General features: G+C 41.1%; 3 protein-coding genes across 3 annotated transcripts; 1 reads left to right on the top strand and 2 right to left on the bottom strand.

The window, feature by feature from the left end:
* Positions 1 to 39278: 39278 nt before the first annotated feature.
* LOC310939403 (NHL repeat-containing protein 3-like) lies at positions 39279 to 41748 on the bottom strand (the record flags this gene model as incomplete). Its single annotated transcript, XM_083904146.1, has 3 exons — positions 39279 to 39878; positions 39990 to 40192; positions 41484 to 41748. 3 exons carry the CDS (start codon positions 41746 to 41748, stop codon positions 39279 to 39281), a joined length of 1068 nt encoding a protein of 355 aa, XP_083760272.1.
* A 723-nt stretch (positions 41749 to 42471) lies between these two features.
* Positions 42472 to 46210, top strand: nrbf2b (nuclear receptor binding factor 2b). Its single transcript, XM_083903973.1, has 4 exons — positions 42472 to 42638; positions 43641 to 43725; positions 44353 to 44393; positions 44607 to 46210. The coding sequence occupies exons 1-4, from the start codon at positions 42546 to 42548 to the stop codon at positions 45306 to 45308; spliced, it is 921 nt and encodes a 306-aa protein (XP_083760099.1). The 5' UTR covers positions 42472 to 42545; the 3' UTR covers positions 45309 to 46210.
* A 2796-nt stretch (positions 46211 to 49006) lies between these two features.
* reep3b (receptor accessory protein 3b) lies at positions 49007 to 70340 on the bottom strand. The gene is made up of 8 exons (XM_083903997.1): positions 70055 to 70340; positions 62137 to 62209; positions 56909 to 56985; positions 55345 to 55465; positions 55099 to 55212; positions 52186 to 52348; positions 49371 to 49501; positions 49007 to 49254 (listed from the first exon to the last, which is right to left on the bottom strand). The coding sequence occupies exons 1-8, from the start codon at positions 70084 to 70086 to the stop codon at positions 49183 to 49185; spliced, it is 783 nt and encodes a 260-aa protein (XP_083760123.1). The 5' UTR covers positions 70087 to 70340; the 3' UTR covers positions 49007 to 49182.
* Between the last annotated feature and the right edge of the window lie 552 nt (positions 70341 to 70892).

Genomic DNA, 70892 nt, shown 5'->3' with positions numbered 1-70892 from the left:
GTCTAATGAAGCAACAGTAGCATAAAAAACAACTCTTAACCGCACAAATTAATTCATCAAACAACCTTTTTGATGCAGCGAGGGCCTAAACGTCAATCTCAAGAGGAACAAGTAAAAGCTCCTTCTGACCCACATTCGGCGCATTCATCTTTCAAAAGATGTTTTTCAGGTTCAAGCACAGTTTTTTTTCATGTCCTATGACTTTATAATGCTGTATTATTGAGTTACAAGCAAATATGGCAATTTTTTTTTTAATTTAAAGTAGACATATTATACACAATTTCTCCAAGTTAACCTAGTTCCCTGGTGTCCTAATGGACATGCTTTGGTCAAAATACAATAAGGATGAAGAACCACAGCAGTTCAATCACTCTGTCAAAACAGCCCTGTGCAGAACACTCGCTTTTGAGTGCCTGTCTCTTTAAATGCAAATGAGACACAGGAAACTACGTCAGCGTCACTGAGGCTCCGGCAGCTAACAGCATTTAGCATTTGGAAAAGACATCATTTTTCGACTCTAGCCGGTACACTGTATCCACTGGACACTCAAATCCTCTGAGGCTGGACGTTTGTGTAGAACTCTGTGCTGCACCGTACAGCCAAGAATAGAACACTTCCGCTCCTCCGGATATTATTGCCCTCGCCTGCACTCTTGCGTTTTTTAGCGACAAAGCGGAGACAACAAAAAAACAAAACGGCCTACTTGTGCAATTACAGTAATTCCGCCCACTATAACATGTAAATATGTGAGGATAAAATTAATGATAATTTCTCATATTCTACACCTATTTTTGGTCCCAAAACATTGGGTTGGTATTGGGTTGATACGCAGGCTAAACATTTCTCTTTAAAAGTACAATAAAACTAGACAATTTGAGGAAAAATCAAGTGTTAAGACCGTTAGCTCCTACTTTAGAGTCGCCCCCTGATGGTTACTCAACATATTCGTACTTTCTGATTGGCTTCACACCTGACAAACAAAACAGGACAATGTCCACTTTTTTAAAATTTCAAATTCAAAGCCACGACTGAACTCGAGCTCCATCAAGCTTTGATGCGAACTCTTTTTTTTAATAAACGGGCAGGACAACCTTCACATCCTGCTCGAGGACACTTGAAGAGGACAAGTTTCTAAAGCGTCGTATACCCGTGACCACCGGGACGCACACTGAACCCTTTTTTTCCATGAGGTGGAAGATCATTACCCCCCCCCCCCCCCCTTCCCCCTTAATTCTGAGAGTCACCGCTCTTAAAATCCATAATTCTTTTCTTTAAAGAAGCTCCGCCGGGCCACCGTGACTGTCGGGCTTTGTTGCGTCACGGGGCCCTATAGCTTTCATCATGAAAGTGAGTCAAAAACACTCTGATATCGGTCCAAGATAGAGGAGAAAAGAGAGCAACCAGAGAGATGGATGAAAGAGAGAGAAGCTGCAGAGTATAGTAGGGGAAAGTGCTGTGTGACAGAGGCGTCCCTTGTCTCTGCCTGGACACATTTACTGCGACACAGTCGTACTGTAACTGTAACTGTGGTTCACAATTAGGCCACAGTTGACTTAACTTCAAATCATTTGTTTATTAACATTGGAGGAACTTGTTTTTTTGTGTTTTTTTTTTACATTCTCTCAAATCAAATTGATGAAAGTGGTGAAACAGAAAGTGAAAAAAAGTTTGAGGCTGAAGTCAAAGTCTGCAAAACTCAGCGCTCACTTCAACCGACACCAGAGGTTTACATAATCAACAGATAACCCTGAGTTTCTAGAAGGAAGGGAACTTGTCTGGGTTATGCATGGTGCAAAAGTGGGACCCGAGTCCAAGGTTTCAGGCTAAATTTCAAATTCGATAAAGTGATGCAGGGTTTGGATCGTGAAGGCAAGATCGACGGAGAACAAAACAACCACAGAATAAAACAGGAAGTAACTAACAACACAATGAGACGCCGACATTCAAACGGCAGAAAAGTCCAAATCGTGACACAGTAGATGTGCTGTTCCCTGTCTGAAACCATGAGTTTATGATAAACATCAGCATCACAATGTGTTTGACATTTAACTTCAGGGCTCTTGTGGCCTTTTCACTAGTTTCACAAAAACACCAGGAACAAAAAAAAGGTGCACAGTTGGTCTGGTTTTCCTTTTATAAATATTCTCTTCTAGTCCTGATCACTTATATATGTCTTTTTTTATTTTTTATAAAGTAGTAGCTTCTGAATTTAATGTTGTGGCTTTAATCTGTACATGCAGCCGCCCATGTAAAGTTCCAAAGAGTCAAGTGTCATAGCTCAGTGTGTACAGTCATCATCCCCATCACCATCCACCTCTGCTCCGCACAGAAGCAGCAGCAGCAGAATCATCATCATCAGCAGCAGCAGCAGCAGCAGCAGCAGCAGTGAGAGACTGCTGTGGTCTGACTGATCTGACTATATCACACTGCACAGCACTGTTTGTTGTTCCACTGTGGAAACACCGTCATCACCACCAGTGGTCCTGTGCCGGTTAGCGCTAGCGAGCTAACGCTAAACAACAGTGAACCCACGTGTTCCTCTCTCCCTCTGGGCCCACATGGTGGAGTAGCGGTTAGCACTCTTGCCTTTGCAGCTTCTCTCAGATTTGGAGATTGATGGTGTCGCCGGCCTTTGTCGCCCCCTATGTTAGCTGAGATTGGCGTCTTTCGGATGCATGAGAGTCTTCCTGATTTCAAACCGCAAGTATTATACACGGGGTAGCGGAAATGACCGATGAGAGCATGTACTTTAGAACGGTAAAATGTTCAAGCCAAGTTGATTCCATCTTCTCAGCCTCAGCGAAAAAACATAGCACACACAACAGCTATTAACTGAGGAATCCGACAGTCTGAAGTCACGTTAAATCACGCCAAAAAACCTTCTGGTTACGTAAACAGCGGTTCTCCTGAACAGCGGATCCTCCTGCTCCGGGCACTAGTCCGGGCACTAGTCCGGGCACATTCGGTTGCGTACATTGAACCGCAGAAGAAGAATAACGTCCGTTGTGGAGGTGTTTCACAGTGTCTTCTGACTCTGGGTCTGACTCCGGGTCAAAGTCTTAAAAGGGACTGCAGCGGGGAGTCGTGACAAAACTATTTTTAAACATTGTTAAAACAATGTTTTGATAATGAGTAGCAGTGCATCCACCGTTCCAGAGGGGGGAGCTGCGCTTCTGAGAGCTGGTGTGCTGGCCATTATGTCACTTCCGGGTATTGGCCAATCACAAGACAGTTGGGAAGGCTCTACGCTGGCCGGCCAATCACAACACAGTCTGTCTTCTGGGGGTGAGAGTTCAGTCTGAAACACCGCGGCTGAGGACAGCGTCAGTAAGGAGAGATTTCTATTGGCTCATTTACAGCAACTAGGAGGTTTTTGACCATAAAAACAAGCTAATGTATGTAAGTAGACCTCCATAACTAACATATATGTGCAACAGGACCACTCTATGTGAGCTTTAAAAGCCAAGTGTGTGTGGTCCTGCGTCTTTACTGGATCGTCTGTGCTTAGCCTCCCACGTTTTTTAATAACAAGTCAGATTTGAAAATCCTACGAACGTGTCATAGTCGCCAGTGCCAGATAAGCTGAGTATTTCAGAAATTGCTGATCAGGCTGGAAGTTTCACACACAAACCGTCGCTTGTGTTTACAGAGAATGAGCAACAGTTCATTGGGTGAAAATGCCCAGAGGGCAGAGGAAAACGGCCACATTTATAGAAAGGCAACTGAAATAACCATGATATACAGAACGCTAAAACAAGGTCAAGTGCTGTGATTGTTCTGTGCAGAACCAGCAAACTCAAGACCGTTCTTGTCTCTGCTGCAACGATGGCTAACCACTTTATCAGCAGATTTCCTGTACTGTTTGCTGCTGCTTTTCTTTCCTTTCTTTTTATAACTGGGCATTAACAGCACATAAATTTCGAAAAACTAAGTGCAAAAACACCTCCTTCCAGAACTTTTACGCCCTGGACAGCCTGCCACTCACGGACGCGCGCACACACTGAGAGGTGAAATGTTTCTCCTCCCTAATGTATAATCACCATCTGAATAAATGACAGCACAGTTTGACAGAGACATTAAACACACACACACACACACACTCTCTCACACACATGAACACACACTCATTAATGTGACTGAGCGGTTGACAGAATAACTAAGACCTCACTGATAGCCCCGGTGTCAATGCAAAAAAAGCCTTAACACATTCTACCAGTGTCTCAATGCAAATAATGAGACACACACATTAAATACACTTGTACTTACATGCATAGCAGTGGTGCATATGGAGTGATTAAAGCGCAGCACATTAGCACGTTGACACACACACACACACACACGCTGTCATGCCATAATGAAAGCTGTGACTAATGAGGCCGTCCCCCATTTTACGAGCCATATTTATTGTGTCCCTTGTCACTAGCCGTAGATCATCCGGTGCCTCTGCCGCGGCGGGGAGATGAGCGTTGACGTGGAATTAACTCTGATTTGACTTTAAACACACACACACACACACACACACACACACACACACACACACACACACACACACACACACACACATTAAGGTTTAACAGGGACGCAGAGCGTTACCATTAGCATAGTTACTTAACCTGCAGATCGTGTGTGAACGTGTCTTTAAAGGTAGTTGAGGTTTCAACACCCACGGTCGCATCTGATCTGGGCTAATTAAGTTCAAATTTCTTCAGTTAAAAAAACACACAATTTAAAGCAGAATTATCAGATTTTATACGAATTTTAAGGGATTTTATTAGATGAGCCTTTTGTTAAATAAAACCTGTTTTTCCCTCTGTCTCTGCTGGCAGCCAATCAAGTGTTGTTTTCTTAATGTCTTTTAAACACCTTACTTTGACTAAAATCAAGCTAGTCTTAGTCAGACTAACATACCTGGATTATGCGATTCATAGTCTGATTACTCCTGCATGTATATGCTTAGTCGGACTACAGTCGAACTGGACTCAGACTACAGTCGGACTGGATTCGTACCAGATTCGGACCAGAGTCGGACCGGAGTCGGACTGGATTCGGACCGGAGTCGGACAGGATTCGGACCGGAGTCGGACCATAGTCGGACCGTAGTCGGACCGTAGTCAGACTGGATTCGGATTCGGACCAGAGTCGGACCGGAGTCCGACTGGATTCGGACCGGAGTCGGACCGGAGTCGGACCATAGTCGGACCATAGTCGGACTGTAGTCAGACCGGATTTGGACCGGATTCGGACCGGAGTCGGACCATAGTCGGACCGTAGTCAGACCGGATTCGGACCGGATTCGGACTGGAGTCGGACCGTAGTCGGACTTGCTGCGTTCTACGCTTGCACCAACATTTCCTCCCCGACGTATAAACTCCAGAAATCATACGGCAAAGGTGTCTTTCTTCGGACAACACAGCAACCACAAGGTACGAAACGCACACAACCACTTCCACCCGTCCATCTCGCCGTTTGTTCTTCTGTGACGCAAAGTTCAACAGGAAACTGATTAAATACGCACTCACTCATAGAGAGATACGGCGCCACCTACAGAGGTGGAGTCTCCGATTGCCTCTTAGTCAGACTATGGCCTTAGCTGGATTAAACTGTGCATCTAAACATACTGACTATTGATATTTGTCAGTGCCTCGCACAACCCTACTTCAAACGTCCTAGACTATCCCTTTAAGATGCTCTAAAGAAGAGGAGCTTTTTGTGATGGTTGTCTCTTTGGGAAAAATACTGTTATTGTCTCTGTTAATTTTAACTCAACACAAACTAACTGTACTACTGTCCTAACTGCAGCTTAATCTGGTCATGCACTTAGGTGCACAGTTTTATTTAGTGTATGATAATACGTGAGAGATTATTGGCATACAATTATGTGCAAAACAATGTTTAAAAAAGATTGACACGGCTGATGAAGTTTGCTCCTTTCTTATAGAACTGCTTTATACGTGGAATTTCAACTGCTGCCAACAACTAAAAGACCTCACGACATGACTGAGAGCTCTGAGCATGTGTTAGTGGATCTGGATTAAAGTGCTGCTTTAACAAGCACAACGCTTAAATACTTTATTTAAACATTTGAGGTACATGAGTTGAGTATTTATATCCGTGTCTTAAAGGGGAAATAAGTAGTTTATAGTGCCATCTAGAGGAGAGGCTGAAATTTACAACAAAGACCTGCTCCTCTGCTCACCCCCTCCCTTCCCTGAGCGCTACGGTATCCGCAGCCGGTCAAATGTCATCCTCGTCGTCTTTCTCCGTGTCAGCAGATGAGGTTCGTGAGGCGAGGGAGAGGGCGAGCTACCGCGGCCGTAGCAGACGAAGCGGAGAGAGTGGAGGCGGGACTTCCGCTACAAGTAAAGAGACGCTTGTTTTGTTCTCTCGTGTTTGTCCTTACAGGCTCCGGTAGAAACATGGCGTCTCGCTGCTAACAGTGGCTATGCAACCGCGGTCCGCGGTCATGTTATTTAACATGACTTTTTGAAACACTACGAAAATGAAACAAAAACTATTATACAGGGACTAGACAATGCAGGAGCACATAATATGTATAAAAAAGTGGATTTTGGGTTATATAAACCCATAAATACTACATATTGTACCTTTAACTACAAATCAAATGGATAATGTACCTTTGAATGTGATCCATTCAATAGATTTTAGATATTGTAGTGTACAAACATAATAAGCAGCAGCAGTGGAGTGACATGTGTGTACAGATGTGTGTACAGTGGGTCATTGACACCACTGTCCTCTACAGCCAAAGGCTGCTTTTGCCCATTGACAACAAAAGCCCTAAGTTTTCTGCAGAACACTGGGAGCGTTTGAGCGGCCCGAGCCTCGTCCGAATGTTCCGCGTTTTCAGGAATGTTTCTCGTCCACCTCCGCAATTTCAAATGAGGAAACGGTTTGACTGAGGGGACGTCCTTAGATAATGTGGCCTGTTTTTCTCTTGTCTCGCCCACGGACACAAAAATGTTTGCACACTGTGTCGGCGGCGGCGGCGGCGGAGAAGGGAAAGAGAGAGAGAGGAGTGAAAGACTGGGAGAAGACGGGGTGTGCATGAGGACGGAGAGGAAGAGGAAAGAGAGGAGTTGAGACAGAGGGAGGAATCGGGAAAGAAGGATAGAAGAGAACAGAGAGGAAGTGAGAAAATAGAGCAGAAATCGATCACTGTGGGGATAGAAAGAGTAAAAACAAGGACTCAAAAACAGAGAAAGAAGTGAAATGAAATAAGGAGAGAAAAATAACAAAGAGAAGAAAAACAAGAGGGAAAAGGGGGGAGGGAGAGAGAGAAGGAAGGAGGGGGTTTCGTTGACGAGGCCCTTGGGGTTTTTGCTTTTGCTTTGGCCGAACACTCCGCACGCCCACGCCGCGGCAGCAGCCGCTCAATTACCACTCTTTTATTTCATCGCCGGCTCCTGAATCAGCCGGGGCTGAATATGCAGTGTGGGGGGCCCCCGGGGGCCCCAGGGCCCTCCAGTCCCCTCATCGCAGGATCAATCAACATTTATCTGCCGCTGCCGCCGCCGCCGCGGTGACTTAGAGAATCCCTCGGCGCGTCGCCGCCGCCGCCGCCGCGTTTCAAGCGCACACGAGAGCGCGCGTGGAACTCGATTTGGCCTCGTTCAGCGTTATTTAGTGGCTTTATTTCATCTGCGTTCGCTCGCTGAGGGCAGTGAAACACAAGGAAATCAAAAGTTATTCTGCTCTCTGTTTAACAAGGAACTCAGGGATTGTCGATATGAGAGCGAGGAACCAGAGTTGACCCATGTTGTTGCAGTTTCCTCCGAAGAAAGTTCTTTTTTATTTATCATTTCTTATTCGCAGTTTTAGGAGATAAAAATCCTCGATAAAATGTAAATAAGGTGATCTCGTGTCACGAACACCGAGTCATTAAAGCACATTCTGATGCTTAATCGTCGATATTCCACCGGGAGCTGCACAAATTCAATCAATAACGAATAATCAAGTGATAGTTTCTGTTGGTTACGCCTCACATTGTGATTGTACGAGCACGTACTTCACATGAATATTGAATTTTGCTCTTAAAGGAGGCGCTGGAACAAAATCTCACACTTTGTTAGATAACATAGTAATGGATTATGTCGATACTGTAGTGTATGATTTGTAAAAACCATGTATTAGTGAACAACAATAATCCAGATATTAACCCTTTAGTGATTTGTCGTGGGAATAATACACAGCTCCTTATATGGGCATCCTGGGGGCCTGTGTTTATAGGTCACATATTCAGGCTTTAAATAATGTGTTTTTGTGTTCATTTTATGTCGCATTTTTTAGCAGGGATATAAAGTAGCAATAATTGTGCAGAAGTCACACAAAAAAGACATTTGAACTGTGACATTCTTCCAAATTTTCCAAATTCAGTCTGATTTTTAAACATTTTGAGCACTTTGATGTGTTTATATAGTTAGTTATATAGACAATAAAATACATTTTTCATCATATTGCCTATAGGTTGTGCTGGAAACAAAAGGATAAAAGAAACTCTATATTACACATTCTTATACCCTCTGTATATACACTGTACTTTTTAACATAGTAATGGAAAAAAAACTGCCAAAATGCTGTGTTCTAAGTGTTAATGAATCATTAGTAAGAGTTTTAAGTCATTTCAAGAGTTAAAAACAGTTGTAAACAATAACACTGGGATACAAAAAAACAATATGTATGTTGTCTATGTCTTTTCAACTGAATTAAGACCATATAGCACCGCTGAATCCAAAAATGACATCCATTTTTCCTCAATCAGGTCAGGTTTTTATGCTAATTTGATTTAGAAAAATCCGATCTTCTGACTAAATTGATTACATTTATCCCAAGCTTTATCCTGGTCACCAAGTGTAATACCAAAATAAGCACAGTACACAATGGTGTATTCACCGCAGGTGGAGCAGAATACGTCCGGCTTATTTTTGCAAGATCTTCTAGTCGAAGTCATTTCATTCACTTGTTTGGCACATGCAAAATCTTCAGAATGTGTTTATTGCAAGAAATATCAAAGAATTTTGCATCATATGATGTGGAAATACCCGTACATACAAACAAATGTGATTTTTGGATTCAGCACAATGATCCTAAATCAGCAAAAAAAAACCTGGTCACCTAATTTATTCCAAATTGCCCAGTTATGGTTATCCATATTAGAGTTTATAGTTACTTATTTAATGAATTGATAGTGGATTTTGTGCACGGCAGAAAGTCAAAGAAAAGTGCTGAGAGTGTGCGGCATTGTGACGCTCTCTCTGTCTCTTTCTCCTTTTAATTTTCTCTCATTGTCTCTCTACCTTCTTGTGTTCTCAGGGCCTGTCACTGTCCACCCACGTCCTCAGATTCCCCCTGTCATCGTGCACTGCCAGGACACACACACACACACACACACACACACATGCACTGACCATGTGGGAGACGGCTGCCTGTTAGCCCGTCCACATTCTCTTTTCTTCTCGCCGTGGCCGTGGGAGGATTCTGTTTTTCTTGGTGATTTGGTGTAGGTGGCTCTTTTCCTCTATTGAAGCTGACCATCAAAGAAATTTAAGGCAGGGGACACTGAAATAACACATGACAGCGGAGAAGAGAATTAGCATAATCTGATTGTCCTTGTCTTTTCTTGTATTGTGCTGCAGGAATTACTCGGCTAATAAAAATTTAATGCCAAAATCTGCTGACAAATGGCATAGACATAGAAAAGGATCATTTTTCATTAATCATCAAAACATTATGTCTTAAAAATATCGATTTTTGGCAGAAGGTGAAACAGAAAGCATCACAACACTATCACTATCCTGTGCTCAAATTACACTAATCTTATTACTTTGAAGAATGTTCCCTAAAATAAAACATTGAAATGCGGCGAAACGTTGACAAAACACTCACACATGGAAATAAATGAGTGTGAATATTATTTAGTACAAAAAAAAGTCCCCTCTTTCTGCTGCCTCTGCTACGCACTCCATGAAATAAGGCACTCACTGTTGCCAAGTGAGAATTTCCATCTGTTCTGAAATCTGCCAGCTGCATAACATCATGAAATGTGCACAAACTTCACGGTCGAATGGACGAAAAGACAAAAAAAAACGACAAGAAAAAGAAAACACTTTTGAAGCTGGAAACTTTGACCAAGTTTGTTGCATTAACCCTTTAACACGGAGAAAAGGTTAAGTTTGCGCTACTGTAATTACGTAACGGTTTGTGCTACTGGAAAAATTCTGCATGGTTTCTGAAAGCTGAGAAGTAGCACATCAACGCCATTGTGTGGTTATTACGGTAATTTTACCCGCGCCGTTGCAGTTAGCTAGCAAATCAGCGTCTTTTTGGCCTGTTTTTGGACAAAAACTCAAACAAATGTAATTTAAAAATGTGCTTTAAACTGTTACAATTTTCACATTTAAGACGCAACATATGCAAATGTAAATAACTGTCAGATATTGGAAGTTATTCTGGGAAAATCAGCAAAAGTACTAAACTGAACAGGACATTTTCTGGTTAAAATAAGCAAATAATAAGTCCAGACGTACATATTTGAGGCTTAGGTGTTAAAGGGGTAAAATTGTGTGTGTGTGTGTGTGTGTGTGTGTGTGTGTGTGTGTGTGTGTGTGTGTGTGTGTGTGTGTGTGTGTGTGTGTGTGTGTGTGTGTGTGTGTGTGTGTGTGTGTGTGTGTGAAAAAGAGAGCAGGGAATTGGTTCCATGAGGAGAGTGTTGTGTGGGAGTGATTGTGTAATAATGCGTGTGTGTATATGAGTTTGAAACAAAGACAGTTTTAAATTTAGAATTAAAGTTTCATTGATGCTGTGGGAAAGTATTTTTATTTTGCATTATGTATGTGCGTGCGTGTGTGTGTGTGTGTGCTCGCGTATGAGTGTGTGTACATTTGCACACGCGTGGGCGACGGCATGCTGTGCATTGTGATAGGGGTTTGCAGAGAAAGGTCCGATTGTGTTGTGTTGTATTGTCTTTGTGATTTGGAATCAGCAGAAACCGCTGTGTCCTACATTAACTCCTTCTTTTTTTAAATATCAGTGTGTGTGTGATATTCACTTTCAAAATAAAATAAGTATGGATATGGTTTCTCACACAGCTCCATCACATTTTACATTTTTAAACACAAACACTGAACTGAGGCTGAAGATTTTAAATGCATTTGAAGTGATTATACATAAGTGATATACATTTATTAATTCATTCATTTGATTTTTACTTTAGCCTTGCAGAATAACATCTCACCTAAGAGCTGCTTCAGAAACACTGGGCTCATACATATAAAGGCTTTTCCACACTTAAATTTAGGGCTTTACCTGTTCTTCCTCGTGGTAATTTCTCTTTTTAACTTGGCGCTCTCTTTAAATTGACTTTTAAGATGATCTGGTGTTTAAAAAGTAAGTACTTGTGTAGTTTTGCTGCAGAAATGGCAAACAAAGACACACATTGAGCTGATTTCCATTTTAAAATGTAGAGTAAAAAAAAAATATAACTGTAAATAAAGAGGATTGTCAGTACATGATACATACACCTTTTTTAACATACACCCTGGGCCAATTTCCATTTAAAATCAAAAGGCAACGATATAAAAAAAAGAGGATTTTCACTATTAAAATAACAAAAAAAAAGTATATTTTTGACCAATATCATGCTGCGGAGCCATTTATCATCTTCGGCATGTCTGAACAGATCACATGGGAGCGGCCAAAGATCAGCGGGTCGCACTAAATTGGTTTCCCGTCATTAAAGCGATCCCCTGCCTCCGTCATTAGACTGAGTCGGGCTCCACCATTGACATTTGACTTCTGTACCATCATCAGGAAACATTAATGCTAATGTCTTGTAACTGCAATAAAGAGTAAAAAAAAAAAAAGGGAGGGAGGAGAGAGAAGAAAAAGCTCCCTCATATCAATGTCATTAGAGAAACAGCTATTGTTTGTCAGGTGGATTAATGTGAATGTAGGCAGTAAATGTATGACTGCGTGAATGCTGTGACGGCTCCATCAATATTCATCCACGCTGACTTTGAGAGTGGAAACGATGAACAATACAAAATGTGTACTTCACATACAGTGAAGAGGAGTCGTACAGGTCACAGAGGTCACAGAGGTCACAGAGGTCACGTGTCATCTCTCCGAGTCACGGAATGAGAAGGTTTGAAAGAAAAAAAAAAACATATTATGTTTATGTACAGTCACTGGTTGGTGGGTGTGAATTTGGAAATATGCAAATATCCAAACAAATGTGGAGAACAAGAGCGTGCTGTGTTATTTGGTGCACTCAGTCCATGACGTGTTGTGTTTTATGACTTTTGTGAGTAAAATGAAAAATAAGCGATGAAATGTGACTCTTATATGCTGTGTGTGTGTGTGTGTGTGTGTATACCTGGTATTCCTTATGTTGTGGGGACCTAAATGTGTTTATTCTTTCTTATGGGGACAAAATATAAGTCCCTGTAACGTAAAATACTACATTTTAAGGTGAAGACATGTTTTAACATTAGGCTGAGGTTAGCGCTGTGTGTCTTTTCGAGGACATTTCAATTTTCACAGCTTGGTGTGAGTCGCAGTGTGTTAACAAAAGTGTATTTAATTAAATGAAAAAACTTCAAAGCACACAATTCTATAAATAGTCATTGTTGTGGTGCTTTAACTAAGGGCCGAACATATTACATTCTTGAAAGACGACAACAAATGTGACACAAGTCCAACTAAATGTCCTCATGCACCATAAATGTCCACCATGCATTTTGGACTTGGTCTCTAATTAATAATTAATTACCATCGATCAAACACTATTACAGCAGAGGGGGAGGGGGGGGGGATTTCAAATCTAAATATCATACATATGGAGGATAAAGTAGAAAATGGATGGATGGATGGTTACATACTGTATCTTTAGTATGTGGTGCCACAAATTCAAAAAGCATGTAAAACTGCACAGAAATCGGGTCAGTCATTCTGCTAACAGACAGACAAACACCACAGCAGGGCCGGCCCAAGCTTTTATGGGGCCCTAAGCTGGATTTGATACATTGTTGATACTAGTTTAACACTTTTGATACAAATTACCTTCATTATAGTTGTGTTATTTACACCAAACCAGTATCTTTTTAATTCAAAGTGAAACACCAAGTGTGGTGATTTACTTACATCACAATTTACTATTTGTAGTAGTAACATATTATGTTAAAATGTTGTTAAAATATTGTTGTTTTTCTTCACACACTACTGTGGGGGCCCCTGATTATCGGGGGGGGGGGGGTTGGGGGCCCAAGCAGCCTCTGAGTTGACTTATGTCTTGAGCCGGCTCTGCACCACCACACATAACATAACCTCGCTCACAGCGGTAAATAAAATATATGTCATTATGTTTGTTTTTTTATACATTTATCCACATCGAACCTATAAAACAAACATTAAGTCACATATAAATACATTCATTTAAACATTTTACCCATACGCAAACACAGATGGAATTCCTAAACGTAAGCTTTCATTCCCCCCCGTTGACGTCACGAGGACAGACGATCAGCTCTCGACGTGTTTGACACACCTTTAATCACAGTTTATCTCGTTTCCATTGAGAAAAGAGGGAGAGAGAGAGAGGAAAAAAACGACAGACAGACAAAGACGGGAAGAAAATGGCAAAGACATTAAGCAAATAGCCTCATTAAAGCCAGTTAATCTTCACCTGTTGACTTCATACTTGTTGGAGCGCTCCATACATCTTCCAGCACCTCCCAGGAGCTGGTCAGGTGTCAAACAGGCTAACAAATAACCTCAGCTAATCGCTATTTAATTTACTACAAGCAGTCATATATAGACATGAGGGTTAGGTGTGTTTGTGTGTGTGTGTGTGTGTGTGTGTGTGTGTGTGTGTGTGTGTGTGTGTGTGTGTGTGTGTGTGTGTGTGTGTGTGTGTGTGTGTGCAAACATGGTGCAAGTTTAACCATTAGTCTGTTCGTATACATCGATCATATTTGGACATTCTCTCAACATTAAGTTGCCGTCGATCAACAATAATAATGAACCAGTGGAGCCGTAATAGATAACCTCACCTCAGCCTTATGGCTTCACTCGTCCTGTGTTTTGTTTTTTTGTCTGTTTCCTCATTTTTGTTGTTGCGGATAATAACGATAAAAAAGATAAATGTAAAGATTCAATTACAGTGAGGTTTTAATATCTTGCACACGTCAGATGGTTTGTTAAGTTAATATGAACATGACTGCGATAGATAGATAGTTATTTAGCTAGCTAGCATAGATAGAAAGATACTAGATAGTAAGCTAGCTAGCATAGACAGATAGATACTAGTAAGTAAGCTAGCTAGCATAGATAGATATATACTAGTTTGTAAGCTAGCTAGCATAGATAGATAGATAGATAGATAGATAGATAGATAGATAGATAGATAGATAGATAGATAGATAGATAGATAGATAGATAGATAGATAGATAGATAGATAGATAGATAGATAGATAGATAGATAGATAGATAGATAGATAGATAGATAGATACTAGTTTGTAAGCGAGCTAGCATAGATAGATACTAGTTAGTAAGCTAGCTAGCATAGATAGATAGATACTAGTTCGTAAGGGGGTCGTACAAATGTTCCCCGGGTCCTATGTTCCCCGTTTTTCCCAAAAAAGGTCCACTTTGTATGTGACAGGGGAACATAGGACCCTTTTTTGGAAAAAGATTAGGTTTAGAGAAAGGGTCCTATGTTCCCCGGTCACATACAAAGCGGGGAACATAGGACACGGGGAACATAGATACGGTCCCGTTCGTAAGATAGCTAGGTAGCTAACAAAATAAATGAATAAGATAATAAGAAGTACATATATATATTTATATACAGTATATACCAGAGCTGCCCTAAATGAGCAGCATTGGTAATTGCCAAAATCATATTTTATGTTTCTGTAGTGGTTAATAACTTTCAAATTCACTGTTTTACAGTGAAAAAATAGTAAAGCATGTTATTATTTCTCGATTAAGACGTCAAATCATTTTGGAATTGTTGAAATGTCAGTGAGTCGGCTCAAATTTGGGTGCAAAAAGGTGAATTCAGATTTGTTATTTTAGTTTTAAACACGTTTTTCTAAAATATTTATAAATTTTATATATATACACATATATATTTAAATATTTGTTTTTATGACAGGAGGTCAAATAAATCTGTAAAGCACTAAATATATATATGTATATATATATATATATATATATATATATATATATACTTTTCTTTAGTACCTGAGCTCTTAAACTTATGCATTCATTTGTTTTTGTATAGGTTTACAAAGGCCGGCCCATGGACGTGTATTAGACCACATCAGAATTTCACTTTGGAACACATCATTACCAACTTAGCATAATGTCTTTGTCTTTCAATATTTCAGAGCAGGTTCTTTAATGAGCGTCGGCCTTTCAGAACCATTAAATCTTTACAGACGTATTAATACATGAAACCACTGGAGCCCTATGAGGCCTGGTCCTCCTCTAATGGCCTGGATGATTAACATCCTGATCAGTTGAGTGATCTATATAAACATTACAGTAATGCACACACACACACACACACACACACAGGGACGGAACACACGCTGTGTGTGGACATTGTTGTCCATCAAGCCGGAGTCATAAAGATTTATAAGCTGCTAATATTGAACGTGTGTGTCCGCCATTACTTTGACGACGTCGTTGATATTGTAATAATAATCTGATCGTCTTCGTTAATTTTTACTTCACAATTTCACACTTTGTTAAAAATCGGAGATTAACGGTGTGAAATATGTGTGTGTGTGTGTGTGTGGTATTACTCATGTTGTGGGGACCTAAATCTGTTCAAATCAAGTCCCCATAAGGTAAATTATTACATTTTAAGGTGAATACATGTTTTAAAGTTATTGGTAAAAGTACAAATATCTTAGTGTGGAAAAAGTTGCCAGAAATACAAATAACAAAGTAAAGTACAGATACGTGAATTTTGTACTCGAGTACAGTAACAAAGTGTTTGTACATTGTTACATTAACAATACTAAGGTTAGGGTAAGGGGTTAGGGAATGCATTAGATCTATGAGGGTCCACGCATAGAATGCAAAACCAGCATCTGTGCAATGGTGTGTGTTTGTGTGCGTATGTGCATGTGTGTGGGAGGGTGTCAGGAAGACGAATGACCCGAGTGTCATGGAGGCCGTCTGGAGTATCTGTCGTTTGCAAACACTGCAGCAGAGGAGAAAATCAAATGAATGTGTGCGTGTGTGTGTGTGTGGTTTAACATGTACGACAAGCCGTCGTCACACACACACACACACACACACTTATCACATAACAACTAATTAATAGACAAACTAAGAGACAAAGATGATGAGTCTTAAAAAAAAAAAACTACAATTAAATGCTAGTTCATATAAACTGAACAAAACCATAAATGTAATGTCATTTAAAAACTGTCCCTAACCTCTCGATACTGTAAACTTGATGTTTTTGTTTTTTGTACAAAACTTTATTTGTACAATACAATGTACAAACAGCATAGGAAATACATGCAGAGCACGGACAGTGCAAATCATTCTTATAATCTATTTTGGAGCAGAATATAAACAATATAAACTGAGGATTAGAGGTAGAGCATCACAAAATGTTTTAGTTTTCACAGATTTATGTTTAGTGTAAGTATTTACTGCATCCAGGAAAGATTGGAAGACTTTTAGATTGGGTTTCTGGTTCACGTATATTTGCCGGTATGGGTATGAAACTATGCCAGAATGTATAGTTTTTTTTCCCCTTAATTATAAAACCAAATAATATAAACTGTATTCTGAACTTTAGTTGGAGTTGCGGGTTCAAGAGAAGACTGAAGTAATTCCAGAAAGGTGCAAACCCTAAAGAGATCAGTTATTGTTTCATTTACACTGTGACAAAAACAACAGAGAGGGTCAATATTGATTCTAAAGTTCATTAAATCAAAATGAACAGGATCTCAACTATGTAGTGATTTAAATGAACATTCCCGAGCTTTTTCCTAATCTATATTAGAATACAAGTTATTCCAAATAAAGGTTTACTAACAGAGTCTCTTTGTATGATTTCCTTTATACATTAATTATTATTATTTGTGCTCAAAAAGAGTTATAGATTATATCCAATAAAAAAAACTGAATAATGCTATGACCAGCTGTTCAAATCATACATAGTTTTAGAAGAGCTGGTGTTGTGTGCACTCACTGTTAGTTACACAGTTAGAATTAGTTAACCGGCTAAATTGTCAAGCAAATTCAATTAATTTAGCCACAATTTGCCTTTACAGTCACGTGACACCGTTATCCTTAGAAAATTCTTAGAAAAACTCGCCTGTGCAGTAGTCACATGTCACATGTACACAATCAACTGTCAAATTATCAATATCATTAGTGGAATCCATCTTTATAAAGCTGCCACAACAACAACACACCTGAAAAACATTGCACGTATTAGACGTAAGTGTGTGGTCAGCAGTGTTTCACCTCGCAATAATAATAATATCCAATCAACCTGCACTCTATTATCCCAGAAAGTGAATGATACTAAATCATAACCGATGTTTAATAATAAAAAACTCTCCACAAACAGTAGATCAGCGTATCAGAATCGCTGGCCATTATTAACGCGATCGCTCTCTTTCCGTTTTGTGCCCACGTGAGTTCAAAAAAAATCTCCCGGCCTCCACCTCCATCTCGTCTGCCCCGATATTAAGCGTAATCCTATCAGCGTGTTATTGCTTCGACTCTCTCTGCTCGACAAATCCATTAGCGCGGCTAGGTGAGCTAATGAGGAGACTTAATTGGTTAACTGGCTCGGGGGCCTGATGGATCATGTTCTGTTTTCATTAAGCGTCGGGGCTCAAACGCGGAAAACATACGACACGCTCACAGTATGTAATACATACACACGCTTATATGAAGAGCTCACTGAAGAGCATTTATTTACAGAGCGCACTCATGCACAGGTCTTTAAATGTCTTGAAACAATTGAACGCAAAGGATTTAATCAATTGTGCCAGATAATGCTCTTTTTTTGAAGGAAACGGGGACTGGATGAGGCCTTGACCAGGATGCAGGTCCTGAAACTCTGGTTTTGAAAATACATTTCCAAAAACATCTTTAAGCACAAGGTCAACGAGGTCAACTATTGTCACTATAACAGATAAAAGATCACATATCAGATGTATATGTATATGTAATTAATCAATAAAATGAATAGAGATAACCCTGCGGACCCTAAAATGTAAAGCTGACATTAGGCCAACATTTAACCATTTGACATTCACATATCATAACTATCGTTAATAGCAATCAGCTGACTTCCTGTTTCCTGCTTCCTTTGTGGTATTTGAAGCGTTGAATTAATGCAGCGGTGAGTTGGCGTCGCTCGGGTTGCCAGGTTTGCACACAAGGCCCGCAAAAACAGTTAACAGTTACTCCTTCAAATGTAAATCTTACGAGTCATTTTTACTAAAGTCACGAGCGTCAACTCTCAAGTCCTCAAATTTGCGTGACTCGAGTCAAGTCACGTGACTCGAGTCCCAGAGGCACAGTTCCTAATGACTGACTGAACTCTAAAGGTCAAAGGTGAACACACTAACCTCAGCTGCGACACCAGAACTGAAACCATGACCTTTGTTTGTAAAAAAAAAATAAAAATAAATGTGCTTGAACCTTTACCAACCTCTGCGTTCAAACCGCCGAGATAGCTAGCGCACGGTGACGGATCGCCGACGGAATCATCCGTCAGCCTCACACAGGAAGCTCTGCGCCCTCGACATAAATCAATTAGAACCGGTTGATAAAAAAGACAAATCAAATTCACCGATGCGCCCTCATTGTGCAGTTAAAAGATATGAATGAAAGAAATAAAGATAATGTTATGAAGAGTTGATTGTGCACTAATATCGGTATAAATCACATTTGGTGAAAAGCAGCTCGGCGGCCTGAGTGAGTGAGTGAGTGAGTGAGCGACAGAGAGATGAGGACATCATTACTCTGACGGAGGAAATATTGAATCCATATCTCCACAGTTCTCTGGTTCAATGAGGATGAATGTGTGGAATAAGAGTTTAAAAAAATACGATTCAATTAAAAACACGGAGAGTGACGCGTCTGTCGTGGAATCAGCCGGTTTGGGGTCTTCATGTCTTAGTTATCGCAGTCTTCACATACATGTGAAAAGGATCATTATTGACCTGTTATTGATCCGTGTGCAACAACTGTCTACTTAGGTTTGTGGATTTAAGATTTAATAGCCACGATTAGCTCGCTGTCGTGTCTCTTTGTCTCGGGGCTTAAATCCAAAACATTCTATTTGAAATGCTGACTTCATTTTTGAATATGATCTTTACAGTATTATCTCTGTTTGGTCCTTTGAGGGTCTTTGAATTAGCTTGAATAGCACATACTTATTTGAGTTTATGTCATTGTGAAAATGAATATCCGAGTAAAACACCAAACCCTGAACGTTTTGACCTATAAGACGAGTTGACGAGTGAGAAGTTGACTTAATTTCCGATAGATCTAATTATTCAGTATTTACTTACTTCCTGTTTAACTTCAACAGACAAACCAGGAGACTATGTCCACTTTTTATACACAGTCCATGGTAAGTCTATACTCTTAGAAATAAAAGCGCTTAGTAGAAACATATAAGGTTCTTCGGCTTGTCCTCATAAGAGAACCCTTAGGTTCCACCTGGAACACTTTTATAAGGGTCCACCAAGAATCCCTTTATTCAGCAAAGGAGTTTTAAAGGGTTCTCTGGATCAAAATGGTTCTTACTGGAACCATTAGTGTTACCAAGAACCCTTGAAAAACCCTTTCTTCGGGAAAGGGTTTTTTCAGAAGCAAAAGGTTCCAGGTAGAACCTCAGCCCTTGTAGAAGGACCCTTTTGGAACCCTTATTTCTAAGAGTGTAGAAGTTGAAGTCACTTTTTTTTTTATAATATTACTTAATTAAAGTCTTAAAGTATATGATGTTTAGTGTATTTAAGTATCAAAAGTAAGATTTCTGATATAAAATGGACTTTTAGAAGTAAGGGTGTAGGTAGTGGTAGGCTGAGTTGTCTTTCAACTGGAAGGTTGTAGGTTCAATTCCAGTCTCTGCTAGTCTATACGTGTCATTGAGCAAGGCCCTCAACCCCACGTTGAACATAAAATTTATGTTAATACAGACCATTACCAACTCTTCTTCTTCTTCTTCTGTTTTTATTTGGTAGTAACGAGTAACAAAGAGAGTTAGAGGAAATGTAGCGTAGAGTAAAAGTAGCGAGAAATACAAATAACAAAGTAAAATACAGATACGCGACTTTTGTACTCGAGTACGGTAACAAAGTATTGCATTACAGCACTGGTACCACCAAACTAAATGTCAATTTCAAGACACACAGGAACACGTGGAGGCTTAAAGTGCACCTGTGCAACCACACAAACAACAACGACACACACACACACACACACACACACACACACACACAGAGAGAAAGAGAGAGGTGGGTGGGAAATAAAATCCCCTTCTGTGTATTCTTGAACTCCAGCTATGAGTGTGTGTCTGACACTAAATAACCCGTCGAAACATCTTCTCTGTCTTCATTAACGTGACTGGACTTAAATAAGGACGTCATTCGTTAGGTAAATCATAAATGGGACGAAGGTAAAGAACACACACACACACACACCCACACACACACACACACACAAGAAGACAGGAGAAGAGAGGGCGGAGCTGCCAAGATCCTGACATTTAATTAACCTTCATGGCTCCTAATGTCATTTGTTTTACTTTAACTGATCATTTAACCAACTGTATCATTTGACATGTGGATAATACGACTCTTTCCAGTGGTCTTTTAGGTTTTTTATTTATTTTTGGTCATTTTAAAGGTGCATTATGTAATAAATCTAAAGCAACTGGCCGTTAAAATCCTCCTAATATGTCACAGAGTCTCAGGAATAATGTTCATATAACAAACTGAACTCACCAACAACAACAGTACAGACAAAATATTTGCATTAAATAAAATATTTCGCAGACTGCAAATCATGTTTATGTTTTGAAATCATGTTTTGGCATGCGGCGCCACCTACCGCCGTCTACCAGTCATTGCAGTCAGTAGAGTCTCAGCTGCCGAGCAACCACGGGTTGCCAGTTACGTCAGAAAACGAAACCTAAAAGACCTCGGTATTTTGAATTTGAATGTAGTAACCGTCTTTGGCCACATTCTTACATATGGCGCTTTTAAGTGTATTCTTGGTCTTCTATTATTAACATCCATCGTGTGGAGTCTAATTATATGGCAGATTTCAAAATATAAGAAGAAAAGACAAAGGATATGATGAAAATAAAGTCATTCCAACACAACATGAAGCTGCTGATGGAGTCCGAGCAGCTTCCTCCTGTCGTGTGTTTAAAGCTGGACAAAGACAGATCCAGGATCAGTCACTGCATTGATCCTCCATTAACTAAGACCACGACACATTAGCAACATTTATGGCCTCTGTTGTTCCTTGTCGCCCATCATTTTACCCGTATTGATTCTGTCTCGACATTAAAACGTCTCCGTTTCTGTCGTCACCAGAGAAAAACTATTTGTCCTTCACGTGTTTTTACATTTATTTTACTACGTCTATCTATGTCACATTATTTTCTTCATATATTTCATATATGTCTAATGTCGCTCTAAGACTCTGCTCAGCTTCTTTTGCTTTTCCATTAGCGTTAGTGCCTGGTGCTTTTTTTTTTTTAGTACGTGATCTGGTGATGTTCGAAGCGAGCTGAGCCGATACTAAAATGTGACGTCAAAAGACGGGCGGCCACCGATTGGTCGGAGAGCGTCATCACTGGAAGATTCACGAGCGCGACGTCCGACACAAGAATCAAACCGAGCAATGACGAACTGTAGATCAGTTAAAAAGACTTTAAAATCCTAAAAAAACATGCGTAAATCTCCCACATTTAGAAATGTCTTAAATCTAAATATTTAGTGTACCCGAAGTGAAAACCATAATTTACAAAATATCACACGACATTGAAGAAAACCTGAAAGTTAAAGTTGAAACTGTATTCTTCTTTAGGGACATGTTTGCTGACTGGCTTTTATGAATCATGTGACACACACTGTATAAGCCAATTTTTTTTTAAATTTAATTTATAAACAGATTTCTCTTGCAGTCAACCCCCCTCCCCCCCTACTGGTCATTCAAGAGAATGCCAGTTTTCAACACTTCCACATTGGCTTCACTTTTTGGACTCAAGAGACTTTAGGTGCTTCTCTAAGTCTTAAAAATGATATTTAAATGGCTGACAAGGAAGTTACACCACTAAACCCCTTTAAAGGACTGTTACTATACACATATATGTACATATATGTACATATACATATATATACATATATGAAAGACCAAGTCGCTACAGAGAATTTCAAAGGATGCATGTTGCGTGTCTTCCGTGTGCCCACTATCCATTTTGCGTGCATGTGAATATTTTTGGAATCTACCATAAATTTCCATCCATCCATCCATCTTCTACCACTTTATCCTCTACATGAAGGTCTCGGGGGTTGCTGGTGCCAATCCCAAATCTGGAGCGAAAGGTGGGGGTACAGCCTGAACAGGTCAAACACACACACACACACACACACACACACACACAGGGACGAACAACAATGTCCGCTACCTTAACACGGATCAAAAACTGTGAAACACGTGAAAACCACGATTCAACGATGAGATAATGGACGTTTTGGTTGATGCACAGCCGCACGGAACAGAAAAGCCAAAGTAGAAAATTGCACCATGAGCAGTGAACAGGCCTCTTCAGATCACACACACACACACACACACAGAATGTGGAGTATTGTGGAGTATAATGGTGCACAGGAAGGGTTTTATGTATTATGACCTAATGCGTCATAGATAAAGAGGCTCTCTCCACTTCTCATCCCACTTCGCCTCTCTTCCTTTATTTTCTCCTCTCATGTCACCTATTCTTCTCCACTCCTTTTTTTTTGCTTCCTCTCTTCACTTTGCATCTTCCACCTTTATTCATCCTCCCTTCCTGTTTCTCTCCCTTTGTCCTTTTTCACCTTTAATTCTGGCTTTACTCTCTCTCGCTCGCCTTATTTCAGTGTGTGTTCCATGCACTTGTGATCTTCTCTCTCTATTTCCTCCTATTTCATCCAAATCTGTTATTTTACTCAACTTTCCATTTTCTCATTTCTCGTTTTTTTTAGTACTTCAACATTACATTTTACACATAATCTTCTTTCTACTCTTCTTTTCATTGTTCTACTGCTCTTCCCTGTAGACTCACTATGTAAAGAGAGACACATCCACTGCCTCCCACCCACTCTCAATTTCGGACACCGCTGCACCGATGCGTGACCTTCAAAAGTTAACGTGTGAGACGTTGATACTCACGGACAGAAAAAGTCCAAAAAGTTCACTTTTAATAACCATTGCTGCATATGAGTGTAATATAGGCCGAACAACCCCCCCTGCACACACACACACACACACACACACTCATCTATGTGAGTGATTACATTACGTCTGCTCACTAATGACACTGGTGAGTCTCGTGTTTCCTCCTGGAAACAAAAAAAAAAAAACTGATAGGAAACCATACCTGGCCCAACACTTTAATGCTGTTAAAGCAGCGTAGGAGACGCTCATCCACTTCCCTGCTTTCATTTAGCTGGGAATGAGCTGTAGGAAGAAGGAGGAGGGGAAGGGGAAGAGGGGGGGGGGGGGGGGTAGACATCATTATCAGGTATTATAATCAGATAGCCAATGTGTGGCGGGTTCAGATAACGGAGGAGGAGGAGGAGGAGCGGGGAAGGGTGGGGTGGGGGGTCTTAATGTTGTGACAACGGTGTAGGAGTGAATTAGACAAGGCCCTAACCTCCACGCTGATAATAGCTGGCGTAATTGAATGCCATTCAGTTGTACAGACACATGGTTAAACAACAAGCGCGGTCAGAAGGAGAAGAAGAGGAGGAGGAGGAGAAAAGAGATGAGATGAAGATGCGCGACGTTCTACCAACATGTGGAGCCTGTTTTAAATACATAACAGAATCATAACATTCGCCAACAGCTGTTTTCAAAGAGAAGATTTTTGATTCTGTGTGTTGGAGGCCAGCAAAATCAGAAATGCTGCATCAATCACAGGATTCAATTTATAATGAATCAATCATTAAATATCTATCTGCTGTTGAACCTCTCCACACTCTTTGAAATAAGGGTTACAAAAGGGTCCTTCTACAAGGGCTGAGGTTCTACCTGGAACCATTCTGAAAAACCCTTTCTTCTTTAAAGGGTTTTTCAAGGGTTCCTGGTAACACTAATGGTTTCAGTAAGAACCATTTTGATCCAGAGAACCCTTTAAAACCCGTTCCCTCAATAAAGGGTTTTAAAATGGTTCTTGGTGGAAACCTCCAAAAGGGTTCCAGGTGGAACCTTTATAAAAAGGTTCTACCTGGAGCCAAAAAGGGTTTTTCTATGAGCAAAAGCCGAAGAACCTTATATGGTTCTACTTTGCACTTTTAATTTCCAAGAGTGTGCACTCCTAGAATTAAAAGTGTTAAGTAGAACCATATAAGGTTCCACCTGGAACCCCTTTTGGAGGGTTCTACCAAGAACCCTTTTAAAAACCCTTTATTCAGGAAAGGGCATTTAAAGGGTTCTCTGGATCAAAATGGTTCTTACATTAGTGTTACCAAGAACCCCTTTCTTCGGGAAAGGGTTTTTCCAGAAGCAAATGGTTCCAGGTAGAACCTCAGCCTTTGTAGAAGAACCCTTTTGGAACCCTTATTTCTACGAGTGTATGAGGACTATAGCTCCCCAAACGTTAGCAATGTTTGTGAAGGTACATCCCACATGGATGAAGCATACGACTCTCCAAACATGATAATAGTCAAAGGTTGCATTGATAAAACCCATGCATGAGGTTTACCACGTCCTTATTCATAATAAATGGGTAATAAACCAATAGTCAACCAAGCTTATTGCACCAAAAGAGAAGATTGCTGAACGTCCTTGAAGACACCATTACTGAAAACTACAATATAAAACTACAGGTTTGTCAGGTGAATTTTGCAGACGTGTGGTTTAGCCCGTTCTCTACCACTAAACTCCCTTTTGACTTCAATTACGTCAAAAAAGTTCTTCTTGAAACGTGAACCCGCAGCTCACCTGCACACGTTATTGGCTCTTTCTAAAGCGGCAATTAAGCAACCTGAACTTTTTTTTTTTTTTTCTCTCTCTCCCCGTCTTCTGTAAATCTTATCCGAAATGCCAAATCAAGGAAAACAAATCACCCTGCACCTGCGTCTTGTCATTAAGGAACCGTGATTATACCATTTATTGGATTTCAGTGCCACTGGAGGACGGCTGAAAAACCACAACACTGGCATTAAGCAGAACTTGAGCCGGCTGTCTTTGCACTATTTAGCGGGGTTTTAATTGGCGGGGAACAGGAGAGAGACACGCGGCAAAAACATCATTACAGGCTTAAACTACCACAACAGGGTATTGCTAAGATTTAATTACACCAGGCTATTGTTCAATTTGCCTCTCAATGTCTCAATTAAGTAAAAAAGGGAATACGAGGGTTCAGGTTTCAGGCTCATCTGCGCACGAGAGGAGAGTTTCCCCTCAGTGAAGTTCATATAACATCGCGGCGGAGATCAAATGGATTTGTCACTGTTTGACTAATGACAGGGAAGAGAAATAAACCCTATTAGAAAATCATCAAGAATCCCTCCGTCACTGCAGAGCGTCTCTGTGTGTGTTGTGTTTCTGCTGTAGAGAGGCCTCGGAGCTGATGCTGATGTGTTTACCCTTATATTGAATTGTGCAGATGATGCGATCCGAGGATGATGGTCTCCAAAAATAGAAGAAAACATCCCATCCTCTCTTCAGAATAAAGAAATGTAGGGGGGAAAAAAAATAATCCTGGAACCATTTCCCTTATTAGTTTTGTCGTCATTCAATATCCATCTCGATTTTTTTCTGCCTCCCCACAAAATAACGTTCTGTCATCTGCATCCAAAGAAACAATAGCGCCGTAATTTCACCGAGGGAATGAAATTGAAACTCTCAACTGCGGCGATGAAGAAAGTGAAATGATGGAAAAGACGTTAAATGGTGGGTGGAAAAGATTGAAAGTGGAAGACTCTGCGTCCTCAGCCGTCCAGTTTACTTAACAAATGCGAGCATTTTTAATGTAAAACAATATGTAAAAGAAGCCTCTTGCACGTTGATTCTTCAACATCTTAATTGTGTTGGTCCTTTACATCTATGAACATCTGGTCATGTGACGCAGCATTGATCAGCTCCAGTTTCCAACATTTACACAAGATCCTTGAATGCAACTCCTATCTTTGCTTGTTGGCCTGACATTCTCTTAATGCTCTGTGGTCACCAAATGGGTCAGATCAATACATGCAGCACATAAATCATTGCTACGAGTATCATGCAAATGGTGGGTTAGAGAAATAAAAATATAAATATAAATGAATGCTTCCCTTGCTTTTATTTAAATAAATATCAGTATATAGAGGATTTTTTTTGATGGCGTGTAAGTTTAATATAAAATTGAAGGAGCGTCATGATTTCTTTGTTCCTCCGTCCTGAAGTATTCATAGTCAGGTCTGAGGTGCGTCTCTGTCTTACTTTGTCTTACTGCTGTGGACGTTATGAGCTGCCGGATCAATGCTCAGCAGGTCACAACGATCAATAACTCAGGGATTTATAGCCGAGCTTTTGGTGATCTTTATTTTACCCTGAGCAGGAGCCTCTCTTTTAACCCTCGGCCTGATCTGTAATCACTCGTTCTTTCATTCAGAATTTCTGGCCATGCTATTATTAACTAACAAATAATTCCATCGTGAAACTACTAATTTGTATCAGTTTGGATACAAATTAAACCTAAGCACATGATTATTGAGCTTTAAATAAGGTTTTCTGTGTAAGTAACCAAAAACTGGCTGAATCTCTTCATGACCCTGGTGATAGAAATGTGAAATTTTCATGAGGGGTTCTATCAACTCTCAGCCATACTCTGGTAGGATATAAATTAGCCTTTTGGACCAACTCAGAATCAGCAATGAACATTGTCCCATTCATACGAAAGAAATAAGACGACAAAAGGTGACTCACAGAACCCAAAAGCATGACAGAAGCTGAAATCTGGAGCATTCAGGTTGTCAAAAATACCAGAAAGTCAGTCCAAACAAGGAAAAATAAAAAATCCAGTAAACAGCAGTAATCCAAGGGTCAAAACATGAAACAGATCAGATCAGGTAGGCTATCGGACTAAGAATGTGGGAGAGTTTACCAAAAAAAACACAAGACAATCTGGCAGAAGTAAGGTGATAGAGAGCTGATATATAGAGGAACAACAGGTGAGGGGAATTAGTCGATTACATAGGAGGGCTAGATCTGAAATGACAGTAGAGTTAGTTTAATCAAGCTAAGATCATAGTCCGATTAAGACCGATTGGACACGGCTTCGCCACTTCCACTTCCGGGTCAAAGACCGGGAAGGAAATGTTGGTGCATGTGCAGAACGCCAAGTTCAACTCCAGTCTGACTAATCGTATACATGAAAGAGTAATCACACTATGAATCGCATCATCCAGGTATGTTAGTCAGACTAAAGGCCACATTTATACTTCTCCGACTGCGTAATGCGTTATCCGACTGCGTAACCACGGAGACCCCTTGAGCCTTCATACTTCTCCGTCGTGGTGACGGATATGCACTGCAATTTCCTGCCCGATCAGTAGGGGTCGCCACGCAAGGTTGTTGTGCTTTTGGCTACAGTGAGCAATGGCGTCCGAGAGAGAAAGACTGTTGTTGTTGTTGTTGCAGCTGAATAACATTGAAACGGTGGCTGTTTCTCACTTTTCTGTGTCACGGAACGCAGTTTTTAAGATAATTTGAGGCGAGAAATTGGCCATTTAGAGTCTAAACATGTGCTGTGTGTGTTAAGATATGACGTATTTTTAGTTTGGCAGCGACGTTGTTGGCGGTGATCAGCTCCGCCTCTGTGGACGCTCGGTGCGCACTGTGAGCCCGGCACAGAGCAGCGTTAGCTCGGCCTGTCCTGAGGACCAATCGCAGCCCTTGCCGTCTCCGTTGTCCCTTGACGGAGTGACGGAGGCTCTCCGTCGACGCAGAGGGCTCTGCGTAAGCTACGTAGAGCACTTTGCGCAGGAGTATATTGGGCTTAAGACTAGCTTGATTTTAGTCAGACTAACATGTTTACATGAAGTTAAGAAAACCAAATTATTGCCTTAGTCCAACTAAAATCGGACGCTTAACATGCATGTGAGTGATGAGGCGTGGAAATAATCAGAGAAAAACGAAGTTGCAGTTTCCAGGATTATGTTAAGCTACAGGCTAACACGCCCGACGCACCGAAGAGAAACCCAAGCCAAAGGTTGTCAAAAAAGGTCAGCTCAGCACATACTTTGTTGTCATATGACTTTTCATGCGCGTTGCACCTCCTCGATTCCTTTCACCCGCGCTCGCTCCTTCCTTCCTTCCTCAGCTGTCTAAAAAAAAACACAGACTGGGCCATTATGGCTGAAGTGTTGTCACCGCTGTCTTGTCCCGTCCAGAGAACAAAGGCGCCCGGAGACTGATCACCTCGGTGTGTCTGTGACGACACGGAGCACAACACCACCACCACTCTCAGCGCTGGGACTGTTTGCGTTTCATTCAACATTCACGCGTTACATGCCCATGTCAAAATTGATTATAAACGGCCTTAAATGTGAGTATTTAGGAGTTTTATGTCATTGTATAATTGTGTATTATTATGCAAAATGTTACCAAAAAAAGAGAACTTTGTATTTTTAAGGACAAGTCAAGTCAAATGTTTTCATATAGCCGAGAATACATGATACTCAACAAATACTGAAAATATGTGCTTAAAATAGGTATTTAATATGTACTGTATTATAATAATAGGCAATAACAGCCAAAAACAGACAGATATAAGTGATATATGGTTTGTTATAAGGACTTGGTGCCACTGAAGCTTACCATGTGGGCACCACTTGTTGTTTGACGACAAGCGCTTAATAGTCGAGCGCAACGCTTCTCCTCCACCTCCGTACTTCCTCTGCACTTCCTCTCTGCCGACCCGCTGCAGCAGCAGCAACAAAACCACAGACGAGGTCGTTATGGCTGACGCGTCGTCGTCAGGCCCGTCTTGTCCCGTCCAGACAAAAACAAAGACAGAGGGCCCCGTTGATGAGACACTGGCAGTCCCCTGTCTGCCTCAGCAGGGACCCAGGATGCGGCAGAGAGCCGCCGCTATACATTCAGGCCCATTCACAGTGGCGGCATGTGATGGAGAGTCTGTTAATGTTCAACCACAGACAGGAACTGATACAGTGCTTCTGCCAAAGAGCAGCAGCAGCAGCAGCAGCAACACACACACACACACACACCCATGACACTCTACCATGTTTTTGTTGGTTGGCATAAAGATTAAGTTTGAGTATTGCTGCCATATAACATTCAATATCCTGCATGTGTCATAAAAACCACACTATTGTGATTCCAGATAATTAATAATCACACAGAGAGAGAGCGCGAGCAGAGCAGTGGCCACCAGGATGTCCTTCTGCAGCTGATAGTGGGCGTGTGGAAAACTGTGAAATCTATAATTACGCTCGGGGCTAAAAATACACAGGACAAATTTGTATTCGAAAGCAAAATAACTGAAATGGAAGGGACGGTTATCTTTGCTCGCAGCAGTGTAGCGGTTGGCGCTCGGCAAGAAGACTCAGGGTTCACGATCCGGTCGGAAAACAAGGGCCTTTCTGCATGGAGTTTGCATGTTCTCTCCGTGTGTGTGTGTGTGGATTTCTTCCCACAGTCCAAACACGTGCAGATTTGGAGATTAGCCAAATTGGACAGTACCATAAGAGTGGATGGTTGTTTGTCTCTATGTGTCCCTGTGATGGACTGGCGTCCCGTCAGCTGGGATCGGCACCAGCGCCTTCCCTTCCGCGACCCTCACGTGGAGGATAAAGCGCTAGAAGACGAGTGGACGGACATACGGACAGGACGGGAGTTCAATTCTGGCAGAAAACCAGAGTGGACATCTTGACCTGGAGAAACCATTATCATCGTGACAATGTCAAGTCCCTTCATGTTGCTGAGAGAGTGAATCACGCAGATCGGTTTCTAGCTACCGAGGCTAACATCAAATGACAAATAGAAGTAGAAAATATGGGCAAATCATGTCAGGTCACGTATGCGTGTGTAGAGGAGAGCGGATTTTTCACTTCTTTTAATTTCCAGCCGACTGAGCACACATCAGCAGCAGCAGCAGCAGCAGCATGTCCTCTCATGCAGCAAGCGCGGAAAACAATATCATTTGGTTGTACACGGAAACGTGTTTATTTACATAGAGAAAGGGGAAGCGAGACGGGGGTAAACGGAGACTCGTGGAAAACCGAGCGGCGACCGGTAGTTATGTCACAAAGTTCACAGTCGTCACTCACACTGGTGTGTCCTCTCATATAAACTCATATGAGCTGAGTTTTATCTCCTATTTTCCTCTAAATGATCATTTATACATCATTTATAAAAGTGACATCATGTTGTATTGAAGGAGACTTGAAACTAACAGTTAAGACCAATAACTCCCATGAAATGAGTGAGAAGTTGACTCAATTTCCGATAGATCTAATTATTCAGTATTTACTTACTTCCTGTTTAACTTCAACAGGCAAACCAGGAGACTATGTCCACTTTTTATACACAGTCTATGGTAAAGACTTGGTCTTCACTCTTAGAAATAAAAGTGCTAAGTAGAACCATATAAGGTTCTTCGGCTTGTCCTCATAGGAGAACCCTTTTTGGCTCCAGGTCGAACCTTTTTATAAAGATTCCACCTGGAACCCTTTTGGAGGGTTCCACCAAGAACCCTTTTAAAACTCAGCCCTTGTAGAAGTACCCTTGTGGAACCCTTATTTCTAAGAGTGTACCTGAGCCTAAACTTCGGTGAGAAAGTCCTGGTCCTGGAATGATCTTGATGATGTTAATATAAAATTAGCCTTTTATATAAATTGAACTTCACCAATAAATGTTGAAAGAAAACCACACACTGTACCTTTAAATGGTGTAGTTAGTGCTAACTGCAGCTGCTTTAATTAACTGATAAATGAACGCCTAATTACACGCTTTGTTTCTGTACCAATTTGTTAGCGTGTGACGCTGCGAACTGACCCAAGTCAACGTTATAGAGATTTTAAAAAAATAAAATTAAAATAAACTTGCAGCACTACACCGTCCCAGTGACGTCCCAGTGTAAAGTCATCTGTCTCTGCTGCGACACTCACTCACTACAAACCAGGCCTCCTCACAGTGAGCAGCTCCTCGTGTCCTGTTGCCCCCCGCTGCTTCCTCTGTTTTCTCAGAGTTGGGGGCCATCAATCCACCCTGCTGACACACACACACACACACACACAGCTTCACACTATAATATACTTTCACTACTACTGGACGGTAGGGAGGGGATTTTCATGGTTATCAGAGAATGAATCAACTAATGCTGTCGTTCCGCCGCCATAAAATCCTAAATAATCCACTTTCTGCAGGACAGAATGATCTGTAAAGAATAACAGTATAATCCCAAAGCATTGTGGCTATTTTGCTGCTATGGTTATCACAATGGGCAGGATGCCTGTCCATACGAGAGGGTTAGGGGCAAACAAACTGCACTATGTGGTCTATATAGTTTCTTATTATGCAGTTGATTTGTGGAGAAATACGTGTCTTCTATTATCATTTACAGTAGATTTAAAGGGTTCGGTGTGTCAGAATTTGTCAAACCTAATCGTGAGACTGCAGAATAAAGTTATGATGGTCAAAAAAAAAGAGGATGTTTGCATTTCTGGTATTAGCTTGACCGTTTAGGACGCTGCACTCTCTCTATAACTCGATAACACTCTACTAAAGGCATTTTCTACGTCTGCAAAGCAATTGTACACTTACAAAAACTTTCTTATGTGTAGTATATTCCATTTCTGGCCATAAACACCTCTCCTAAATGTTCCACACTGCACCTTTAGTACCCTGCTTAGACCCCTGCTGTGTTTCTTTTCTCCTTCTCCCCCTGAGAATCTATTGTTCACCAGCTCTTTACACAGTAACTCCCTATCATCTCATCTGTGTTTCTGGGAGTTTATGGTTTTTGAGTTGGTCCACGGATGTTTCAAAAACCTGAACACAAATATTTTCCGCTCCTTTCTTGGGTTTAGCCCGACACGGCAGAGCCGAGGGTCACCGCGGTTCTCCCGGACACAGTTTACACCAGATGACACGCCTATTGATGTTTATACTGTTTTTACTGAACTTTCTCTGAGCTGTCTGATCTCTGAAGAGAAAGGGGAGTTGTCGGTGTGTGTGTGTGTGTGTGTGTGTGTGTGTGTGTGTGTGTGTGTGTGTGTGTGTGTGTGTGTGTGTGTGTGTGTCGTCACACAGACGCATCATCGTATCGTCCATCCCTGAGCGCCTTTGTCTCCTCGACAGGACGAGACAGGAATGACGACACGGCAGCAGCAGCAGGAAGTCAGTGAGTGGCCCGAGCGACGGAGAGCACAGAGGAGGAGGAGGAGGAGGAGGAGGAGGTCCTCTGATGGGAAAAATGTCTTGATCAAGTCTGGAATAATCTGATTATTAATGCACCAAAGTACAAATGCTGGTAAACTTACTGGTGCCACACAAACGCAAAAACTTTACTTTCTAATTGCATGAAAAGCCTTTAAAATTTCAAAGACTGATGATATTCTGCGTCAATAAAGTCATGTCAACACACAACCAAGGTTGACCGAAGTGCTTTAAAGGCACAGCAACATAAAAGGTATGAAACATGAAATCAATTCCAAAAAATAGAAGTAAAACAGAAGTAGAAGTTTCCGGGTTGACTGTTTTTATCTTAAAAAGCGGATTTAAAACCTAGACTTGACTTGTATCAGTGAAAACTTCAATCTTCTAACATGGTGGCCCACATTTATAAGCTATACTGACATAATTCACAATATAAATAAATGAAAACTGAATATCAGCTTCAAATTACTTTTTAAATCAATAAGGCAGCCATTTCCAAGAGATATAATTGTTAAAGGCGCCATATGTAAGAATGTGGCCAAAAAACAGTTACTACATTCAAATTCAAAATACCGAGGTCTTTTAGGTTTCGTTTTCAGACGTAACTGGCAACCCGTGGTTGCTCGGCAGCTGAGACTCTGATTGCAGTGATTGGTAGATGGCGGTAGGTGGCGCCACATGCCAAAACATGATTTCAAAACCTAAACATGATTTGCAGTCTGCAAAATATTTTTTTTATGCAAATATTTTGTCTGTACTGTTGTTGTTGTTGGGTTCAGTTTGTTATATGAACATTATTCCTGATTCTCTGTGACATATTAGGAGGATTTTATGGCACAGTTTCTTTAGATTTATTACATAATGCACCTTTAAATACACTCCAACTAATCTTCATACTTGTGTTATTTAATGTTTTTTTAGGATAAAAGCTGGAAAAACGTGAGCACATTTAGTTTATTTGGTGACAAAAGTATCTGTGGATGCTGAATCGCTCTGCGAATGACTGCTGTAGGTTATATCACAGTTATCTGTGCCAAATCTCAAGTGGTGCGAAGAAAAACTATTTATCAGCATGCCTATTATTTAGTTATAAGCCATAACAGAAAGTACATTTCCCTTAAGTCTGTACATGGTTTGTTAAAAAACTGTTTACTGGGCCTTTTTTTTAATAAAAAAAAAAAAACACACACACGATGTGTCATCTGTTTGACATTTAAGAAGAACCACAGCTCTAGTCATAACATCTGAGGTCTGTCTCTAAAACTCCCACTAACCTTCTTCAAAAATTAAATTCAATCTATTTATTTGATGGACTATAGACACTGCGTTGTTTTAGGCATCTGTGAATTTAAGAGTCTCAGTTAAAAATACATGATGAAGTTCAGTTAAATCTTTCTCTTTTGTGTGTTAAATAGTCGGTTCTAGCATTTTAAAATCACATACAGAACCAGGTAATACTAAACATCAGCACTCTTCTGTTTTTTTTTAAAAGCCATCCTTAATGTGATGCATTTAACAAATGAATGCACCTAACAAGGAAGTGCCCTTTGTGAGGCCCTGGAATCCCTCCTGGGTGTGTGTGTGGCGTGAGGCGTGTGGGAGTGTTGTGTGGGCTTTCCCCATGCAGAGGGGACTCTAAAGTTCCAGCCCACACACTCAGGATCCCGCCTCTATCCCGGGGGCCTTGCCCATCCAGCTGCAGTCTGTCAGCAAAAAACAGCACAGCGAGGCAGAAAGCATAGAGGAAGAGGACAACAAGGAGACTGCGGCAGAACAAAAGCCCGAGACCACGGAGGAAGAAAGAGAAAATGTGTGATGGGGATGCAGAAAGTTTGAGTCGGTGTGTGTGTGTGTGTGATCGTCCTGGCGCATAGAACTCCTACACTCGCATTCCTCTGCATTATATGGAAGTCGACGGGATTGACAGTGTGGACGCGCACATCCTGGACAGCTGCACTGTGAGCAGGAAACACACAGTACCTGCAGCAGGAGGGTGAGCGTGTAGGAGGTGATGCTCTTTACTCTGAAGAAGAGCTCAGAAAGAGCGACTCGTGACCGACTGTTCATCCATCATCTGTCTAAATCACTGTGTAAATCAAAATAATAATCATTAAGGCAAATGAAAACCCCCCGTATGAAGACATTGTTCTGTATACAGTACTAACTACACTACTGTTCAAAAGTTTGGGGTCACTTAGAAATGTCCTTATTTTTGAAGGAAAAGCACTTTTTTTCAATGAATATAACATTAAATGAATCAGAAATGCACTCTATACATAAGGTACGCACCAAGAATTTTTTTTTTTTTTTTTAATTAGACCTTACAGTATTTCAGATACAGACCTCTACCAAACAGTTGAGACGTCTGTTCATAATAAACCTGGTTTGCATAATTCATCAAGTACAACACTCAGAACAAGTGACATTAAGTGTTAGTGAGTTCAGCTTGATGCATTTTTCAATGAGATATAGTGACTTAAAGTGTGGTCGACCAAACGGTTGAGTAGCACCTTAAAGGGTTAATGTGTTAAACGACTATTCTAGCTGCAAATGTCTGTTTTAATGAAATATGTACATAGGTGAATAGAGGCCCATTTCCAGCAGCCATCTCTCCAGTGTTCTTATGGTACATTGTGTTTGCTAATGGTGTTAGAAGGCTATTGGATGATTAGAAAACCCTTTAAAACCCTTGTGCAATGATGTTAGCACAGCTGAAAACAGTTTTGCTGCTTCTTAATTTTGAATAAAAATCATTATTTCAAATCTTGTCAAAGTCATTTTGCAACTCTTTTGATGAATAAAAGTGAGACTTGGTTGGGTGACCCCAAACTTATGTTGGCAAAACCACATTTCACACACACAGGAGCATCACTCACTGGGGCACCAATCAGAGAACGAGACGCACTTCTGAAGCTCGCTGTCCTGCTGTGTGAGGCCCTGTTTCCTGTTGTAGTTGATGGTCAGTTTACACTTTTGCCCCCGTTTCCCAGTATAAATTCTTGGAAAAGGGGAAATGGATTAGAATTGGTTTCCAGGGAATCCTTGTTCCTGGAGGAACTACAGTATATTAACCCTTTGAACACCAGAGGCTGCTTTTTTCCAACATATCCTTTTTTTCCCAGCACAACCATGACGATCATTATTTAAACACACCTGAGCAAAAAGTACTCAAATCCTTAAAAATCAGATTGAATTTGTGAAATTTGGCAACCCGTCACAGTTCAAAGCTCAATTGGCTAATTTTTCTGAACCAAAGAAACCGTCTGTTTTGTGACCTCTGTATCGCTAATCCTAGTTTTTTTTTTTTGTTTTTTTTTTAAATATGCAATATAAAATAAATCTCAACTTTGACTCAACAACACATACTACTTAAAGCCACACACCTGCAGGATGTCCATAAAAAGAGCTGTGTATCCCATGGCAATATACCAAGGGTACGTCTAAGGGTTAAGACATAAAATTATATTTCATCAAATACTGTAATCAATTACAGCTATTGTACAGTCAATATATTCACATTTACATTTTATTTTTTGTGTATTAAGTGTAACTTGTAAACCCTCACACTACCTGGCAACCCACGAACGCCTGGGAATAAGAGAGGGTACGATGATCCACCAATATTTTGAATTTGAATAAAGTGTCTATTTAAAAAAAAATAAGATTTAAAAAAAAAGAAACAGTGGTGTCTGAGTGGAACACGAGACATGGAACCTACAGAGGAACATTTGCATTGCTGCTTCAACCTCCAGGGATTTCTCTATAGTGACAGCTTTGGGCCACTGATTGAGAAGCAAATCCTCAGTGAAACTATAGTGCCAACGTGTGGACAACACTGGTGTAGCAGTCTCTTTGACAGCTGGAGCGGTGATGAGGGAAAGATTCAGACCCTGACTGTGACCCATTGACCAAAGTGACTGACATCTTCGTTGTTCTTCTTCTCCATTACCTTTAACCTCCACCCAGCAGAGGAGATAAACTAGTGGGAACTGAGCGCCATCTAGTGGGGGATACCATCTAGAAAATATATAAAGGTCATCAGTAAAGTGGATCTACAGTCACCCGAGTGGCAAACATGACATGAAGAAGATTCTGTTAAAAGGTCAAACACACACACAACTGTAACAACTCCAGTCAGTAAAACCATGTGGCAAACTAGTGCCACCAAGTGGACAACACTGGTGTAGCAGGGGTCATGCACAGCGGTTACACACAAACACAATGATACCATTTATTGGAGGACGTCTTGAAATGGATTTTCCAACAAAGCAAAAAATAATTAAGAGACAAAACAGACAAGGAAAATGTAATGGAAGAAAATCTTGTTCAGTCCATAAACCAGAATGTTTCAGTTTGAATGATTTCTTTGTGATATGGAGCAAAGAAACTCCACATTTAAGAAGCTGACAAATCAAAATGCTTGTTTTAATTATTGGGGCGAAAAGAAACAGATTATCCATAATAACAATATCATCATTTTGTGCAAAGAAATGCATGCAAATTCAATTGATCTGATTTAGGACACAGGAGCATAATATATAGATATAGATAACGAGACATAAAAGTGCATCATGGGAATAAATCACGTTATTATTATAATAATAATAATTAAGTCACCATAAAACATAATTCCTCATATAAGTGGTCTTGAGCGCGTCAGTTACAGCATAAAATCCTTCATGTACAGTTTTAGTGGACGGATGTGATTTAAAATCTAAAATAAATAGGTTTAAATTAAAGTAGTAAGAAACACGATTAAAAATTGTAAAATTGTGTTATCCACTGATTTATACACATACTTATGTGTATATACATTATATACTGTTACAATTTTGGAATCTTGAACATTTTTGAACTGACAAAACTAAACTGATCATCGTACACTCTACGATACTGTGTCTCAACCTAAATCACACACACAAAAAAATCATATTAGAACACAGTAAGACCATCATATACATAATACAGAACACAATACACAGTCAATGAAAATCAATGTGCAAAACACTTCTGTTCCAGCCTTTTACACACGCTTCACGTGCAGAATGTCTTAAAGATTTCCTTAACCCGGCGAAAGGATTCCCTGTGTTTTAGATCTCTGATACTGTGATCAGTCGTCAAACAGGGAAAAAAAAGAATCGAAAATGCACTTGACACATTCATTAACACTTTGTTTGTTTACATGATTGTTACATCCTTTAAAATGCCAAAACACTAAAAAAAAAAAATTAAAAGCACAAAAGGGCTTAAAGCTCTGGTCCGTTCCAGCAGTGCAAAGTCAAGAAAAGTAATAGAAATGGCAGATATATAACTCCACGAAACACTGAAGAATGAATTGCCCACATGATTATCTTTAAAAAATAGAAAAGCCAAAGTGGATTACCAGTGATTTATAAGAGCAGGCAACATAATCTCAGTGTATTAGACGTAGGGACCACTTTTGTGTTTCCGATACCAATATAAAGTCCACTGTTGTTGTTTATTTATCACAAAATTACACCCACCTGTTCCATTTTTTTCCTATATTATCTTAAAAATGATTCCACGTAGCTCACTGATCACATGACATTAGTGAACTATTTGATGAACAAAAAAAATAATAAAAAAAAATAAAGCTCTTAAATTAAAAATGATGATGTCTTGATGACAAGTACATGTCCTGTATATGTATAGCAGTTAATTCATTATAATGAATACTATTTCACTACTCTATTCATTTTTAAAACAGTAAAAGCTCAATCATAGGACATTTTTGCTGTTTCCTGACACAGTTAAGGAGCTCCATCCAACATATGAATACGAGTTCATTTATTCCAGTCTGTGAAGTGCTGTGTTTTTCAAAAGGCAGGACTATGACACCTGAGGGTTTGCAGGGTCCCATGTCGGGTTAGGACTGGTTCTGAGACGACTAGCAAATCCCAAACCTACTAACTAAACACATCCATAAAAAGAAGAATCCTGCTCTCTCGGCGACAAACAAATGTTGTAAGACACTTAAAGATAAGTGTTGATGTGTTCAGGATCTCGCAAACCCTCATAGGATGAGGGATATAGAAGATAGATGAAGCATAATGTTGATTTAAATGTAAATTATTCAGACAGCATACATACATGTTGCTAACTACACTCTTAGAAATAAGGGTTCCAAAAGTGTTCTTCTACAAGGGCTGAGGTTCTACCTGGAACCATTTGCTTCTGAAAAACCTTTTCCCAAGGAAAGGGTTTTTCCAAGGGTTCTTGGTAACACTTTTGATCCAGAGAACCCTTTAAAACCCCTTTCCTGAATTAAAGGTGTTCTTGGTGGAACCCTCCAAAAGGGTTCTACCTAGAGCCAAAAAGGGTTCTCCTATGAGGACAAGCCGAAGAACCTTATGTGGTTCTACTTAGCACTTTTATTCCTAAGAGTGTAGTAGCGTAGCGGTCAATTGTTGAAGAATACAGTATATTTGAAGCGGGTTTTAGCATTTTTCTGGGTCACATGACCTGCAGATCACAAAATAATACTGGGGAACATTTTCAGTTCATGTTTAAATTATTATTCACCAGTCTTCAGTTTTCTAAATGACCAAACCATTCCAACTGTTCACTTAAAGCCAGGTATGAGCTCTAAAGGAAATTTCCAACCAGACTGAAAGGGGTGAATTTCTGAGCCTGCTGTGCTCCGATCTCAGCCACATACAGAGCCCCAGTCTTTACGTCCAGGTCCACCAGGTGGGGCTTCACTTCCTCAGCCAGCTGGATCACACTGACCACTCTGCACTGGCCAATCAAACCCACCGGAGGTGCATCCAACAGTGATATTTGATTGGTGTTGAGCTGGACAACGACAAAATACTTCTTGTCTGGAGTCAGGCGAACAGAGTAGGGCGCGTCCTCGGTGAAGCAGCTCCCCCAAGTTCCGAGCCACTCCCCAGTGACGGAGTTAAAGACCTGGATCCTTTTATTGCCTCGGTCGGCCACCCACACCCTCTGGGAGTTGTCCACAGTCACACTGTGGGGGATGTAGAACTGAGCCATGCCTTGGCCTTTCTCCCCGTGCATCCACAACACCTCCTGCTCCTTAGAAAGCTTGATGAGGCGGTTGTTCATGCCGCCGTCACCATCCACGATATACATTTCCCCAGAGCTGTGGATGAAAATCTCAGCTGGCTGGTCAAACTGCAGAGGGTTTAACCCAGAGCCTGGCTTCCCTGGTGTACCAAGCACCTGGCACATACAAGAAAATCATCAACAACAAGAAGAAGCAGACCGCATTTCTACAACCATAGGTTTCTCTTGTCAGCCACCAACTGAAATCCTACTATAAATAAAACTAACCTGAAGAAGCTTCCCAGATGGTGAGTACTGTTTAATGCAGTGGCCATATTGGCCATTCCCCACATCTGTGATCCACACAGTGGGGTTTGATGAGGCTGTATCAGCTAAAAACATCCCATGAGGCATCTCCAGGGAGGATGTGTTCCAGGACATGAGGAATTCTCCATCAGTGGTGAACACCAGCACTTTGGGAACATTGTCGCCTGGGACAAAGCAAAGGCAAACACTGGGTGAAGCATTGAGCAAATATGTGATGTTCATTTGGGATGAACTTGCTCGGAGCCAAGAATAATCCAGACGACAGCGGAAGAAAACAAAGAACACTATTATTTTGTAAAAAATAACTATTAAAGTGGTCAAATTGCCTTCATTTGTAAGTTTCAGAGTAATCTATGTTTATATGCTGTGATACATGCCAATATAACCAAATATACATGGATCAGGTGATTCAAAAACAAATCTGTTACCCTAAATATCTGTTATTTAGGCTATAAAGCGAGACGTAGGGTAACGTCTCGCTTTATAGCCTTAGCAAAGGTTATAAAGTTAGACGTGAAAAAAACACAAGTTTTTTCCTCTCAAAACTCCTTTCACCACAACGATACACAAAACTTGTGTCTTGCAGAGCATCAAATCAATACTGATGCGATCATTATTTTAAACCCGTTCATGCATGTTCTGGCTTCTTGAAGCCATGTTAGATATACGTATTTCCCTTTATCCTTGTTTTGCTGACGTGTAGATCGGTCAAAACGACACAAAATCTCCATTTAGCAAGGAAATGTCAGAGGAATCTGATGTGACGGCACTGCCGAAAGCCAGCGATCGCGAGACGCATCACAACCCCCTCCATCATAATTTAATTCAGCGACTGGAGCCTGGGCTCCAGTACTGAGCTAATATTTATAGTTAACCGATTCTAATGATTCAGAACACCGAAAACTACTGCTTCGCTCGTCACTCGTTTGTTTATGTCGCCTATAAAACGACATCACTGTATTTTCATGCAGCTGTTCTGTGACGACTCCGCCCACATTGACGTGTAATTGTCTATAAAATTGTTATAAGTACACCTCTGCATAACATTGTATGCCTATTAACATTTAAGAAAACAAAATATAGATCAACTTAAAAACAAAGAATAACTTTATTTACATTGTTTTTTAGTCTGCAACAGAAAAGTGGAAGAAAACCATTTGTGGATGTGCAATTACACTTTATTCTAGTACGGCAAAATCGGCATGCACCTCGGACTGCACTATATAATGAACCAAATCGTACCACAATTTTACAGTGGAAAAGCGACATTAGCTTCTTTGCCTGGGGCCCCCCAGAGTCTAGGATCACCCTGAGGTGCCCCTTTTTTTCCCTTGAGCCCCTGCTCCCTGAAATGTTTTTGCATGCCACTGCGTAGTTGCATTTTTCATGTGTGTATAAATACGTAATGTCTGCTTTAAAGTGGATAAAGTTAGTGTTAGTGTTAGTGTTGTTTACCTCTCTGGGCCACATACACGACCCCAGCATACTGGTCCACGGCCACAGCAAACACGTCCCCCGTGAAGAGTTCCGGGTTCTTTGGCCAGCTCAGGTCCAGTTTGTACAGAGGTCTGCCCAGCAGCTGGTACTCGCGCCTCGGGCTCGAGGAGCTGCTGCTGCCGGGCTGTGTGCCAAAGGTACCGTACAGCACCATCATTAACAACACGAACGAGCCCATAGTGATGGCCATCAAACACGCATGCCCTCGCCTTTTCTTCAACATCTGTGCTTTGATGTCACTACTGCTAGCTACACTCGGTATGTGAGTGTAACAAATGCTAAGGAAGTAGAGCACGCCGGGAAAAGCGCGCGCTAAATGTAAGAAGATAAAAGATAAAAAAATCGAGATTGAGATCCTAAAATGATGTATGTTTTGAAACCTGCTCGACCACAAGAAACATTCAAGCCATTTCCTCTTCAGTCCAACATGAAAACAACACTACCTCCGGCTACAGTACCACAATAAAACCGGAAACTTCCATAAAATGCGAATACACCTTCGTTAATATTCTTGGACCTGTGATAACCTTTGATGTTATCCTTAAAGGATTAGTACCTTTGATGACTACATGCTATGATAGTATATTGCAAGTTAACTTGATGCCAAGTCAAGTAAAAAGTGATCTCGTAACTGCTGGAGCAACTCGCTTGAATAAACGGTACCAGATACTGGAGAGTGCGTCGTGCTTCGTGGATCCGTAAGATATAACACAAACTGTCCAGTTCATATGTTCAAATTCAACGTGTATGTACGTTCGTAAATCATATACACGGTGTTAATTGTGTTTTTGCTGCCACTGTCGCAAAGCTAAACACGCTGGAGACTGTTATTTTTTAAGGCAAACCATTTCCTGTTTCTGGTCGTTTCACGCAGCGTCACGTGACCGCGCCGAGACGTCGCTACGTCACGACGTTGTTGACGACAGAGCTTTGGAGCTGTGAAGGCGACTCTGCTTCCCTGATTGTAAAGTGTTTTCCCCCCGTCTAAGTAATTTCTCGTGATTTTTCAGCGCGGTGCGAATGACAGTCCGTGCGGGACAGAGGCAACGTTCATGTAGTGTAAGCCGTCGACGAACAGACTCCATGGAAGTGGTCGACAGCCCGCTCAACCTCGTAAGTTTCGATGTTGCAATAACAGGCTAACGTTGCTGTAGCCCGGGGATTGTATAGGGAAGCTACGTTAGCCTGCTGCCGGAGTAAGTTAGCGGCTAGCCGTGTTGTTGTTTTTGTTTGCTGACATAATGGACGTGATACACTTGGTGCAGCTGTGTTTTTGTCCTTAACAGAACCAGCTGTTAAATGTGTGAATAATGAGTTGTGTATGAGTATATATATATATGTAGTCAAATACTTGTTTTACTGTTCCACCACACAATGGCAACGAAACCTAATGCTACATCAGTAGAATAGAAGAGAAGTTTACTTAAATAGGGACAATACATAGAGTTCATAGCTATTGCTAATTGCCAACTCTTGTCCCTAGTTGGGCCTTTACATGAACAACATGATTACTTTACTAGCAGTACAATATACAGCACTACGTACTACATGGTCATAATCAGCACAATATGGTTTAAAACGTACTAAAACTACAATACACAGCACCATATACTACATGGTCATAATGTGCACAATATGGTTTCAAACATGCTAAAAGTACAAAACACAGCACTATAACCTACATGGTCATAATCAGCACAATATGGTTTAAAACGTATTAAAACAATACACAGCACCATATACTACGTGGTTGTAATCAGCACAATGTGGTTTAAAACGTACTAAAACTATAATACACAAGCACCATAAACTACATGGCTGTAATCAGCACAATGTGTTTTAAAACACAGCTGCTACACCAACTCTACAAACACACAGAAAGTTAACCGTGTGTGTGTGTGCACAGATTAAACATGCCAATTGTGGCTTTTGTCTCACAAAACAAATAATCCAGCTCAAATGCCTAGTTTCTAAATCCTGAGCTTTCTGCTCCCATTGTAACATTTTTACCTTGAGTATAATGAGCTCATCCCCTCCCCTCCCTCTGCTTTTGACATCTCTAATTCATGCTGTATCCTTCCCCCGCATTTCTTCTATGTGTCTGCCTCTCTTTAGGCCCATCAGCAGTGCAGAAAGGCAGACCGCCTGGTCGCGTCTGGAAAGTATGAAGAAGCCATTTCCTGCCATGTAAAGGCAGCAGGTACCACCACTGTTAATCTAATCATCAGGAAGTTCTTCTCTTTATTGATCAGCGGTGCTTATTTACAGCAAATCTTCTTGAACGTCTGACCTCAGGACAAAAACTTGACACCGAACAGCTCAACGTCTGTTATCAAACAGTACTTTACACTGTTGTGCAATTCATTTATTGGTTGCACTGTGTAATGTCAAATGTTTACACCTCATCCACTTTCACTTTCTTCTTCACTGCACGGCTCATGTTTTATTTGATGCCAGTATTTAACATTTTAAAATTCAGTTCTGAAAATGATGTTGGTTGTAAATGGTTAATTATAATCACGTCACGTATAAAACGAAATGAAGCTAGAATATCTGATGTGATGAAAGCTAAAGAACACAGCCTTCACTTCATCATCTGTGCCTGAAGTCAAGTTTTAAATATTTAATGATTACATTGTGTATTATTTCATAGCAGTCATTCACATTACCGCCATGCTACTGTGGAAAGTTGTAAAGTGCGGTTATTGTGTATACCCTTTCATAATAAAGTACTGGTATGAAACTGTGACGTGAAGGAGGATAAAAGCAAGTCATCAGCCCTGTGGAGTTAATATAGTTACGTTCTGTGTCTGTGTTTTTGCCCTAGATCTGCTGACAGATGCAATGAAGACAACAGAGTGTGAGCAGGTGAGTACTGAGTTTGTATTTGTTCCCTCTTCAGGACCTTTTCTGGCATAAACACTGACCTTGTCGGGACCAGTAGTCCACTCGTGGAGACCACAACCTGGCCCTAATGAGGCTGAAAGTGATTTCTGAGTTACTGGTTAAGTTTAAGACTCAGTTTTTACGACTGTGTGTGTCAACTTCTGCTTCTCTTCTGTCTCAACTTTTATCTTGCAGGCTCATCTGTCCATGGAGCTGCAGAGGGACAGTCACATCAAACAGCAGCGACTGATCCAAGAGCGCTGGAAGAGAGAAGCTCGCCGTGAGGCCACAAAGGCGCGGTCCGGCGCTCTGCAGCCCTCCAGCAGCAGCACGGACCTCCTTTCCCAAACCCAGGCTGCAGGCCAGCTCCGGGCCCACGGCTCCCAGGCTCTCTCAGGTGCAGTGTATGGAGGAGGCAGGGAGAGAGAGTACGACACTTTACTCTACCAGCTTCAGACTCGACAGACTGGAGCCAGCCAGCCTTTGACTCAACCTTCCCCCGGATCTAAGACCACTAAAGATGACAAAACCCGGCTGGAGGAACAACAGACCACCATCGAGGACCTGAGGCGCCATGTCGATCACCTGACGGACGAGAACCAGCGCCTGCTCGCCGAGAACGAGCGGCTGCGCTCGGAGAACACCCGGCTGTGCTCCGAGGCAGCAGACATCGTGGAGCGCTCGGAGCTCTGGGTGCTGCCGCATGCGGGCGGCGCTATGGGGACGGGGGGCGGACAGGAGAGGAAAAGCACGGGGAAGGGGAAGGAGTTCACAATCCCGCAGCTGCCCGTGCTGGAGATGCCTGCTCAGGAAGACCTGTGTCTGGATGACCTGCCTCCTCTGCAGCTGCCAGAGGACATCCAGAACGAACTGCAGGAGATTCTGGACAGGGATTAACCTCTGATAGGAAGGCTGTCACACACACTCACACATAAGTTACCAGGGTTCACTCAGTATGGCTTTTTTGAGTCCAGGTGCCATATGTCTGACATGGAAAAAAAAATGACCTCACAGGCTCTGTGTGATCCCATCATATGGTGTTAGAGAAGTCTGATCAGGCTCGTGAACTCATACACCTGTACCACTATTACAACACAGTCCAAGTCCACGGTGAAGGAGTCGCTCTCACCCAGCAACATTATGAGTTGTGTATGAACTGAGGTCAGTTTCAAATTGCATGTGAAAGCTCATTCTTGGCTAAAAAAAATAAAAAAAATGTAGTTTGACAAAATAAATCCTAATTCAGCATCTACAGCTCGACTTGTTTTCCAGAGCATTTAAGCACACACACATTATCTCAGCTGTGGTTCTTATCCTGTGATGACAACTGAGCAAAAGACGACGTGATGTGGTTAATATGGTTGAATACTCCCAGTGTGTGTGTGTTTTATTGTGAAATGTGTGGATTTGTTCCACACAGTGTCTGGGAGAAGCCATAAATGTTCTGAAGCTAAAAATCTGAGTGATTTGTATTCGTATTGGTCATCTATTTCCATAATGATTTGCACTTTTGTGTCAATGTCCGGACAGAAGTTCATCATTTTGTGTGTGTGTGTGTGTGTGTGTGTGCAGGCTATAGTCAGCCAATGATCCGATTAATACTACTCAATGAATTTAATAAATATTAAATAAGGTAATTATGTTGTCTTGATGTCACACGGATGGATTGTGTTTAAAAGCCTGTGTGATTTTTAGTTTTGTTTTTATGTTTGTAATAGAAGCTGGAAGTTGTGTTTTTTGGCTTCTACTGGAAAGAAAGGATACAAAAAAAATCAGTGAAGTTTTAAGTCGCCACTGAAATAATTTACAGTGAAAATGTGCCTTTTATTTAGAATTGTCTGACATAGCTAGCGTGTCCATTATTAGTAGTATTATTCGACTTTTTTGGTTTCAGAACACTGACCACAGTTGGTGCTCAGTCGTCGAGGAGACTCCCAGAATGCACCACGTTTTTGCTGTACGTTATAAATGAGAAGCATCTTACTTGGGAAGATGTTGGGAAATTTGCATTTAATTTTATAAACTTTTTTTTCTACTGTTTTCCTATTGTTTGGTGTAGTGTGTAATGGCCAGTAAGGTTTTTCTAAAAAAAAATGAATTGAATTCAAGTTTGTGAAGAACCGTGTGAGGTGGACCATGAGTTAAATTAAAGCTTAAAAACTAAAGACCTTTGAACTGAAAGTCCCCACAAAGCAAACACACGAAGAATCAGCTGCAACAGTCACTTTTATTGGCCTGGTTCATCAGGCATCCTTTTCATTTTATTGCATTTTCAATCCAGCAAAATCCACACACATTAAAACACATTTTTACCTACACCGATCACACGAGCCCTAAACAGCTCTGCGCGACTTCATGAAAGCTTTGGTTTTTTTTCGTTAGTCAGATGTTAGCATTAAACGGATGTTACGACTTGGGTCAAGTTTGGCTTGTTGTTGCGCTGCAATTTATTAAGACTACATAGATAGAGCTTTGGCTTCCCGAGCGTAAACCTAGGGCTGTCACGAGATGGAGGGAATAAAAAAAAAAAAACAGCCACATTGTTGATTGTTTTACCATAAATGGTGAATAATTAAAGGACCTCGCATTGAGGCCAAAGTTTGAGTGACAGCCCTGATGGAAACGGGATCTCATAAAAATGCTCCTCTACTCCTGACTGGCCATGAAGACTTCCCTTCGTACAGTGACTTCAATACAAGTGAGAAAAGGACCAGTCCTTATTCTCGTGACTTTTCAAGAAAATCATCCTGGATTTTGCTTTTTTTTTCTCCCCCATTAATGCATCACACATCCTTGTCCAATTCCACTTCCACAAACACATATAAATCGTTCTACTTTAGGACAGACATACTGACGAATCAGTGGCGCGCGAGAGAGACGTACGTTTCTGCCAGAGAAACGACATAAATGGACTCCTCTCCACCTTCCTCTGCCGCGTACCACCGAGTTCAGCACAAGAGGACAAAAACAAGTCAAACTTGTGTTATAAGAAGCTGCGAAGCATTAGCTTTCATCATCATCGTGGATGATTTGTTATCGCTCGACCTGTGCTACATTCTCTCCCACACACAGCAAAAGTGTATAATAAAATAAAATGAGATGATTAAGCAACAGCAACGATAAAAAGGAAAAGGGAGGTATATGTGCAAAAAAAAAAAACTGGTGGTTACGGTACAAAAAGGTAACATCTTCACTGACGCAACGTCACAAGAAAAATGTACAACTATGAATGTGATGAGGACACACAGTCACATTAAAATACAAATATAAGAGTTAGGAAAAGTAAGAAATCAGCATAAAGAGTCACTTCATTCACTTGGTTCATTTTTTTGGTTCCTCTTTTGTTGGTCGTTGCCTTCTTCCTCCTGACAGCAGTGAGGCGTAGTGTTGCTCTGCTGGTAGCAGGCTTAAATCCTCCTCTAGAGTTCAAGTGTGGTGTCCACCCGCTGGGACACAAGGCTCTGGTGCCGTCACCATTGTGACAGGGAATGTTGCGTGTGTGTGTGTGTGTGTGTGTCCAAGGTATGAAACAAAACAAACTCTAGAGTCATAGAGAAGGTAACTGACTCCGAGTGAACACGGGCGTCAGAGCTTTCGTCAGATCAAGTTACTCACTGATAAAATACCTGAAAGGCAGCAGCACACACTGCCGTGTTGTAAAGGTTGCTTTTCATATTAGGACATAATCTTTGATAAAGTATTTATAAGCCAATGATTAAAACAACAACTTTGGGTTGCCAGGTTTTCAGCATAAATTCAAATAAAAGCAGCCAGTGTGGCACCTTCATTTAATCCGACTATCAAAATAAGTAAAAAATGCTTCTTTTCATGATTGATTTGGTCATAAAAGTAGGAATAAATGTACAAAAACCTGAGTGACACATTTATCTTTATCAGGTGTGCTGGAGCAGGGAAAACACCTAATACATGCAGGACCAGGAATGAGAAAACCCTGAAATAACTCTTTATGTGTAACAAATCCTTGTCACATGGATAAATTTAGTTGAATAAGGCAATATATTTTATTTACTAAGATCATGGGTGTGTCTTGTATGAAGATTTAGGGTTTGCAGTTCCATCCATACATCCATTTTCTATCCATTTTCACAGGGCCAAATAGAGACAAATAAATAGACTCTCACACTACGGTCAATTTAGAGGGTCCAATTTACCCAATCCCCAAATCTGCATGTTTTTGAACTGTATGTTAAAACGTTTTTTTTAATAAAATGCCTTTTCCATTAGATCAGTGGCCAATGGGATCTCCCGAAACCTGGCAACCCAAACGCTCAAATGCTCTTATTAACAGTTTAATAAAGCATTAGCTTTATTGATAAAACCTTAGTATATATGAACTGTACACAGAGGACGCCTTTTAAATAATAAAAAAAAAAAAGTGGTACCACGAGTGGAAAGAGAAAAAAGTGTCAAGTGGACAGACTCAAACTCTAAAAGACCACCCAAAAAACATCACGCTTTAACACTATGACTCGATAAAACAAACAAACAAACAAACAAAAAAAGGTCCACGCAAAATCGTCCCCAAAGACAAAAAAGGTCAAACAGCGTCTTCATTGACCTTCACTGAGGGGAATAAATATGTCAGCAGAAGACTCGAGATCGCTCGTTCAGACCGAGAAGAACTGAGGACAAACTGTAAAATACCATCCACCCATCAATCAGCAGCCAGGTCTGCTGAGTGTGTGTGCATATATATGTATATATATACACATCTATATATATATATATATATGCATCAGCAGTAGTTTCTTCAAACCCCATAATTCACCGAGCTCAGTGCTGGTCTCTTCTTGCCTTTAATCTTCAGGGATCCATACCGAGCCTGATGAGGACATAACACGTCAGATTATGTTTTTTTTACCTGCATTTCATACAATTGCTGATTATTTTTAGATATCTGAACGGATATTCTCAAACAAAACAGAACAAGACCCTCACGTCTTTGCGGATCCTCGACCGCGTTATCTTGACGCTCTGCGATCGTCTCATTCCTCTCTGAGTAACGGCCTCGTCTTCGGAGAAAATAGGCTCCTCCTCGTCTGACCTGTCCTCCTGGTCACAATAGTACTCTGGGGGGAAAAAAAAACACAGACTAGATTTGTGCCCTGCAGATGATAAAAACGCCTTTGTATGGGTTGTAATACTCTCTGTAACCAGCAGAGGACAGCAGATAACCATATGTAGTGAAGCTCTCTTTGTCATAGAAAAAGATTTTAACACATGAAATGAACAAAAACATTAACAGTGCAAGAGAGGCAATAACATTTATGAAAACATCCATTCAACCATTGGTGGAGCTGGTGAACAACTCGGACACGAATTTCCCCAAAGATCAAACCACAAACCCTGCGATTAGTTGACAACTTGTCTAATTATTCAACTAAGACACTAATAATTTTACAGTTCTCCCAAGGAAAAGGTAAACTTTCAAGTCCTACAATTACTAAAAACGACAAAAATCTACAAGCATTTGAAAACAGCTACTAATTTTGTTTGAAAACAGTAACACAGACAAGACACATGTGAAAATAGTTTAGTTACAGACGACAGAACACTGCTGTTTAAATGTCATCTGTCAATATTCCATGTTTTGCTTATGGTAATGCATGATAAGCCAGTCACAACATCTAGCTACGCTAATGCTAATCGAAAATGAAAACATTTGCGCTGTGCCGGATGAGGTTGCACAGTGTTCGTATTATGTTAGCCCTACGCTAATGCTAACCGTAGCGTCGCTAGATAACCTTTGGAAACGGGTTCGCCAAGTTAGCCGAAGGAAAAGTAGTAGCATGCAAATGCTAAATAAATATGTGCTCGCGTATTAGTGAATGGACACCTCGTCCACCCTGTGGTGAACCGTATGAAAATGTCTCACCCACCGTCAGGACACTCTCACCTCCCGGCTCCAGACAGCGCAGCTGCTGCTGATGAGCCGCTGCCTGCCTGGTGTGTAGCGTGATAAAAATCAAGTATGCACACCATCAGGCCATGCTCAACCCATATCCAGCCTTAAGTTTTAAGGCAATCTGACTAACGGTGAGCGAGATATGTAATGTACGACACGGGAACAAAGAAGACGACGAAAAAGAAACAACGAACACACACAAAGAAAAAAGGCCGGTTGTGAAGCATTGTGAAGCATTTTCGTTTGGACACTATTTTTAGCCGTTGATTAATCCACATTTGGTGCTGCTCTGTATTAGTGGCAGCAGGATGGCAAGTGTGACACGATGAATACAAAATGCAGTGTGAGTGTGTTGTATTTGTTACATCTTTAGGACCTTTTAAGGACCAGTAGTCCACATGGAGACCAAAGCCTGGTGTGTGTGTGTGTGCGCGTGTGCGTGTGCGTGTGTGTGTGTGTTCATGGTGATGAAGGGACGATGTCACCTCGTGCAACACTCGGAGCTCACAGATGTGTTTTTAATAGCTTTGGGGAAACAATGGAGCTCTGTGGCTCAGAGGATTCAGAGGATACGTTCAGTGCTGCTTTGACTCCAAGACGTGGGATTTGTTGACGCTACATAGAATATCACGAGCATCGTCTTTTCGAGTACAGTACGTATACAAAAATCTGTCCAAGAACAGAGAACCTCCAACATGGCCCCCAAAGGGAGTGTGGTATCGTGTGAAGCGTTTTTTTTTTTTGCAGCAGTGAGAAACATTTGAAAGAGAAGGTGGATAAAAAAAAATCTCCTCTTTTCCCCTCCATGTATCTGAGTCTCCCTGCTTGGCTGGCTGAGCTGAATACATATTACACTCGGTCCTCTCTCAGCATGCTAATGCCGTCTAGCAGCCTTCCTTCCCTCAATCCCTCCACCTCTCCTCCTAATTCACTCCTCTTTTCATCCCTTACATCTCCACTCTGCCTCCCTCTAAACATTCATCCCTGTCCTCTCCTCCTCCTGCTCCGATCCCACCCCCGACTCGCTCTCTCTCGCCCCATGCCTCACTGATTCACTCTGTGTGTGTGTATGTGTGTGAGAGAGAGAGAGAGTGTTTGACATTCTACCAGCATCTTACTAAACCTCATCTCATCTCCTCTGTCTGCTGAAAAGTCCCCCGTCTCTCACTCACACACACATACACACAGGCAGTCTACAGGTACCATCAAGTAAGAAAGGGGGGATTGAAGGAAGGAAAGAAAGGAAGGAAACAAGGGAGCAACACTTGAAATCAGTAGTTTTGGTGTTGTAGCTGACTGCACTATCTATGTACTTCCTCGTGCATTCTTGTCGTCTTAGTTCTGCTTTTTTCTCATTTTTCTACACTACCGTTCAAAGGTTTGGGGTCACCTATACAATTTCTTTGTGTTTAACATTAAAACTTGCACTTTTATTCATCAAAAGAGTTGCAAAATGAATAGAAAATATAGTCAAGACATTAACAAGATTAGAAATAATGACTTTTATGCTTTCAGCTGTTTTTCAAGGGTTTTCTAATCATCCAATAGCCTTCTAACGCCATTAGCAATCACAATGTGCCATTAGAACACAGGAGAGATGGTTGCTGGATATGGGCCTCTATACACCTATGTACATATTCCATTAAAAACCAGACATTTGCAGCTAGAATAGTCGTTTACCACATTAACAATGTATAGAGTGTATTTCTGATTCATTTAATGTTATATTCATTGAAAAAAAAATGAGGACATTTCTTAGTGACCCCAAACTTTTGAACGGTAGTATATATACTGCATTCGCTATATTTTGCTGAAAACAGAAGCATGTGTGCGTGTGTGTATATTCACCTTCTCCATCTGCAACATCAGCACTCTGAGATCTCCTCATGGCAGGGTTGGATGCGTGGGAGCTGTACTGGTACAGCTGGTTCCCCCTGTCGTCCTGCTGGCTGATCTGCGTGAGGTCGTGCATGCTCAGGCTCCGCAGCTTCTCCGTGATGGCGCCCTGACCCTGTTACAGACACACACAAAAACAACAACGATATTCCGTCACTAACCTGCAGCGCTTAAGCCGTGCGAGGGAACAACGGGACTCAACAGTGATGAATGATTAAGTGTGTATATGGACTGTGGGAACACAACATCAGTGTGTGGAGCCCACTGTTTCCACCTGGTGGCTGAAGGCTTTTTTTTTTTTGAGGAGTGAGGAATATCATATAAGTTAAATATAAAACCTGACCAGAATACAACAACAACATGATGTAATCCAATGTTTTTAGTCTAGTGTAAACTCAGTAGGAGCTAGTTCTGTCTTACTAGATGTCTTTCTGTGAAGTGATGTCTCGGTCTTCAGTTAAAGAAAGTTATTGTGATGACTCACAGGGATTTATATTGTCAGGGTCTAAATTATACAATGATAAAGACGCCATGATGTACACAGTTCACAAAATGAGCAGCGAGATGACGACGAAAACAACGGGATACAAATTTTTGATGAAACATAAAAGCATCGGTGTTATACTGAAATGTAAAAGGTAAAAGGGGGGTAAAAAAAAAAAAAATTGGGGTTAAATATTGAGCGAAATGCACTTTAAGAACAGAAGTGGATGTGGTACACTGGTGGTGTGAAAATGACAGGGAAACATTCTGTCCATGCTGCAACACTGATTGGTCTTTACCTCCCACAGCAGCCTGCTCACACACAGACACCCTGAAGAAAGATGAATGTCAGTGCAGAAGGAGAGAGAGAGAGAGGAGAGACAAACAAGAGTCACAGAAAGGTTAGGTGAAAGAAAGCTGCACCACATCATTATCATACGTAACTGTACACTAGCAGAACCTGTGGCTCTGATGTCATCCACCACTATAAATTGTTATTAGCGCAGACTAAAGGCATGCAACTGTATGTGAGCCGGTGTTTTCCACCAAGGCTAGAAACAGCAAAAACATAATACTAGAGAACAAACGACACATACTCATATTTACAGAAAGGCAGGTGGTGTGTGTAGCTGCAGGAGAGTGAGAATGTGTGTGTGAGAGAGAGAGAGAGAGAGTACACACCTCCACACAGCTGCTATGTTTTTGTTTGAATGATTATTATGTACCCGTTATAATGAAAGAATCTGAGGTAAATACACGGTGAAACCCAACGGGGCAAAGCAGGATCGTGTCAGGCAGCAGAATCCAAAGAGTAAAAGTTTTTAAGGTTTTAATCATGTGAACGATGAGCGGTGAACTGGAATACAACACAATACAATGTGTTCGTGCATGTTTTTGTTGACAGCGTTGTGTTATATGCAGTAAATTGTCTCACAAAAACAAATTCTATTTTTTTCCATAGGCAAATATATATTATATATACATCGGCTTTCAGAATAGTCCCTTCTTGTGTGATACTGCTAAATACAGCATTCATCTCAGGATACTTTTTTAAACATTAATCCAATTCCGCAAACCATATTTCGCCATAACCATTTTTATAACCATAATAATAAAAAAGCTAATGAAAAAAAACTGATTCTGTCATGTTTTCCTTACAGATGCAATTTCAACCAGCTGCAGGACAACACGCACAATGAATTTGCAGGACACACAAGTTATCGGGACTTATTTAATGAAGTCGTGCATTAAATTAAGTTTTAACTTTGTGATGCATCTGTAAAAACAAACCACAGGTCCGGTATCACGTGATCTCTGAGGTATAAGCTTTCACGTTGGGTTTCATGTGTAATAACAGCTGGCTTTATCGAACTAGTGAAGGCCCGTCACCTACAAACTAAAAAAAAAAGGTATTGAAAGGATTAGTAATTGCACTGTGACATAGAGAACGCGCAATGAAGGAAAACGGAGACACGACACAAAGAGGCAAAGCAAAGAAATATGAAGAGAGGGGTGATGAGTTTTGAGGCTGAGAAACAGAGAGGCAGGTTTTTAACCGACGACATCATCATGAGTCTAACTCACCAAATGTAGACGTGTAAATAAAAAACCTGCCTTTAACAAACATTCTATTCTCCGATGGGCCTGGGCTGTTAATGTGGATCTAACAAGCTGACATGATTCATTCTGTTTAGTGGTGGATTCCCACTGCCTGGGATTACCTCAGAGCAGTGGAGCCTGAGACAGCAGCTCAACAGGGATTATCTGATACACTCAGGTATTCACGCGATGCTGATGAAACCAGCCAAACACACCTCATTAGCACCGACTCAGGAGTAAGCGATAGCTGAAGGACAACATGGCACTTCAGCGGCGCACAAAGAACACGTTTACACCAGCTTGCCAAACAGATCTATTAAATTCCGGTTGACAATTTTCTTCAGGTGTGACCGACGTGTTTCAATGCGTTTATATTTACACACTGTGAGCACTATTTCTGTCCGTGGTGTGTCAAGTGTGATTTTAGCGAGTCGGATGAGGACATTCTGTGCCACAAGGCTGAATTGCTCTACTGTCTAAAGCAGGCGGAGGGTGCTGTTGTATCTGAAGCAAAAGGAGCTCAAGCTTCCACTTCTGTCTCCTAAACCTAGATCCTGTTAAGTGATGATGAGGGAGAGGCTGAGGGAAAAGGAAGGGATGGCTTTTATAGGCCATGTCTAAATTTGACCAATCCCACAGAAGTGAGCTACAGTGTAAACGCCGATTCACGCATACTACTGTTGCTATTTATTGTTCATGCAATGAACACAATATGAAAGAAAACAGCACATTTGAAAGAATATTTCCTAGAATACAGACGAGAAGTTTGCCAGAGACACTTGCCTTGACAGCTGCGGTGACAGCAGCCGTGGCTGCGATGCTCAGTCCCTGCTTGCCAAAGTTCACCATGGTTTCATAGCTCTTCTCTTTGGCCTGCACAATATATTCATCTATTTCCTGGAGGGGGAAACAATCAATTAACAATCTGTTGGTGGATAGTTTAATTGGAATAGAAAGCAGCGTGACCGCAACACAATTACTCCTTGTATACAGAGAGATAAGCGCGGAGGAATCGGTGGTTGATCGTACCCTCTCTCTGGAGGACAGTAGAGGGTGCAGGCACTTCCTGTAAATGAGACTTGCTCCTCTGGTGTAGGGGGACAGGAGCCAGATCACGAAGGCTATCTTCAGCTCATAGTACAAAGGAAACCTGGACACACACACAAAAAGAGGGAAGTGTCCCCAACATTAATGAGGGTTGATTAACTTGTTAAGTCTCAGCCGTTAGTATTTGTGGAGAGGAGGCTGTTTAGAAATACATGGAGTCAGCATTTAAAACACACATTTGCCACTTGAGTGCAATAAAATAAAAATACAACAAAATAACATAACGATCATGATCTATTACTAGTTCAGCCGATGTCATGCAAATATGCACATTTAAAATAAGGTCACTTTATATTAGGGAACACATATTCACCATTAAGCAGGTGCTTACTATACTAGCCCTTTATTAGTAACCATTAAGCACCTATTAACACCTTATTCTACGTAGCCTTATTCTAGCCTTATGAAGTAAGATTTTTCCAACATAAGATGTTAATACTTGCTTAATATTTACTAATAAAGGGCTATTATGCTACTTATATGCATGTTAGTAAGCACCTAGTCAATGGTGAATATGTGTTCCGTAATCTAAAGTGTTACTGACAATAAATAATATGCAATTAGGTCATTTGACAATATAACAATGGCACAAAACACGTCTGCATACATTATACCACATGAAAACCATGTTTGAGCCACTTTACTTCCCCACAAATCTCTCATCCAGTATTCAGAGGCTTTGTTGAGATCATGTGCTTCCTGTTTGCTTCAATTACGCTCAAGTCTAGAATCTGCATGGAGTCCAGGGAAACTGAACTACTACTAGAAACGGTTCATACACAAGTTGTGAATTAGGTCTAATAAGGTCCAGCAAAGTCTCTGGACACCTGCACTGTAAACATTTTGCGGCGAGACACAGATCAGCGCAAAGGTATTTTATCATTTCTAAAGCATTCAGTGTTCCCTGGAGAAGAGTGGCCTCAACAACAGTGAAACAGAAGAGGTTTGGAAGCAGCGGGACTCATTCCTAGAACCATCAGGGCATCAATAGATCAATCACTGGTAGGGTTGAGTGGCTCGGTAGAGGCCAATGCGAGTGAAATACATGTGACAGAGCCAATGGAGTCAGATGGAGACACATATTTGGTGAACTGTACTACACTACCGTTCAAAAGTTTGTGGTCACTTAGAAATGTCCTTCATTTGAAAGGAAAAGCACTTTTTTCCCCCAATGAATATAACATTAAATGAATCAGAAATACAATCTATACATTGTTAATGTGGTAAATGACTATTCTAGCTGCAAACGTCTGGTTTTTAATGGAATATGTACATAGGTGTATAGAGGCACAGCTGAAAATCATTATTTCTAATCTCGTCAATGTCTTGACTATATTTTCTATTCATTCTGCAACTCTTTTGATGACTAAAAGTGTGAGTTTTAAAGGAAAACAGAACAAAAATTGCATAGGTGACCCCAAACTTTTGAACGGTAGTGTGTGTATTGACTCATGTGTGTTGTGTGATATTTTTGGAGAAAACTCACCATGCTAACGTAAGGTCAGAGATGGTCTCCACCACAGTGTAGAGGGCAAAAACAATCCAGTACATCATCCAACGCACCTGAACAGAGAAAACAAAGGAAAATAAAGCTTCACTGACTGACATTTGAACATTAAATAAATACTAGTAATTATTGGTATACTAATTATTACTAGAGGTATTAAAAAATCACACCAGACAGCCATTACTTTCTTAATAATCAAGACATCTATTGTTCGCTACACCATGTTCTGAATTCAACAAGTGAACATGGTTATCAAGGCCAATAACCGAGGTAAAGGCTGCTTGTGTGTTTACTAAGAGTTCCACCATCTCAGGCCAGTAGTAGTAAAGAGGTTTAGGATTTTATATCGGTTTGTTTTCATGCTTTCTGCTGCCCTCCCTCCTCTAACGTTCCTGCCGTCTCTCTCTCTCTCTTTTTACGGGCTTTCCCTGGCTCTTCTGGCTGGATTTCCATATCAAAGCCAGCAGAACACAGTGGCAGGCAGACAGGCAGACAGACAGACAGGCAGACAGTCACATGGCAGGCTGAAGGTATTAGCCAGACACAGCTGCAGCCGCATGACCGAACTCACACCAACTCTACCTTATGAAATGCTGGTGTGTGTGTGTGGAGAATTAATAGCATGGCATTCCCAGTTACGCAGACTCTTCCAAGGCGGGAACGTTGTACCTCACTGGTCTATAATAAAAAGGTACAAATATTAAATGGCGGCATGAGTCACTGCGGCTTCACCTCCGCGCCGGCAGCAGAGGGTGTCACAGAACGGTACGGATGTGAAAAAGGAAGAGCGGCATCGACGTCACGGCACGCAACAAGATTTTTTATTTTTTATTTTTTAAATATCACACACACTGGGAAGAGTGAAATGCCACCTTTACATTTTCTAACAGCAATAAAGCAGGATCTCAACATGAGCTTATGTTTACAGAAAAAAAAAACGATCTGTCCGTCAAACACTCACTCACTCTTACACTGCCTACACCATTACTGCTTGACTGGTTAATTGGCGACCTCATCGTGAACTTCCTCCACACTCACTCACACACACACACACAGGCTTGGCATGATGAATGTAAAGGAGAGAGAGAGAGAGGGAGATGGAGGGGACATCTAATTTATATGTTTCAATCTCCTCCTGCCTCTGTCTCTCTTCTACCTCTCCCCTTTCATCTTCCTCTTCCTCTCTGCACCCCCCTCCCGCCCTTTCCCTGCATTTTTCTCTCTTGGCCTCCCTCCCTTCATCTCATCAGTAGGGAGGACATTAAGATGTGACCTCAGTGAAATATACCGCAGCCATTTTGACTTCCTGAGGCAATTGCAGACATTTACTAGCCCGGTCTATGAATAACTGCCTTCCATTAACAGAAAGACAAAAAAAAAAACACCTGACCTCAGCTCTCTGCAGCCAATGGGCCGACGACTGGTTAAAGCTCAACTTGGTAGAACATGGAAATGGCAGTGGGACATGCATGGTACATACACTCATTTTAAATGACTACAACCTCTATATAGTTGGATTTTATAATATTATGTTAATGGGTCACGCAAAAACCAGCTGTAATTTATCATTAATAATCTACTGACAAGATCCCTTTCCAGATCAATCATTTGACAAGTGACGCAATTAACCTTTTGGTCTATAAATGACATTACTATTCATCATAATCCGAGTCAATATATTCAATTTACCTAAGCCCGAGTGTCTGAGAGCTATATTTAGTATTAAAAAAAGGACACTATCAACAGCGGTCATCAGACAAGTGTGCTCCCAGTTAGACTGGGATCCAGACACAGAAGCCCATTTATCTGAAACAGAGCAGACTGAAACAGTGTCGCATTAGGGTCAGAAGTTTTGACTGCTTTCACTCAGCACTTCATTATCCTCATATCAGCGGTGAAGAGGCAGGGAGGCACAGAACATGGCAACGTTGTTTCTAACCGAGTGATGTCCACTCCTGTTAATGGGGGTGGAATGAAAGAAGAATAAGATAAATCGTGTCATCCACTGGTTTCACTTTTAGTGAATGTATTTAGAAAGTTTGACGGAGAGACGCGTCAGTCGGCGTGCACTCACATGAGCCGCGCGGACCTCTGTTCACATAGAAACACGCTAAAGCAATAAAAACAAAATGAGAGGGCTGGGCTCTGGAATGAATTCTCCGAGCCAACTATGCGATGAACTGATGTAACCTCTCGCAGGGTGTACTGCAGCTCAATCATATAAAAGCAGCCACAGGCCAGTTTCGGCTCAAGTAACAGAGTGCTGAAAAAAAGTACTCTGTTTAATCACTTTTCTGTGTATTTAAAAAAAAAAAAACCTTACAACATGCCAGAGGGTGTGCTTTTGTGTTTTGGCTACATGATGTGAAAGGTTTGAGACTTTTCTATTTGATTCTCCTGGATCATGTTTGTGTGAGATCCAGCCTTTGTTCACTAAGTCTCATCTTAATGTTTCCCAGCAAATGAATTTTCACTCTGGGTTCCTTTCCAATGATTGACCGAAAAAAAGACGCTTGGCTGAAGTTAGAAGTTAAGTCATATGTTCTGAGCGGAATCTCTGTGCATGTGAATGTGCAGTAAATGTCCTCTAGTTGACCAAGTGCAAATGAATGAAAGACTCTATGAAGACATCAAAGAGACGACTGTGTTGATGACAAGGGGTCTGCTTCTTGTAGACCGGGCATGCAGTCTAAACAGTAAAGCAGATTGTATGTTTGCAACTGGTCGCTTGGTTGCCATGATCATAGAAGCGGGAAGGTGAAAAGTGACAGCAGGAACTGTTACCGACTGTAAAGTCCCAATCAGGAAGCAAACGTAGGTTGTCAGCGCCATTGTTTCTAAAGTCTCCTTATGTTATGCCTTTTTAATTAAAACTAAACTAGGGCCAGAACCAAACGGTAGTGCAGTAGTTAGCAAGGTTGCCTCACTGGCTCGGATTCCGGTTAAACTAGGGGACTTTCTGTGTCAAGTTTTCTATGTGAGATATGTGTGTTTGTCCTACAATGGACTGGTGACCTGTCCTGGGTGTACCCTGGACTGAGATTGGCTCGAAATGAAATAATCACATTGACAAAATTATGTCATCCAAAAGATTCAAAGCACATTATCATTAAACAGAACGAGTTAAACATTCTGGGTTAAAGGATTATTTTCATCTCCCTCAGACGACGTCAAGAACAATTATTGGAAAACCTTAGACATTTTTGCAGCCTTCGTCATTCCCATTGTTTATATTTAACTGTACATCAGGAGATTCTCATTTCATACTCATTCCAGTGAACGACAACAAGTCTGCTGTCCTCAGAGTAAAAATGTGTTGCAGAGTTCATCTGAGGCTTCAGCAGTCTGAATTAGATGAATCAGATGGGTGTTTTTACAAAAGTCCCTTTACACGTTTCCTTTGTTTTAAAAGGCGTAAATCCATGTATATAAAAGGTCACACGCAATTCCGCACTGCACAGCAGGACTGCCAAGAAATCCAGTCAACTCTCTGTACACTTCAGCCAGGCATATATCATGGCAAAGCTACAAACCCATTTCCACAGCTTTGAGCATCCCCCCGGAGAACAGTGGACTCAAATTTGTGAAATGGAATAAGTTTGGAAGCAGCAGGGCTCTTCTTGGTGTTTGGCTGCCCAGACGTACCGAGTCTGAAGAATACAAATGACCATGTGATATCTTAGTAGTTCATTAGCATTCAAAGTGGACACCTTGGTTACATTTTTTCAGATGTAATGGCTCCTCATACTTAATCCATTCCATTTCCTTCCTTATTCTTTCTGTCATGTACAGTACAGTGCAAAAGTATCAAGGCAACACCAGCTTTAAAGCATTTGTGTCTCTCAAATTCTGGGATCAATGGCATTTGGTTTGGAACGATGACTGAAAGTTGGCCTTAGTGCGCTTTCACACCTATAGTTCGATTGCTTTGGTCCGCACCAGTCAGAAACATGTCACAATGAAGCTAACAGACGTGGGTTTGCTTTCACATATGCAGAGTTCTAAACGAACCAAAATAGACCGCAAAGACCATCGGCACCGGAACCAGAAAACCCCCGATTTCCACCGGGTGCGTCAACACCGCGGTCACTGGAGCCGATCGCTGGCCCGCTGTATACAGCTGGCTCGCAAGGCAGCACTGCGCTGCCGTAACGCGCCCAGTGGGGATTGACGCTGGGCAGAGAACGGTGCAAAACCGCATCGCTGACGTTCCGCGCCACTGACGCCCCCGGTGGAAATTTGGGGTAATCCCGTACCTCATCTCATACCCATAATGCATTAAAAACAAGAGGAACCATACCAAAGTAGGACGGATAAAGCGGTCCGAGACCACCCCTTCAGGCAGCTCTCGGACCGGTTGATTTGGTGCGCACCAAAGCACCAAGATTACATTCACACCTACGCAATCGAACCGAACCAAGGGACCAAACACGTTTGGTGCGCACCAAATGCTGCAGGTGTGAAAGCACCCTAATATATTGGTTGCTGAAACAACTAATCTAATAGTGGCTTTTTCACAGTACTGCACCTCTAACAACCCAGCGGCACCACACACACCAAAGGAAGCACAGGAACAGAGAGACGGCAAACAGCGAGAGTAGAGATACTGCTTACAGAGTCTAGTGCTGGTGTGCTAAGCCTCTATGTGAATGTACCGAACTCAGCTTTCTGTGATTTCACTCTCGCTGGCATTAGTTACATCACCTGACTTCACAGAGAAAACCTATAGAGGCATGTTTAGTACCCACTCACAATCTGGGCTATTTGGAAGTAGGGTTGCTGTGGTGTTACATTATATGCATTTAGATTACCAGTCTTTACAAATACTGCCTTGCACTACTAATCAAATGCACACACTGTGCTTCCCTGTGATTTATACATTCACACACTTTACAGGGGTATTTGTTGTTCAGTGTCTTGCCCAAGGACACTTCATGAGGATCGGAGGAGCCGAGGATTGAACCGTACACCTTCTGATGATGTCAGACCCAATGTGCATCTTGAGACATAGCCATCTCCAGGGTTGAAGCATTTATTTTCATCATGTTTCACAAGCAACAGATAAAACATTTGCCAACATTATGGCAGCTTCTAGAGGCAACACATTTAATCTACACACGTGAAAAACAGGAGCAACAATGCCTTGAATGGATACCATTTTTACCATTAAAAAAGAAAGCATGCACATAAAAAGCTCATCCACTTACATATTCCTTGACATTTTTGGTCTTGACTGCTTTGTAAGAATAATATGCAGGATATAGGGTCCCAAACACCAGCCTGCAGGGAGAGAGAGAACACACAAAAATGTCATTTCTATTGCCAATATATTAAAATCAAAGCACCACTATGTTATTTATTCTTGCAAACATACACAAAAGGACTAAATGGATGGTTCCTGGCTGAAACTACACATGAAAATATACTGTAATAATCTGAAAATGCAAATACACACACCAAGATAATATAATATTTGCAAAGATAGGCCTAAAAAGGTCTATGCTGCAGTTGCTCCAAGCCTGAATCTGAATTTAGAACAAACATGGGCTGGAAACACTGACAAATACAACTAAACATACAGTTTAAAGTCCATAGTATGACCCCAGATTCAGGATCTGATTTTCACAGTGACAACAGCTTCACATATCAAGGAGGTTTTACAGTGAAAACAAAATGGTTGTTCAGTATAATTAATCAATGCAAAAAGTAAAAAGAAATCATCTGGTCCTGCAGAACAACCTGGGGACTTATTTATATCGTGCAATGATGGGGTGCCAGGTTCTGACCCAGAGTCTGAAAACCACTGGAACACAAGACGATGACTCAATATTTCCTCTGCAATCTTCCGCAGCAGCAGAAGCAGCTGGGGGTAATGTGGCCTTTGGTTCCATGCCTGCTTCGCTGCAGGTTTTAACACTAATTCAGTGTACTGCACTCTTCTTTTGTTCATTTTGACTTGCATACATACAAGTATTCCCTATTTAAAAATCATCTTCTGGCTGCAGAGTCTTCTTGCGCTTCATGTATTGTAACGTGTGTTACTTTGCTTGATTAAAAAAAAGGTCATATTTATGAACATGCTAGTAAAGTTAAGGTTAGACAAGTAATGGTTAGGATATGCTTATAGGAAATAAATATAGAGAAACCATGATACTATATTATCACGATATTGCAGAGTATTGTGATATCTCTACCTCAATAACAACACATTCTACTTTACAGTAAAGGCCTCTGGAATTGTGATTTGGACAATCAAAACAATGAGTTGTTATAAAGTGAAATACTGTATAGATACTGTCACACGACTCAATGCACATGAGATGGGTTTACTATGAATCAAGTTCAACGCAGCCAGACTATCTTTCAGTACAAAAGAAAATGTTGATGGTGTAAATCCACAAGTTATGTAATTTATTTCATTTTATCACTAAATGATATGTTAATTAATGTAACAACTGTAGACTTTTTAAACAAACATTATAAAGGATACCAGGACAATCTAAGGTTTTGGGGCAAATCGGAGCTAAACTAATTGTATTCAAACATTTAATACAGAGAATAAGCTGCAGAAAAACAAGACCATAAAATTACCACCCTACATCATTCTTTCAGTGTTTCAATACATGATATATTCAGCATACATCCTCCAATATCACCTGAGGAGAAACAATTTTGTGAATTAATTAAGGTTCTCCATGTCATGCATTTGTGCTCTGCCGTCAGCTTTATTACTAGACTTCCTTCAGTGTCATCATCATCATTAATTAAATACAACACACAGAACCTTGTTCTTTATCGGATAATCTAAATCTCCCATAGACTATATCGCCTCGAAGAGAAACAGTCAAATGACGGACCGTTTTAATCCCAAACTCGGTTGAGGCGAGGTTGGCCTTATATCTGCATATCTGAGGTTGAGGCTTATATTCTTGGTTACCATAGTGATTTGGAACTTTGAAAATTGGAACACACGTCAGAAGGGGAATGGGAGAATAACGTTCACAGACACAGGCATCGAATAGCAGATTTTGCAACTGTCAATATTACTGTGTCCAAGTCTTTTTTTTTATCTTGTATTGAGACTTTTGGCCTTTTTGTCAGTTTGCCAGTTCATCATTGACAGGCAGAAGCAGCTTGGACAGCAATGATAAGTCCTGTTCAAATGTCAGGGAGTTCGGCCCGTTATGTTACCAACTGATCAACGATATCAATGAGTCAACTGAATCTACACACCCCTTAATAAAGAAACTTAAAATGACTTCTCACTGCTCGCTCCAGAGCCACAATAGGCTTCATGCGCAAACACTGCAGTGCTGCCTATCCTGGAAACAGTGTTCGATGTGGAATTCCCCTTCAGTTGTAACCGTACTGGCAGTAAATCTGGGTATCTTTACAAGCCCAGGACCATATGACAGCATCCACCAAATAATGAGTCACAATAAGACACTCAAATTAAAGGAGTAGCATCTCAACACAGGGGTGTGATAGAAAAATGAAGGTGTACTTCATTTCAGCAAACCTGTTAAAATCTCAACTATTGCCTGTGGGTCTGGGTACTTCATAAAAAAAGGAATCACAGTTAAGCGTTTGCACATATTTATTACTGCCAAAACCACATTCACCCTCCTTCCACAAACAAAAGGGCAAAGCCCATGTTCCCCGTTCAGTGACCATGAATGATTTCCATTTATACAACGCAGATTACATCAACGTCGTGATGTTTATTACCAATCATCTGGTTATCAAACGGGTTGTGAGACACAGCAGACCACGCTTCACTGTATCTCACATATTAAAGACTTCCTATGATTTGACACAAAATTACATATTTTCTTCAAGATATAACATTTACATTCTTGTTGTGGTCGTATTCCAAAACGGTTGGATGTTTCCACAGATATTAGAACCTAGAAAAGGAATGCAGCGATACACCGCAGTCTCAACTCATCTGCTCGTCTTGTTGGAACAAAACCTGATACAGCTGCATGGGAGAAATGAAGGAACGTGTTCGGAAATTGAATGGACGTACTTGTGTAGGGGCACAGAATCCTTCAGTTTAAGTTAAACCTGTATGGTCTGGCGGACGCGCGGCAATCGAACACACAGACACGCAGTGTATATAGTCTTGTATACAGATGCACTCCCTCCCCAGAGTTCCCTGAGCAGCAGGCAAGACGCCAGCAACCACAGAGGTTTATTTTCCTGCTGTTGCTATAGAAACAGCAAAGCTGCCACAGCTCCAAAAAACTCTCTCTTCACGTCTACATCTCTTTGTCACATTGTCATTTCGGCTCGCTGTGCTTTATTTCCATTAATATACAGGACAATACGTCTAGATCAAAAAGCACGAAACATTAAAGTTAATAAAATACGTCCATTTGCTCCAGTTTGGTGGACATGTTTGTATGAATGAGGAGAGCATTGATTATCTATTCGATGGTATGGGGAAAATGGTGACTGGGTCTGGATGTTTTGGACAACTTTACAATTAGTGACCGTAAAATAAGTCTTTACTCATTATTATTTAAGTCAGAAAAACATGGGCTTAAAATGAAGCTACATCAATGTGCCTTTTTTTGTTTTTTAGTCAATATCATTCATCAGGAAACAGAATAACTATTAATTCTTTAGTGTCATGCAACTGTGATATAACAAATGAGGGACATTTCTTTGTGGGTTTGCTAATTAGACAATAGAGAGTATGCCATAGACTAATGGAAGTAACTTTAATTGAGATGGTAGTTCAAACAAATTTAAACCCAATCCATGCAAGTGCCATACATGGGATTACATTCTTGCATATAAATCTTGCTACAATCTTATCTGTACTCACTATCTCACTGGTGGCATTTTTACGAGCTTCTGGCAGGAGTCCTGAAGATAAATCTAGTAGTCTGTTTGTATTGTTGAGATAGTTAAATTAGCAATAATAACAGCATGTCATGCACTGGTTCATTCGGTGAAAAACAAACGTAAAATTGAGTATCACCTGCATAAAAACGGTAACTGACATGAGGTAATGTACATAAGCATCATCTCTAAGTTATTGTTTCGGCTATTGTTGTACATCTGGTTATGGTTCACCCAGGTTGGCAGAGACGTGACTAGCTGGTCAGCATGTGAAGTTAAGTTCAGTAGAAAACATCAAGACAGAAACAGAAGCAGAAGGTGCATTAATACTTGACTTGAGTCTGAAGTCACCGCAGCCACCTAATTAATTTGTTGCCAGGAAAGTATCACGCTTCACAACTCTGACCTTTTAATTACTCCATCCATGACACTTCTTTATATTTTCCAGGTGCTTCAAGTTACATATTTTTCTTTCCAACTCACGGAGGACCAATGAAGACATTCCCTCCATAAAACAAAGGCACACAAAAAGAGGTTGCTCATGAGCAAAAATGTTCTTGAAACAATTTATTGAAAAGCAGGGCCCCTTCTTCATTCCAAAACTACCATCCCTCCATTTCCCTTCTTCCCATTTCAACACCTTCTCCCCTTCTCTCTCTGCATGCAGCTGAGAAAATAGCCCCTTGCTTTTAGATGGGCCTTGACTCTGGGCTGCAGGTCAATTTCCCTGGTTTCCTGACACCATAAACCACCAACAACCAGATGGAGGGAGGGGGAGGACAGGAAGACAAGGGCAAGAGCAAAGGAAAAGAGAGAGGGAGAGAAATGAAAACAGAAACTCACCGAGAGGGAAGGAGGAAGGGGGGAAAATAACCTAAAGATCTCCAAGATTTCAGCTCCCACCATCTGGTTTGAGCTTTAGGAATAAGAATTTGATTACAAGACTTTTCCCCTAAAAACACAGGAGGAGGATTGTTGAGAGAACTGCTGCAACAGCAAATGGGACTGGTTACAGTCCAGTTCGACCCCTCCCCTGAGTGTTTCCTCAGAGGGAAATAAATTGCATGGATCATTTAGACTGCTCTCATAGTTCTCCGAATCTCCCCAGAGTTGAGAACTGACTTGTTAAGTCACAAGATCACATTTTAGATCAATATTTCCCAAAATATCTTTCTGGAGACATAAAGCTCCCCCTCAAAAAACAACTGAGCTATTTAAAACGACGCACTGACTAAAACTTGAACTGGTTGCATTATAATAATGGCAGTGGTGACGGCCAGATTCACTGATCAGTCTCAACGCCAAATGTAATGTTATGGCTCATCTGTGAACATCCATGGCCTGTTGGGGTTAAAATCTGTTAAAACAGATGACGAGGTTATTTTTTTTGCTTTTTCAAAATCTCAATGAAAGTTATTTTATTGTGGCGCTGTCAACAGCACATTCTGAGTCACTCAGATCCTCTGTGTTTTCTCTTTCTCACAGTGACACATCCCCCGTACAAACACCGTCAACAGACCCAGTCTGCCAAAGTGTGACAGGCCATCAATAACGGCAGAGGAAAAAAAAAATCCCACTTTCACGTTTCAAAACCGAAGCATATTTTGAAGTTCAACAAAAAGCAACTTTCTGATTTCTCGATTTGTAACTGACGCCGACGGTATTTACTGCTGAGGTCTTTTTGCGTGTTCTGGTGAAGGTTTGTTACATGACAAAGCAGTTTTCCATTCTCGTCAGTATCTAAGCAAACTGGTCGGTGCCATAAAAGTATTGGAGCTCAGCACTGAGCCCTACCCCCTCCTTTTCTCATTCCTCAACCTCTGCTCCTGCCAACACTACATCTTCCTTCTCCCCTTTCTCCAAGCACACTGGGTGTGAAAAGATATGTGCCAAACAGTTAAATAATCAGACAGCAAGATAAACTCCCAACGTCATGCGGGTATGGCAAGTTAACGTGTCAATTGTGAGGAACGCCCCGACTTAATGCAATATCCTGCCCTTTTGTATGAAGAATTCCACAGGTAGCCAATAACAACAGACGACAATGCCTCTTTTCTTTGTAAGACTATTAAACATCTATTACTTCAAACGTGTCAAAGCTATCAAAGCATATTTATCAGCATCCTCATTACCAAGATGAAAAGATGACAACACCCACTAAACAATAACCACAATATTTTCTGCTTTGCATTCTCTTCTGCATGCTCCAAACAGTCAGTGCGTTTACATGACACAGGAAAACATGATTTTTTGTGTGATAGTACAACTAAAACGGGACTTTTAAAATAAATGTAAGCATGATACTCTGACTGAAATGTTACTAAATTCAATTTGTCCAACTAACAAACTGAGGAAATGTGATCGAAAGTCAGAGTTACGACTATATGTATAAGTTCAGCTGGACCATAATTGGACTCGAGTTGGCCTGGGGGCTCTGCACATGCACCACAGTTCCACCGCTCCGCTTAACCCTGGAAAGAGTGTACAAACAGTTCCCAGACGAATAAGAATACATAGACAAAAACATGGCAAAATCCAGGCTTGTACATTTGATGGACTGACTAGGAGATTGAATTCACGCGACATCAGAGCCTCAACTAACAATTTCATCTGTTGATTTTGTTTTTGTGTGTGTGATCCATAAAATGTCAGAAAATCAAAAATAATTGGTGTTTCCCAAACCTTGAAATGTTTTGTTTTGTCCACAAACCAACATCTTTCAGTTTGAATGATATTTGTCAAATACAGCAATGGAACCAGAAAATATTCACCAATAAGAGGCTGGAAAATCAGAAAACCTTCTTTTAATTATTGAAATAAACTCTAAGGCCAAATAACCGATAATCAAAATAGTTGAGGATTCATGTAGGAATAGATGTAAATTGCAGCACAACTCAACATAATAACAACTAGCCTGCAGCTAAACTATAAACTCCTAATGCTAACAAGCTGAAAGGAGGCACCTCGCCAGCTAATGTAGTGGAGGAAGATGTACTTTATTCAATAAATCAATTCCCCACTGGTGCTTGCATTCTGGGACAAAGGGCAGTATTCCAACTGAACAGCATAGCTGACCCAACTATGCATGGAAACATAATTAGTGTTAGACAGTCCGTCTCCATGTCTGTTTATATTCTGAAGTCACGTTAAATCACACACAAGTTTTTGTGAGATCTCAACTCCCTGGAATCTCCTCCCTGTGTGTGTGGTCCTGTGTCTTGACTGGATCGTCTAGTAGTCTGTGCTTTATCAGGATTAAAATGTTGAAAATAGTTTACAAGGTTCGTGTCAAATCAAGTCAGATTTGAAAATCCTCTGGTGTGTGGTGCAGGCTTCGACTCCGTGGCCGTCAGATGGACACAATGTCGTGAAGGAGACCCCAGGCATGAGAGTCCACCTGCTATTCTATAATAGATGGTTTGCATTTGAAAAATGTGTTCGAGAGGAAGGGTAACTGTTTTTCTACACCACTCCCTTCTGCCAATTCCACTACATTCCTGTCCTCCATTTCCCCTCCAGCATGTGTTGAGTAACAACTGTTCCAGAAAATGTACAGACACAAAGACATGAAGAACCTGAAGGAGGGGGAAAATAAAGGTTTGCTATGAGTCAAGAAAGGTTTTTTTTCTTTCTTGTACTAAAACCTGAATGTCTGACTTGCGCATTAGGACAATTGATATACTTGTGTCAACACATTGATAACTAGGCAACCACGAAGCAAACACACACAAATAAAGCCACCTAAATCAAATTTTCAGTGTTTCTTCCTGTATCCCAACAATGGATGCCTTGTCAGGTTATTTTGGGTAGGGCTGACTAATAATATCTTCAAGATGGCAGCTGCACCTGACACTCCTTAACAGTCAGATCGTGTAAGAGCTTGAAACGTCAACCTATCAAAAGTTTCACATTGTCACAGGTGACTCACAGCAACGTGCATGCTCATTAATCATGATGTAAACACGCCTGTTAGCTTTGGACTCGACAAACAAGGCCAAACTAGCCACAACTAGCCACTTAGACCAGTTTATGATACAAAATCTAACAGTTTGTTTACGGCGCCTAGTTTCGTTTCTAACAGAAATTATGCATAACCATGTTGATAGATTTCACACGGCAATGTAAATCAAACTGGAGAACTATAGTAAAACTAAGCGAAAGGACGGGAGCAGTTAGCCAAGCAAGCTAACAAAGCCACATTTCTACACGGGGTAAAAAAAACAAACCGACTGTTTATAGTTACATTTTGCTCATTTTTATTGTAATAATACTCACACGACGCTTCTAGAAATCATCCAGGACACCATGGTTGCTGTTTTTGTGTGTTGTCGGTCTGTGGCAGCGAAAAAACAGCCCCGGTGATAAGGTTAACAGCTAGCCGTAGCCGTTGTGAACTTCTTCAGCCAAAACTTCAAAGAGCGAGTCCAGGCGAGCTCGTTATGTCTCTGGACATCAGCCGAACATCGTGTCTCACTTTACGGTTACTGTGGCCACAGCTAAAGTCAGTGGATTATATCCAATATTATCCTCGGTGATGTGAAGCAGTCACTTAATCCCCCAGGTTTCCTCCTTTTTTTTCTCTGCTCTCCAGTTTCTGGCAGCAGAACGGTGCTCAGAGTGACGTCAACAGGAAGAGAACAACCCTCCGAACGCGCTTATTGGACAGTTCAGGCTGTTTACAACCAACAACGTCTGTCATTGGCTGGGCACGTCAACCCACGTGACTACTGCGTTTGATGAAGTCGGTGGGATTTTAAACTCATCGACCTGCGCGCTGATTGGTCGGATGCGGAATCGTGGCGACTTCCAGCCAATGGGTGAGAGAATCGACTAAAAACACTCGTGGATGGATGTTGTCGGGGAAGCAGTTTTCTCTCTGTGAGGATGAAAGGTGACCTTTTTAAAAAAAAATTCCACTGCACGAAGCATGGGCGGATGCACATTTCCACAAGTAGGACGAGATGTAAGAAAAGAGAAAACATACATTATGTTGTCATACATTTTTATTTGAATTACAATAGGATTTTTGTATACATATAAAAACACATTAGACTGAGCAGGGGAAGTGCGACCGCCTCTACGGGGGCATGGTTATTTAAAGGAAGCGCCTTCT

The sequence above is a fragment of the Microchirus variegatus genome (genome assembly GCF_963457635.1).
Source record: "Microchirus variegatus genome assembly, chromosome: 17".
In the NCBI taxonomy this organism is placed as follows: domain Eukaryota; kingdom Metazoa; phylum Chordata; class Actinopteri; order Pleuronectiformes; family Soleidae; genus Microchirus; species Microchirus variegatus.
Note: the sequence above shows the minus strand (reverse complement) of the source record. Positions and strands in the feature narration are given on the sequence as shown.

Bases quoted from the DNA above. Each gene is read 5' to 3' on its own strand.
- nrbf2b (XM_083903973.1), top strand. From the start codon at position 42,546: ATGACAGTCCGTGCGGGACAGAGGCAACGTTCATGTAGTGTAAGCCGT. The intron at 42,639-43,640 runs GTAAGTTTCGAT...GCCTCTCTTTAG, and splicing joins TCGACAGCCCGCTCAACCTC to GCCCATCAGCAGTGCAGAAA. The intron at 43,726-44,352 runs GTACCACCACTG...TTTTTGCCCTAG, and splicing joins CTGCCATGTAAAGGCAGCAG to ATCTGCTGACAGATGCAATG.
- reep3b (XM_083903997.1), bottom strand. From the start codon at position 70,086: ATGGTGTCCTGGATGATTTCTAGAAGCGTCGT. The intron at 55,466-56,908 runs GTGAGTTTTCTC...GTGTGTGTCCAG, and splicing joins TCTGACCTTACGTTAGCATG to GTTTCCTTTGTACTATGAGC. The intron at 52,349-55,098 runs GCAAGTGTCTCT...TGTCTGTAACAG, and splicing joins CTGTCACCGCAGCTGTCAAG to GGTCAGGGCGCCATCACGGA.